We start from the raw sequence: 72,089 nt of genomic DNA on the forward strand, positions 1-72,089 counted from the left end.
TACATACAAAGCACACTGTGTTCTCTTTGTACGGTTCATGAAGTGCCACTAGGAGGCAGCGGATGGCTGTTAATACCGAGCACACCAAATCACGCAGTTTCACACAAACAGACATCTGGCTGACTCTTCTCAGCTCCTTGCAATTTCGCAAATATTTACACAGTAATCTGCTGAATTGAAATGCTGAAAGAATGCTCTGGAGAGTTATTTTACGGATGGCTGCTCGAGCGCTTGCTCTGCTTAGCAGCTGAACCTTTCTCCTATATTTGTGACAAGCTTTGATATATAGTGTTTTGTTCGTAAAGGGGTTCTCCGAGATGCTGCCGTGACGTACGCGGCTCTGGGCCAATCACAATCCTCAGATCAAACATAACCGACCAGCACTTGTCAGTGTGGGGAAAAAAACCCACCGCGAAATGCAGGTCCTTTTCCCAGCGGCGGTGAAATAAACCGAAAGCCTTTCATATATTGAGTCTTGTGCTCCTTTAAAGGATTAAATCAACGTTTCTGCCTCCTAAACATTTTCTTTTTCATCTCCTTTCGCGTTTCGTCTTATTTGAAGGATGTCTGTGGCGGGGTTTAAGAAGCAGCTGCACAAAGCGAGTCAGGTAAGGAGACGCCCGCGTTACACTATTCATCTTATAAGACCCAAGTTCTGAGGGTCTTAACAGGTGGATGTGGAGAAAGCGCTCGTGTGTTGTTTAACTGAAGCTGTCTGATTGGTTTCCGTGTTTCTAGAGGCCCGTCAGAGCGGCAGGTGACTTCTCGTGTCAGTATTTGTGTCAACTTTGTTACGTTTGTATCAGCGCTTTTTCTCATAATTCTCCGCTCACTGTGACGTAATCAAGCGTTCTTTATTTAAATGTTGCAAATTCCCCCTCAGCTAGCTGTTGTGAGGCCTGCTTAAAATTGTAATTGTAATTGTAAACTGGTAATTGTAATCATGCATTGATGTATATGCATTATAATAGTAATCATAATCATCATCTGCTATCGAGGATGCCCTGGAACTGAAATAGGGAGGTGTTATCACGACTTATGTTGCGTGATGATGTAATTATTTTTTTTAGATAACGGTATTGTTATGATGTCACGCGTGACCAGGCGGTCTATGTCAAACCATTTTGACGTTTATTCCCAAAAACTTGTGATGTTTATTAAAGTGTTGCTAGTTTTTAATTACGATATGTATTCAGTGAGTTTCTAGGATTTATTTACATGCTAGTGGTGATTCCTTCATAGTAGTTATACTAATCAATAGTACCATTTTATTGTAAATATCTATTATAACATATGTAATTTTTGTGTTTTTAGATATCACTTGTTCTGATGTGAGTTATAAGATGCCTTCCAGCTAACAAAATATGTCTTTTCTTATAAGAACGCTTAAAGGGATAGTTCACCCAAAAATGAAAATTATGTCATTAATAACTCACCCTCATGTCGTTCCAAACCAGTAAGACCTCCATTTATCTTTGGAACACAGTTTAAGATATTTTAGATTTAGTCCTAGAGCTCTCAGTCCCTCCATTGAAGCTGTGTGTACGGTATACTGTCCATGTCCAGAAAGGTAAGAAAAACATCATCAAAGTAGTCCATGTGACATCAGAGGGTCAGTTAGAATTTTTTGAAGCATCGAAAATACATTTTGGTCCAAAAATCGCAAAAACTACGACTTTATTCAGCATTGTCTTCTCTTCCGTGTCTGTTGTAAGAAAGTTCAAAACAAAGCAGTTTGTCATATCTGGTTCGCGAACGAATCATTCGATGTAACCGGATCTTTTTCAACCAGTTCACCAGCTCGAACTGAATCATTTTAAATGGTTCGCGTCTCCAATACGCATTAATCCACAAATGACTTTAGGTGTTAACTTGTTTAATGTGGCTGACTCCCTCTGAGTTAATTGCTCATAACATTAGCACAGAATCAGTTCAGAATCAATCACCAAAAGAATCAGTTCTGTTCAGACGCTCTGTGTGTCGGTTTGCTTCACGCTGAATCACACATGCGCAGTATCATCAGCTCCTCGGTTCTCGAATCGGACACGTCTGACAGAAACGGTTCTTGACTCGCGAACGAGTCATTATCTGGCTCGGCTCGGTGTTCATCTTCAGTTCTCTCTTCACAGCAGTTCAGTCAGCGTACTGTTTGAGTAAATGAATTACTCCGGGATATTGGTTTGTTTGAACTATTGTGTCAGCCACAATAAAAAAGTTAACAGCTTAAGTCATTTTCGGATTAATGCGCATTGGAGACGGGAACCGTTTAAAACGATTCAGTTCGATTTGGTGAACTGTTTTAAAAAAGATCCGGTTACATCGAATGATTCGTTCGCGAACCGGATATGACAAACTGCTTTGTTTTGAACTATCTTACAACAGACACGGAAGAGAAGACAATGCTGAATAAAGTCGTAGTTTTTGCTATTTTTGGACCAAAATGTATTTTCGATGCTTCAAAAATTCTAACTGACCCTCTGATGTCACATGGACTACTTTGATGATGTTTTTCTTACCTTTCTGGACATGGACAGTATACTGTACACACAGCTTCAATGGAGGGACTGTGAGCTCTCGGACTAAATCTAAAATATCTTAAACTGTGTTCCAAAAATAAACGGAGGTCTTACGGGTTTGGAACAACATGAGGGTAAGTTATTAATGACATAATTTTGCAAATTGGGCGAACTAAACCTTTAAGGGATAGTTGACCCAAAAATGAAAATGTTTATCTGCTTACCCCCAGAGCATCCAAGATGTAGGTGACTTTGTTTCTTCAGTAGAATACAAACAGAGATTTTTAACACAAACTGTTGCAGTCTGTCAGTCTTATAATGTATGTGTATGGGAATCACAGCTAAAACATACAATAAAAACAAACAAACAAACAAAACATACACAAACAAAACCAAATGAAACCCTGCAGGCTCATGATGATACATTGATGTGTAAAGAACAAAACGATCAGTCTGTGCAAGAAATGTAACAGTTTTATACAGTTTTTTTTATTTTTACCTCTGATTCACACAATGTCTGAAATGTTATAACTGTCCTGAGCGCATCCTCCTGAGTGTTTTCTCAATCAGCAGGCAGCAGACTTATAAGTGTATTACTGCCACCTATCCCTCAAATGGACCATTGACACTCTATCTACAATCTCAATTAGGAGTGTCATTGGTCCACTTGAGAGATGGGTGGCGGTAATGCACTTATAAGTCTGCGATCCACCATAAAGCAAGAAAAAAGATGCCTCAAGCGCCTGCTGCTTGAGAACACGCTCAGGACAGTTATAACAGTTAGGACATTGTGTGAATCAGATGTAAAAAACGATATAAATACCATTCAGTTTCTTGCACAGACCGATCGTTTTGTGTCTTTAAACACATCATTGTATCATCACGAGCCGCAGGGTTTAATTTGGTTTTGTTTGTGTATGTTTTTTTTTTGTTTAGTTTTATTGTATGTTTGGCTTTGGGGTTTCCCATCTACCTCCATTATAAGACTGACAGACTGTAACGGTTTGTGTTAAAAAACTCTGTTTGAGTTCTACTGAAGTAACAAAGTCACCCGGCCACATCTTGGATGCCCTGGGGGTAAGCAGATAAACATCACATTTTCATTTTTGGGTCAACTATCCCTTTAAGTTATGAAAACTTTATTTTTGAAAGTTCTCTGGAACATTCCATTTTAGAATTTTGCAGACATTCTGGGAACGTTACTTTTGAATGTGCTCTGAACATTCTGAAAGTAATAACAATGCTAGACGAAGCATTGCAGACATAAAATATTCCATAGTCGATATAAATAACGCTTTTGTGCTAACATTTTGAGAACCTTATTAAAGACCAGATAACTCTGAATAAACATTTTATTAACATTACTGGAAGAATGTTCATAATTTTGAGAGAACCTTAGCCAAATGAGTGTGTTTTAGGGCTGGACGATTAATCGAAAAATAATCAAAACCGAAATTCATAACCTCTAACCGACGTAATTTTCCCATGTCGGTTATTTCGTTTTTTTAATCCCGTTAACACTTCCCCCTTAAAAGCATACTAGCGCGTGTGTAGCCACATGTCTCCATTCAGTGGCATAAAAGCAAAGCGGTGTGAGCGGTGAGCCTTGCGTCTTCACTAAACTTTGTCAGTTGTATTTGTTTTATGGTTTGGACATTCAAGCGATTAGATGAACTGATGTGTATTCTTATATCGAGATGCCATGTTCACGCAGCTGCATTGTGGCACGAACACTCATATAAACAGTAGCTGTGAAGATCGCGCGCACAGAGAAACACAGAAACTAGTTGTCATCACTGTCCTGTGATTTATCACTAAAGTAGCTTAGAATCTCAAAACTTATTACAGCATGTTTGTGTGCAGCGCACATGAAGCACAAGCGTGTGCACAGAGAGCAGCGGTCGGCGGTCGCGCTGCGGGTTCCCGGTTTGTGTCCCTTCTCGGACTGTTCTGTGTATTTTAACTGTAGAAGAGGTTGTTCCGAGTCGAAACTGCGATACAGAAAACTACATCAGTATATCATCATAAACGCAGCCGTTTTTGTCTTACGTGAACATAAACAGATGAGAAAGAAAACACACATGTGCAGTGTTTTTGCTTAAAGAGACAACAGCCTAATAAACGCGCTGTCTGTCATTAATGTTAATCAAAGAACAAAAGAAAATCATTCACTGATCTTGACTGAATAGATTTAATAACTTTACTTGATTCATTTTTATTTTATTTATAAAAAGAAAACTATGCAGTGTTTTTAAAGTTTTAATTACAGTTTCTGTACCTGAAATTTAGTTTAGTTGTATTTACTTATGATATTGCTAATTGATTTGTTTGTTCCTTTCTTATTACTGACCTATCTTATTACTTGTCTTTAACACTTTAATATTTGAAATTTATATAAATCTAGTTGTTTTTGCTATGGTATTTTTTTTAAATCACAGGCAAAATTCCTCTTGCAGTGTTTTGTAGGCTGCTGATTTTTGCTCATGTTATTCAGCTGCAACAGAATGCTTTGTAAAAATGTTTGACATCTAAATGTTTGACTTTATTTTTTTATATTGGATTTTTTATCTTATTGGAATCAAAACTAGGAATCGATAAGAATCGGAATCGATAAAATTCAAACGATACCCAACCCTAGTAGGAAATGTTACGAACATAGATAAAATAACTGCTGATAGTCAATCATATTTACAGTACAAACCTTGTCAGTGAACTATGAGGGCAAAAAAACAAAACAGAAACAAAATAATCGTTCAATAATCGTAATCGAGGTAAAATGTTCAATTAATCGAGGTTTTGATTTTAGGCCATAATCGTCCAGCCCTAGTGTGTTTCCCATTTGCTTTTCTAATTTTCTAACAATTGGATCAACAATCTGCAAACAAAGAGATGAAAATGAACAAAACAACAGTTGAGATGTGGCATTACACAAAATCCAGTTAAAAACCACTGCATAGTCCCCACTCTAATTTTTTTGTTCAATAATCCATTATTATTAGATGTACATCACAATATGGAATTAAAAATAGTCATCACTGCAATTTCTTTGCAACTTGAATAATTACCATTATGCAAATACTGTTTACATTTTTAGTGGTATTTTTATTATAGGCAAAACACAGAATACAAAAAGCCATCACTTAATGTTGTTCAGTTAATGAATGATGCCCATCTGTTTTGGCAGAGAAATCCCGGTTTAACAGCTGTACAGCCCCAACAGTAGGCACATTCATACTGTAATTGTTCTACAGTTTCATTTCTGTGTTAGCAGCCTTCTTTGTTTGGCTGTTTAGAGTTTAACATCCTCTTCTTTGAATTAAGACATTGAGTGGAAGTGCAGGATGTGTTTGTTTGGGAGAACTGTCAAATCACTCTTTACCTGATTAATGTTTTGCCATATCTCAGGTAGTAGGCGGTTCTGCATCATTAGGCTTTAATGATGAAGCTTCAGCTGTACACTTCAAATTATAGTGGTCTGATAGTTTACTGTAATTCCTGTCATTTTACAACTGTAGTCATCAGAGACTGTAAAACAAGATTTAATGCATAACTCTTCACAATCTGCAAAGTGAATAATTAGCCCTACTTGATCTGAAATCTGTAGTGTATGGCACGAAAAGCTGAGACCAAGGAATCAGATTAGGATTACATAACATAACACAACTAATTTGTTTTACATGTTCTGAAGAAGGCTTCTTTGTGTGAAACTCATAGGAATGTTGCTAAAGTTGAAATTGAAATTGATTACCAGGGTGTTGCTATGCAATTTCTAAAGTGTAATTATGAGGGATTTTTAAAATGTTGATTTCTCTATAACTTTCTGGTCTCTACATGGCTCAGGTCATTCATTTTTGGCTGCTAATTTTATGTTTTAGCATTACAAAAGTCATATTGTGATGATTTTCACATGTGTGGTATGGGTTTTGTGGGTTTTAAATGACCTTTCCACAAATTAAGGCCATAAAAATAATATCATCCCATAATCTATATAATAGTAATTCCAGTCAGATTGAATAAAACCAGAAATTGATTTTTATAATCTCACATATATCATATAGGCTATTAATAATTATTTAAATGTCGCCTCACCAAAGCCTATCTCCTAGTGTGGCATTTGTTTTTCATTTTATTGTTTTAAAACCCCATGCTGTGCCCACTAGAAGGTCGGCAGTTACTTTAAATATACGTGTATGCTTGTGTTTTGGTGGATATTTTCCATTGTCTGTCTAAATGGCTCAACAATAATGTTTTGTTTCCTGCTGCAGTGGTTAAAATTTTTACTTGCTCTGTTGACATTTCCATGGACCCTAAGGCAAAATGAATATATATATATATTTTTTTACTAATTTTACAACTTATTTTCATTTAAAGTGACATATATAAAGTGTATTTTAAATGAACATTTAAGATTTCATGAGTAAGCCTAATCAGACCTGTTATTTTACACTGAGTCAAGTCATGAGATCATGTGACTGAGCTAAATACTCACTTTAAAACAGGAACCCTCAATATTTGGACACTTTCACTAGTTAAATAAATCACAGCTGACCTTGTATAGTGCATTTCTACTAAGGCATCAGTAGCTGTTGCTGTCACATTGCTGTTATTTATGTACACTTATGTAAACATTTACATTTATATGGTGCATTTAAAATGACTTTTAATGCAGCGATGCAGGTATACAGCATGCATGAATGGGTGCCGTCATAATGTGAGTCCAAATAGCTGATAAAAACAGCACAACAATTTACAAGTAATCCACTCTTCATTTTTAGGTGAACTATTCCTTTAACCCATATACAGTACAGACCAAAAGTTTGGACACACCTTCTCTTTCAAAGAGTTTTCTTTATTTTCATGACTATGAAAATTGTAGATTCACACTGAAGGCATCAAGGGCTATTTGACCAAGAAGGAGAGTGATGGGGTGCTGCGCCAGATGACCTGGCCTCCACAGTCACCGGACCTGAACCCAATCGAGATGGTTTAGGGGTGAGCTGGACCGCAGACAGAAGGCAAAAGGGCCAACAAGTGCTAAGCATCTCTCGGGGAACTCCTTCAAGACTGTTGGAAGACCATTTCAGGTGACTACCTCTTGAAGCTCATCAAAAGAATGCCAAGAGTGTGCAAAGCAGTAATCAAAGCAAAAGGTGGCTACTCTGAAGAACCTAGAATATGACATATTTTCAGTTGTTTCACATTTTTTTTGTTATGTATATAATTCCATATATAATTCCACATGTGTTAATTCATAGTTTTGATGCCTTCAGTGTGAATCTACAATTTTCATAGTCATGAAAATAAAGAAAACTCTTTGAATAAGAAGGTGTGTCCAAACTTTTGGTCTGTACTGTATATATGGAAAGCTGTTGTTATATCAAATATAGTTCACTTATTAGACTTTAATGTAAGTTGATTGGGATGATCAGATATGACATCTTCTTATTCTAGTATATAGTCTGTTTGCACACTTGCTGCTCATATACAACAAATCTGCTGGTTATGAACACATTATTGAAAATGGATGGAAGCAGCACATTTCAACCACCCACTGGTTTTTTGATAGTAGAAATGCAAGAGCATCCATTTAGGTTATTACACAGTTTTTGTTCCCTGCATTCATAGGCATCCACAATAGTCTATTTCTAATCCAAAGTTCACTTGTCATTAGTTGACATCATTATTCACACATATTTGTATGGCTGATAAGAGCAGGGCAGGCAAGAGCTTGTTTATAATCTTGTCATATTTTCCCAAAGGCGCTATTCTCACTGTATGCAACAAATCACTGTGTGAATGAAATGTTTCATGTGTCAGTGGCTCTTTTTAAGACCAAGATTGCGCAGGAAAGCTAAACTGCACCCTCTAGAATGAATAGTTTTAGGTGGGATTTTCCCACATAAGCAGCACACCAGGATCAGAGTAACTTAGTAACCAGATGTCAACATGGATCAGGACTAGGTGTGTGTGAGAGCATGAGTTATGTGAACCTGGCGAAATGATTCATTGCTGTTGTACATACAAGTTACTGTAAGTGTACGTTTCTTTTTATTATTTTTTGTAACTGATTAAAGAAACAATTCTCATGTACACATGCAGGTATTATACAGAAAAAAGAAATAAAAAAATATGATTCAAAGTTCCAGTATAGAAGGATGTTGGTACAATATACATGCAGGGTTAGGAACACCAATTATTATTGGAGTTAATACAATTTGTGCATGCCACAGTGTCAAAACAAATGTTGTTATTGTCTATTTATCTTTTAGTTGTCTGTATTCTCTGGGTTTTATATAAGTGTAATATAAATTGTGTTCAGTAGTGTTTAGTACATGCCGTGAGTGTATGAACACCAGTGTTTGGGATTATGACTGCGGACACAAAGCATGGCAAGACTTTATCAGTAAAGAACAATAGTGGGTGGAAACCTGATAATGACCTTCAAACTTTAACAATGATTGTGTCCAGACTACAGAGAAATTCTGCAACAACAAAAAAAGTGTCAGCAAACCTCCATACTCTCTTTACTTTGTAGACCCTTTTTCCACAAAAAACATCACCAAGCCAACATCATGAAAGAGTTCAAATTTTATTACAAACGCTAGTGGTAAAATGCAAAAAAGATGGTGTCATAATTCCTGGTCAGTTGGAAACCACTATAGATAGTTTTGGAGAGAAGAGTGAGAAGCAGATTTCCTCCTCCAACATCTGAAGCAACTGGCAGATGTTTTGATAGACAACAGTCCACTGGAGATTATTCAGAAGTTGTATGAATCTGTTCAGAAAAGGTTAGAAACTGAATTAAAGGCCAATGGTGGTAAATCACCTGAATTATTTTGCCTATATTTCAGCTGTTTACATTATTTTGTCCAATTCTTGTTTGGCTCCTTACATTATGCATAATAATACAGTAACAGTTTGATTGTATTTCATTCCACTGTTTTGTTTAAGGTTCATTTCTCAGTTTGGAACAGATTTTACAGAAAATCTAGTGGCTGTTTCTTTATGCTTTTATGTATTTTGCAGATATTTTTATCTAGAGCAAATTCAAGGTTGTATGTGCATACATTTCCTGAAATGAAACCCATGAAAATGGCATTGCTACTGCCAGTTTGAACAGTCGAGCCTAAAGCCCAAGTATCTTTTTTTTTTTCCTTTTTTTTATATACTCTATTTGATAGCATGCATGAACAGGTGCTCGACAAATGATTCATCCTTGTTAACTTTAAAGTATTCTTTGGGCTTAATGGTGTGTAATAGCCTTTTCATGGTTATTTTGGCATGCACTATTTTTAAAGTAGTGTTTAAAAGAAAAATGTATGAATTTCTTTTTTATTTGGCATTGAAAACGGACTGAGCAGAAATATTACAGCTGTATGTTTCTAGAGGTCAAACAGCAGGTATTTTTCTCCAGCATTAATGCAAAAAAAAATAAAAATGTTTCAGGATCACCCTAGATATGCTTTCTTGAATTTGGTGATTTTTCTATATATGGAGCAGCAGAGAACTAAACTGCAAATTACAAAGAGTAGTGTTGAAGCATGAATATATTTTCAGCACAAATTAAATCAGAAACCGACTGTGAAATCAGGGCCTCACGCTATGCAGAGAACACACAGATGTGCGATTTATGCGAAAACAGCAGTTCCTCTTCACAGAAATGAGACTAACCGGAAGATGTGTGTACACAAGACTTCAGGTCACTTACAGCCACATGTATTATTGATTGAGTGCTTTCGATCCGAGCACCCACTCCTGGAGAGGAACATCACTATGACGAGGCTGATCTCTCTTTATTACTCACATTAGCGAGTGCTCCCACGGTCATCTGGCACAGTAATGGTTTTACTGCAGATGGTTGGGAGCAGACGCTACTAGAGTTATTCTAGTGCACACAGGAATGTAAACCAGTCTGTTTTCTGCTCTGTCTTCAGCTCTTCAGTCTGGTATCATCACGAGTGATAAGACTTTTTTAAAACTGCGGACTGAATCTCATTTTGCATTTTTGGATTAGTGCATAGACTGATGGATTTTGAAGTGCTTTTACTTTACTTTCCAAATGTTATCTATAAACTGTTGTGCAACAGACTTTTTTTCAGTGTTTTTTCAATGCTTGGAATACAGATCACAACTAAGTTTATGATATTTTATGGTGTTTTTGTACCTTTTGTGAAGCTCGAAAGTGTCAGTCAAATTCTGTTAAGTAATAATCCTTTAATTTTGGAGTAATCCATTTGCAAATGCAAATATTGATGTGAGGACAATCAACCAAGTCATAATTAAGTAATAGCTTTTCTGGATTGTCTGATTGTTCTGTAGCTGTTACATTCTCAAAATGTTGTTTTGGCACAATGATTACGTGTTAGGATTGAAAAGTCATCCGTGTGAAAATAAGGCAGGATGTTCCAGTCGTGGGAGCGTGTTTCTTGTCTTCCCGTCCTCTCTCATTCAGGAAGTTCTGATTGGACAGAGACGTAATAATGATTCTTTATATGAAACACTATTGTTGAAATGTTGCTGCCACTCCCATTGGATATATTTCATGAGCATCCTTTATCTGTCTGTCAAAAATATCTATCTATCTATCTATCTATCTATCTATTTATCTATCTATCTATCTATCTATCTATCTATCTATCTATCTATCTATCTATCTATCTATCTATCTAATAATATCTATCTATATCTAAATAATATACTATACAAAAGCAGTATTTAAATATAGAGTTTAATTATGCTTTTTGTCTTGGAGACCCTGGTGATGTAAAAAAAGCCTTCTGATGTAACCAGTGTTACTTCACTCTCTCAGATGGCAGTTGTATGAACTTTCCCACGCGAGGGGGAAGAGGCCTTCACTGTGTTTCGCTCTGCCAGGCAGGATGTTTAAGTGACTATTAACTGTGATGTTAAAAGCTCGTCCCACCCGAGGTCCTGCACCTGATGGATGGGTTCATTTCAAGTTTTTGGCTTGTAGAAAGAAATGTCTTGGCATCAGATGCGAAGGTTGAGAGAGCAAAACAGGCTTTCCTCAGAGAGGGCAGAATTTTCTCATATTCAGAGTTTTGATTGGATTTGTTAATAGAGAGGCAGTTGTTTATTTTGTGTTCTCAAGTAATCAAAGAAACAAATTTTCCATTTTTTTGTTTCAGTTTTGTTTCTTTCATCAAGGTCTTTTCGACATGCATTTGCATATTTGTTACTGGGAATGGACAAACTGTCAACCATTCTTGTAGTAATGAGTTTAATATACATTTTTAAATTTTTTTTAAGCATTGATGCATTTAAAAGGAGATGCAGCTTCTCTGAAAGAAGCATACTAAAAATCGTGGATTTGACTAAAAATCATGATTTGTTGTCAATTGATCTATTGTTCCTGTAATCATGTCAATTCCACAGGTGCATGTATGAGGTGTTGTAGAGAGATAATAAGACAGCATTTTGCTTTGTGGTTTGTTACTTGCTCCCGGGTGTCTGCCAGTAAATGTTTTGCTTGAGTAAATGGTTGCAGTAGAAAAAAAGCCATACAGCTTTGATGCTTTGAATGGGATGTTTTACATGTAACCGCTAGAATAGTCCATTAGTCTAATTACTTGGGTTACATTGAAGTTCATTGTGCGCCACTAAGTACTGGAGACTTTCTCATGAGAGCTTTGATAGTTTTGTGCAGTAAAAGGGTTATACAGTACTACTTCACAACTTTTGGGGTCAGTAAGATTTTATTTCTTTTAAAATAAATTCAAATTAATTTTATTCAACAAGGACATATTCAACTGATCAAAAGATTTCCATTTCAAATAAATGCTGTTCTTTTAAACTTTGTCAAAGAGCCCTGAAATAATGCATCACTGCTTTAACAAAAAATATGAAGCTGTATTTAACATTGATAATAGAAATTTTTTCTTGAGCAGGAAGTCAGCATTATAATGATTTCTGAAGGATCATTATTCAATTCAGCTTTATCATCACAGGAATAAATTACATTTGAAAATATATTCAAATAGAAAACTGTTCTTTTAAATTGTAATAATATTTCACAGTTGTAACTATATTTCTGATCAAAGAACCATAAGTGGATTTTTCAAAAACATTTAAATCTTAATCAATAGCCTAGTTTGAAGTCAATTATGAAAATGTGTAGCTGTGCACATCCCTAGTTTTTGCTACATGTTGATTTCAGTGTGAAATGTTTTCAAGTTGAACGAAATTCAAGTCATGCAATTCTGTTTCCATGATTAGTTATCTCTGGTACCTGTATGTGTCCCAGCTATTTGGCATGTTATTCTGGAATGGGTGACATTTAGGAGTCTGTGTAGAGCGTTCCTGTTTTTGTGACCTTTTATTGAAACTGCATTGATGAATCAATTCTTGAAAACCTAGAATAGGAAACCGATCCCACCCATGAAAAAAACACACACCATTGTTGTTGTTATTTTTATTGTTTTGTTGATTTTTACCTGCAAAGGAAAGGGTCTGATTGGTCAGAGCTGTTCCATTGATCATGCTGCATTGTCTTTATTCTCTGGGCAGGAAGAAGGTCAGAGGGCTCATGCTGTGAAACTCTTTCACAAACCGCTGTATTATTACTCCAGTACCCTGCAGGAAATTACATCTGAGAGAACACTGAGTCTGTGACTGTCTTTTCTCAGATGTTTGATGTACAGACCTGCATGTCCAATGAAGTACAGTTTTCTTCATTCAACTACTTTGCCTTGGTAAATTAAAAGTACTGAAATAGATAGATAATCTACTTAGTCTTATTCTTATTAAGAACAATTCTTCTGTGCATATAAATAAAAAATATATTTGTAAACTTTCAGAAAATGTAATCTACCTCTAAAATGAATGTTATTTTGGCATTTAAATAAACTTGTTTTTATTCAAGTCAAAAATATATCCAACCTATGCACATTACTTTACACAAACATTAATTCATTCCATGGATTAAATTGGGTAGAAACAGTAATAAAGTAATAATTGCAGGTTACCAATTTTTACAATGTTTATAAATACTATTATAGCATTTATTGGAATTAGCTATTATTTTATTTTAATTTTAAATGAATTTTTAGCTATCATAATTTTTATTTAGCTTTTTTATTTAAGTTTTAAATGTAATATTTCTATTTGATCTTATTTCAGATTTATTTCAATTACCAGAAATGTTTTTTAATAGATTTAATTTAAGTTAACGAGAACAACAATGGACGACACAACAAGACGATATTGAATGCTGAATATTCACTCAGAAATGTTACATTGCAGAAATTCATATTCAGTAATTCAACATGAAATCGAAATGTGAGGAATTCATCAGTGCACATTATTATACAGGAAAATATTTGTTTGTCTTTCATCAAAATAAAATAACCGTCTATCATCTTTGAACTGAATTTCCTGTTTCACTTGATAATGGATCATGAGTGCCATTTGACGTTGAGTGTAAGATGTGACTCCAAGCAGCGTGCTATTAGTAAATGAGTCAGGATGATGTTTTCCTCGCTACACCGACGTCAAGTTGATTTCATACTCTCTGTTCCTCTCTCATCATGTGCAGTGATAATAAAGCACTACTGGATCCGTAATGGAGTCACGGTTTCCTGTCGTCTTCAGTGACGGTTATTATCACAGACACAGCTGTGTTCAGTCATCATTATCACCGCTAGACTCCTACAAGCCTGATGTTTCTAATGGACTGTAGTGAAACTCAGCCTCAGGTTACAAAGCTTGCTTCATTCCTTCACTGACAAACGTCAACAAGGAATTAAAGGAATATTGCAGGTTATTTTCTCCCTTTTGGTTTCTAGACCACATATTGCACACATTATTAATATGCTACTGTAAACACACCTGCCTTTTGTTTATACAAACTGATACAAATATATTGTCTGTGCAATAAATAACCACATCTTTAATGTAATGCTGCATTAAATTGGGAAATGGTATGGTACTGTTTTTTTTTAAGTTTTAAAAAAGAGCTTGACTGGACTGACAGTCAGTTTTAATCCAGCTTGTGTTGACAGTTTGTGCAATAAATATTCAACATGGTAGTAATGAGTTGATAGTACAAAATACTCTTGAGTAATACTCCTTAGAAAATGGAAGCAGCCTGCACTAAAATGTAGGTTTAACAGATGCATCCAAATTGAATGAATCAAAATGTTTTTATTTATGTGTTTGTTTGTTTAATTATGCATTGACTGTTTGATTACAGTCCTGTGCGGTTATATTTCGGTACCTTGTCAGTGATGGTCAGTCAGTCACACTAAAAGTACGCTGTATTTCATTATAATTTTAAGACCGTGCTGTGGCTGTTAAAATTTTGTTTTAATTGAATTGTGAAACCTGTAAGTTAGCCAAAATGTCTGAAAAGTAGTTTTTTTCTAAAGTGGAGCATGAGATTTTGTTGGAGGATTGTACAGACAAACATTTGTTTCTGTGAAATTCCATGCAGTGTTTGTGCATGATTAAACAAAGGAATGTGGATTAAAAAAATGTAAGGTCAGTTTTCATATCAGGCTGACTTTAATCATGCATTCAAATATTTTTTCTCTTTATATCTAATTCATATCACAGTGTCCTTCTGCTTCAAGGTTCGTGAAATATTGCCATTGAGCAGTGTAAGTCACAAGCAATACTGCCATGTGAGGCTAATTTCTTTTGTGTGTTATGGTTAAATTTAGCCTGACCTAGTTGGTTGCTAGTGAGTGGAGTTCGAGGAAGCCACAGAGACTGATGTGATCATGAGTATCTTGTGTAAGTAAGAACCTTATTTCGTGGAGGCACCAGCTGTGAAGTTATTTAGTATCAAAAATTGTCAGGCCTCTAGATATTTTTGATATGCTCTCTTAAACCATGTAATTCTCATGAGGTTTATAAAAAGTCTACACATGGTCTCCACTACAAATCCACTTTGGTAAGGGAAAACAAAAAACTGCATTTGACAACCCGTTTGGTGGGGTACTTTTAATTTGTAATTTTATTATAAATATATTTTGTACAAATATATTTTATATATTATAAATATATTAATGAATACATTTAGTCATTTTAATTAATATTTTACATTATAAATTAAATATAATAATTCTATATTTCTATATAATACATATTTTAGTATATTAAATTATTATATTTAATACAAAATATTAAATAAAATTGTAATTACTTTGTTCTATTTTAATATATTTTTAAATGTCATTTATTCCTGTGATGGCAAATAATTATTTGTATCTAATTTTTTGCCTGTTTTGGCAGGTAGAACTGAAATATTATGTGCAGCACATTAAAATAAATACTGAATCACATTTAGAATGTTTTCGCGATGTCTGACATTATCATCCATCATAAACAGCTGCAAATGTCCTTTGTTCTCTCACGACTGTATGCTTGGCTCTTTGATGTGCGTTTCGTTTCATCCTGTACTCTTGAGATGCATGTAATGGCCTTACATAAAGAACACAGCAGTAGTGCTGCCTGAAAAAACATCAGGAGCATTATCTGTTCTGTATCTGCTTGCTGTTGTGAGACTGCCGCCCAACATCGGTGACACACAGTTCTGAGGCTCAGGTCAAATCTATTGTGGTTTATTAAACAGGAACAGTTTGTGCTGATGTTATTTTGTGTTAGACAGGTCTAATTCTTAGCCAGTGATATATCTAAGGTCACCACAAAGTAAAACAGAGATGAGCAAACCAAAGGCCTTGCAGTTGAACAAAGACTTTGTTCAAGGTTTAAGTCTTATATCTAATATTAATGCCCAGAAGTTTATTAAAAATACTTAGTTTTCTAAAATATATTTCAGATGTGCAGGTCTGTCTTTACTCCCTTGATTATGATCTACAGTATTTTTCTTTTTTTTGTGCTAATCTCAATCGGGTTTTCCACTTCAAATTTCAACGTGACATTTAACAAAAAGCTGTCTCTTAGAGCTGTCTTAAATGTTAGTCTTTTCCTTTGCTATGTGAACAGATTAATGGTTTTAAAGCAATAGTTAACCCTGAAATGACAACTTGCTGAAAATGTACCCGGTCTCAGGCCATCCAAGATGAAGATGAGTTTGTTTCTTCATCTGAACAGATTTGGAGAAATGTAGCATTACATCACTTGCTCAACAATGGATCCTCTGCAGTGAATGGGTGCCATCAGAATGAGAGTCCCAACAGCTGATAATAAGCTGTTTTTAAATTCCATTTTTTTCTATAGGTTAAATTACGAGTTCTCTATACATTATTTTGCTTTCTTCAGTGAAAAAGTCATCTTTTCTGAATCAGGAGAGAAATATGCACAGACCAAGTGCCATTCACAAACAGAAACAGTCCAAAAAACACCTTAATGATGGATTTGTTTCTTAAGACTGGAGTGGTGTGGATTACTTGTGGATTATTGTGATGTTTTTATCAGATGTTTGGACTCTCATTCTGACGGCACCCATTCACTGCATTGATGAGCAAATAATGTAATGCTAAATTTCTCCAGATCAGTTCTGATGAAGAAACAAACTCATCTACATGATTGATGACATGAGGGTAAGTAAATTTTCAGACGTAGATGCTAAATTTTTACCTTTAAAAGTATATCAACAATATTGCTGTTATATTAATATGAAATATTAATTTGTATGGTTTTGTTGCACTATATTGCATTGTGCTGCACAATGTTTGCCTTTTGCGTAGGTTTGCATGTCAGTTCTGTGAGTTTCTGAGTGTGTAGGAGGTTTATGCTGTTGTGTGCTGCACAAAGGAAGGGGCCTGATGTTACCCAATATTACTGAATCACTTAATTACTGTTAAAGACATTCTAAGAGTGCATTTTATCTTCCTAAATAATTTTCAACAGAAATCTTTTATCTCAATACACTGACACACTGTCTACAGTTTATGCATTTTGCATTTGTGTTTGCTGCCCATATGACCCCATCAGAAGCCATAAGAGACCACTGTTTAGGTTTTATATCAGTGAAATGAAAAAGATTACTACAATACTGTGCAACTGCAGCATTCAGCATATTAACGTCTTAATAATGAAGAATTGTATCATTTTAGATATGGAATAAAATAATAATATATATATATATAATTAATAAATAATATACTTTTATTTTTGATTTAATGAAATAATTAAAATAAAATCTAATTTAATTTATATAATAATTTGTGTAAAAATCTATCTATCGATCTATCCATCTATATATATATATATATATATATATATATATATATATATATATATAAAATATATATATATATATATATATATATATATATATATATATATATATATATATAAAATATATATATATATATATATATATATATATATATATATATATATATATATATAATATATATATATACATACACAAGATAAAAAATTAAATCAATTATATTTTATGACTATTTATTTACACATTATATGGTAATCTGTGTACTGTGTAGTAGGGGTGTAACGGTTCGCAAAAATCATGGTTCGGTACGTACCTCGGTTTTAAAGTCACGGTTCGGTTCATTTTCGGTACAGTAAGGGAAAGAAATGAACTTTTTTTAACAATTTGTTTAAACTTTTTTTAAATAGTTTTTAATAAAATATATATAAAATAAAAAAGAATAAGAAATAAAATACTGCTGTAAAGTTCTCCACTAAATAAAATACTCTCAGTCTCAAACCAATATCACATAATAAAAATATAATGAAAAATATAAATAAATAACTATGATTACAGTGCAGCATTACCAATCCCAGCTTGTAGGCCTGCTCATATTTAAAAAATATATATAACTTTTCCAAAGTGTAAAGTTGCAGCATCAAAAGTTTCAGTTTTTAGACCTGCTCAGATTTCGTTATTGCGTTGGACCGATCGGAATTAAGAGCAAAGGTCTGTTTAAATGCCGTCGGGAGCTGCGTTTGAATTACAATCGTTTTTTTCCTAGTTGTATTGATGTTCACACTCGCGTGATGCCTTTTGAAAACCTTAGGCCGGTGACACACTGGCATATTGCACCTGTCAAACATAGTCTGTTTTGCCGTCAATACTATTGACGATGTCCTTTGTCAGTAGGCTTTATATTTATGCTCAATATGAAGTAAAGATATCGTTGTCGTGAAGACAAGATCCTGGTCTGTCGGCGCCTCAGCGGCCTCCCTCTATGTCACCTACAGCAGCAGCAGCGCGCCAGCGCCGCGTCAGGCACGATTCTGGTTTGTAAAGACACAGAAAACGCGAAGCAGCCGTCACGCAACTGACCCGTAGCAGAAACGCCAGGCTCACGCCACGCAGCCAGTGCCACCGGTCTTAGAATCAGCTGCAGGGCGGGGTTTGCGCTGAACGCGGAGACTTCCGCCACTTAATATGTTCGTTTGGAAACACGAAAATGTACCTATGTTCCGCACACAAAATATTGCATTCGGTCATTCAGTACACACGTGCACCGTACCGAAAGCCCTGTACTGAAACAGTCCGGTACGAATACACGTACCGTTACACCTCTACTGTGTTGTGATGGTTCCAGGTTTATTTTGTGATAATAAATGGTTGATTGAACATGATGACTGACATAAATGCTAAGGCATGGACACATTTATTCCACCTTCAGTCTTTAGCAAGTTGATCTGTTTTCACCTGGTGATCATCCAGTGCTGCTGTTAAACTGACTGGTTCATGTTGACATCACCAGAGTCGTTTGCTGTAGCTGCTAATTGGATAGATCACAGTAAAGCAGTCGCTGCTTTGAAAGACATTCTCACTCTTTCTATTCTTAGCCTCTGTTTTATAAGGTGTCACGCTGTTGTCTGTTGCTATTAATTAGCGAGCGCTTTGCTATCTGTCATGTTTTTTTTTTTTGAGTGTAGGTCAGAGTTTGGTTTGCATGTGCTTTCTGTGAGTTCCCACCCTCACAGAGAGAAAACGTTTATTTTCATTTGTTGACTCTAACAATCGTCTGCAGCTTTGAATATGTGTGTGCCCTTGATTAAATTGGGCGTTTGTTCCACAACACAATGTTTGTTTGTAAGGAAAAGCGCAACCTACTTGAGTGTGTGTTATCACTGTCTGGACTTGTGTTGCAATTTCCTTCCTCATTTAAACAGAGAGCACTTCGTTCATTCCTCAGTAAATCGAACGCTTGTCCATGAAGAGGAAATGAGAATTTTTTAGTGTCTGTGGAACTGCTATGAGACCAAGGCCACTGTCTGCCTTTAAGTAGCAATGGGTCATCATTTCAGACATCACATTCCACTGCACAGTGTTGGAGTGTATTTACCAGTTTAAAGGGGAAACATTGTGAGTGAAAGGGAACCGACTTTATTCAGAAAAGTTTCATTTACATTTTTTCAATGTTGTATCTGTATAATGCCTAATAAAATAGTCTTATAAGCACAGCTCTGCTTTGTCTATAGTGGTAACAATGGTAACGGTTGTATTTCTGCTTGTCCAAAAGCGCCACCTGCTGTCAGGAAGTAAATTTGCATTTTCATTCATGACATCTGCTGATTTTGTTGCCGTCAGTGTTGTAAATCTTAACCGTTTGATGGTAAATAATATAAATTAGGAAAATAAAATATCTAGGATTATTTGACACTTTGATTCATAGCTAAGTCTTTCAGATGGATTGCATATACAGTGTTTTTGACTGGCTTCTGGGGGTTTCTTACTTTTATACTCGATAACTAGTTACACAGATAAGCTTTTATTTGAGATAGGCCTATATATAAAAATAATTTAATTTTATATATATGTACTATATTAATATATATATATAATACTTGTCTTTTAAGTATAACATAAAAGTTATCACAAATGATTTGTTTAAAAAAACTCTCTAGAGAGAAAACTGCTAGAGCTGTATGAGAATGATAATGAAAATCTTTCAACAGGTTACAGAAAACAGTTGTATTTTTAACTAAAACAAAAAATTTGTGTACCAAATTCTGTCTGCACGATACATCGTATTTTAATCAGGATTTTTTTTGTTTGTTGTTGTTGCTTATTTCGATTAAGCATTATGGTCTGCTATATATATATCTTGATTTGAATCAATGTCAAAGTGTATTAATTCTGATGAAATGTAAAAAAAAAGAAGGGTAGTTTGCCATCTTTCTTGGTTTCCATTATTTCCAACATGCCTCCTTTTTTTGTAGGGGTAAAATAAGTACGTCATCTGAATATTTGAAGCACTCTTCTTCTTGTTGGAATATGTCAGTGTGATCTGGGTCATTTTGAGACATCATAACCTGTGTCTCAGTGAGTAAGTATATTAGCCGTCTGATCTGATTCAGTCCTGTGAATGATTCATAACTCTTTCTGCTGATCATGTTGCTAATGACAGTCTTGTAATTACCAAGCGTGTTCTGATCAGTGTGAGTGTTTCGTTTGGGTGTTTGAACAACCTCTGCCTGCAGTCACCCGTGCATTACAGAGATAGAGAGAGAGACAGATTTACAAAGACCTTCTGACCCATGTTCTGACCTCACACCTTCATCAGGTAAACAAACAGCATCCATCAGGGCCAGTGTTGATGAACCAGACCCAGAAGTAGGTCAGAATTCTGACTGTTAGTATAAATGTAGGCCACTTCATACTGCAGTTGGTGCTTAGCCAATTACAATTTTGGAAACAGATGAACTTCTGAGCTTAGACAACTGGGGCGCTAGGTGTGGAAAAACTACATGTTTTTATAAATATCTAGTTGGTGGCTAGTCAGATTTATATAATAAAACAGGTTAGTGCTATACACAGATAATTGCAGCTTCTCAGAAAGTTAATTGACAGATATTCAGTGAATAAATAGGCTTAAAGTCAACATGAAATCATAATGGAACATTTTTATATATAGGTTTTATTTTGTCAGTGTGCAAAGAAGATCATTAAAATGTAATTAAATTTCCTTTTCAGCTGATGTAATGGATCTCTCTAACATCCTGGCTCCATGATCCAATCAATGTTATAACATTAGAATCATTTTTTTCTTGTTTAATAATATTCTATTTCACTAAATTGTCTTCAATAATTGAGCAGCATTGACATTTGGGTTCGAAGTCTGACAGGATGTATTTGGATTTATTTGAAAATTTAATGTGAAGGCATTTTTTACTGATGCTTTTACCATTCTCGAAGTATAACTGTTGGACTTTCAGCATACTAAAGCACATCATGTCAGCATGCTTGAACCATTCTGAAAAGTTTTGACTCTAAATTAGCCTGCTTTAAGACAGGTAAATTAAAATTATCAAAAATATGTGTTTTCCTTACAAATATGTACAGCACATTACATTTCCTTTGACTATTCTCTATTCATTTTGTGTCACTTTTTTTATGTTCTCACTGAACTGCATGGCAAAAATGTCAACCTAATTTTCATTTTGTTATGCAAGATATGTTAATCCTCTTAGTGATTATTAGTGGTGCTTATAACTAGTTTCTTAAATCACAACAATCAGTCTAGTGCACCAATTATGTAACAATGCACTACAAATTATAATAAGATTCTGGCTAATACAGATAAAATAATAGCCATTTTTGTACTTGTTATGGTTGATAACTTATAAATAGCTAATATTAACAAACCCGATTCCAAAAAATTTACATAATACAATGATGTGGAAGTTTCAAATTTCAATATTTTAATCAGAATACAACATAGATGATATATCAAATGTTTAACTGAGACAAATTTATCATTTTAACGGAAAAATAAGTTGATTTTAAATTTCATGGCATCAACACATCTCAACAAAGTTGGGACAAGGCCATGTTCACCACTGTGTGGTATCCCCTCTTCTTTTTATAACAGTCTGCAAACCTCTGGGCACTGAGGAGACAAGTTGCTCAAGTTTAGGAACAGGAATGTTGTCCCATTCTTGTCCAATACATTAATGCAGTGTTGTCTTAGGGCCCGAAGATCACAGGCATCCAGTATGGTTTTCCGGCATTGACCCTTACGCACAGAGATTGTTCCAGATTCTCTGAATCTTTGGATGATATTATGCACTGTAGATGATGATAACTTCAAACTCTTTGCAATTTTTCTCTGAGAAACTCCTTTCTGATATTGCTCCAATTTTTTTCACTGCAGCATTGGGGAAATTGGTGATCCTCTGCTCATCTTGACTTCTGAGAGACACTGCCACTCTTGAGAGGCTCTTTTTATACCCAATCATTTTGCCAATTGACCTAATAAGTTGCAAATTGGTCCTCCAGCTGTTCCTTATATGTACATTTAACCTTTCTGGCCTCTTATTGCTACCTGTCCCAACTTTTTTGGAATGTGTAGCTCTCATGAAATCCAAAATGAGCCAATATTTGGCATGACATTTCAAAATGTCTCAATTTCAACATCTGATATTTGATCTATATTCTATTGTAAATAAAATATAAGTTTATGTGATTTGTAAATTATTCCATTCTTTTTTTACTCACAATTTATACAGTGCCCCAACTTTTTTGGAATCGGGTTTGTATAATAATTGTTTAAAATAAAGTGATGTGAATTTATAATTGAAATGAAAAGTAATGACAATAATAATAACAGTAATAATACTAACAATAAATGTGCCCTTAAAGGGTTCATTATTATTATTATTATTATTATTATTATTATTTTTGATGATATTATAATTAGTGATGTGGAAATACATTTTAAAGAATAATAGTAGTAATAATAATAATAATAATAATAATAAATGTGCTCTTGAATCATTTTTACATTTTAAAATAAAGTGATTTGGTGCTATATTTAAAATGGAAATAATAATAATAATAAAATAATAATAATAATAATAAATAATAATACTAAAAAAATCTGCTAAATGACTAAATATAAATGTAATAATTTTTAGCTGATATTGTAATATGTGATGTAAATCTAGATTTTCAATGAAAATGATGAGGATAATAATATTAAATGTGCATCATGAAATGTGACCTCAAAACCAGTTTTTTTTAATTGAGACTATTTGAAAATATGGAATCTGGGGGTGCAAAAAAAAAATCTAAATATTGAGAAATTTTTTTTTAATGTTGTCCAGATTAAGTTCTTAGCAATGCATATAACTAATCAAAAATTAGGTTTTGATATATTTACGGTAAGAAATGTACAAAGTATCTTTATGGAACATGATCTTTACTTAATGTCCTAATGATTTTTGACCCATATAATGTATTTTGGGCTATTGCTACAACTATACCCCAGCGACTTAAGACTCCAGGGTCATACATATCAGTGTTATTTATCATCTTATCACTGCTGCTTCAACACACACACACAAAACTAAATTCAGACCTGTGACATCAGGTATCATTTCTACAATGAGCTAAGACAGAGGCTCTTTTTATTGATTTGTTTTTCTTCTTCCGCCCACACCAGTGTGTACACAGGGAAACATTATGCGATTTCTTCCTGCCTAATATCACTGTTTCCTGTTTCTGATCTAATATCTCTCTCTCTCTCTCATTCTAGTTATTGAGTGAGAAGATAAGCGGTGCAGAAGGGACAAAGCTGGATGAAGACTTCATGGAAATGGAGAGGGTGAGAAAAAAAATGGCAGAAATGAGCCCCTCTTCACATGTGATTTATATGACAAATATATTTACTCTTACCTTTTCCTACCTCTACAGAAAATAGAAGTCACCAACAAGTCTGTTTTTGAACTTATAACAAAAACCACAGAATATCTTCAGCCAAACCCTGGTATGATCACAGATTTGACATATTCATAACACTTATGATTTCATTGAGTCATTAAATATCATTAACACCACCTACTAAGCAGCAGTGTGCAGTGGACTTCTGAAATAAGGAGGCGAGGCCTTCCAGTTCTAGTCTGATTACAGGGTTGAAGTCTTGTGTAACACTAGCCTTATACTCAACAAAATGTGAACAATGCTATAATAACATACAGTAGCATGTTAATACTAGTTTACTATTTATTAAAACTGTAATAAATAAAGGGTTGGTACGATTTTTCCATTATTACCACTAGTTTGATCCATTCAGGCTGACCTGTTCAAACATGATTTTTGACCATTATCTCATTAAAATGATTATCTCACTCAATGAGAACACAGTAAACTCACCTCCCTTTGAAGCTTTATCACTATTGCACTGTCACAATATAATTGATTTAAACACTATTTAATCTTGTATTTTGAAATAGCTTTTTTTGTGTGTTGTTGATTATTTTCTCATGCAGTCTTAATTTTATTTATTTATTTGAGTAGGCACTGCCTCTCTTGCCTCCACTGCTGCTTCAGTCAGTGAATCATGTTTGGAGTGCAGTGTGATGATTTCTGGTTTGGTCATGAGTGTATGTCGTGTATCCGGACAGCATCAAGAGCCAAACTGGGAATGCTCAACACCGTGTCTAAAATCAGAGGGCAGGTGAAGACGACGGGCTATCCGCAGACTGAAGGGCTTTTAGGAGACTGCATGTTGCGATATGGACGGGAACTGGGGGAGGAGTCCACTTTTGGTAACGCCCGCACATACCAACAGTCAAGCACATGCATGCACAGACATGAGCCACAGGCAGACGGTTACGGAAATCCCACTACAGCGCGAAGGAATGCTGGTCGATCTCAAGAACTCTGTTTCTCTTTGAGTCACAGTCTTGCACACTGTGCACTGTGAAACACGTTTCCTGCAATATTGCTGTACTTATGGCATTTGAACACAACTCTGACACCTTGTGGTGCTTTGTTGATGCCAGACACTGCTGAGCACATGCTGGTTATATTACAGTGGTTTCCAAAGCGGATCCTCCGATTAGAAATTTAAATCAGAACAGTTTTACTGTTTGGGGTATTTTGTTGCATTTTTTTTTTGCAATCTTACCCTGTGGATTGTGTTTATTGAATGCAAATTAAAAAAATATGAAATAAGTACGTTTCATTTGTTAAGTATTTAATCACTGGATTATCATATTATCACGAAAAGGCATTATAATGTGATTATGTAATAAAGTGTTATTTTTTCTTTCTTTAAATTTGATTAAATTTATATATATTTATTTTTGTAAAAAGACATGGATAGTATATATATATATGACACAATTTTCTCTCTCTCTACATTTAAATGTTTGATAATCTTTATATTAAAGTCAAAATATAATGCCTGCCTCATCTTCTCAGGAGCTGCGCTGGTGGACATCGGTGAAGCCATGAAGCAGATGGCTGATATTAAAGATGCCCTTGATATCAATGTGAAACAGAACTTCATTGACCCCCTTCAGACTCTACAAGACAAAGACCTCAAAGAGATTGTTGTACAACACTGTTTTGTTATTTTTTTATTATTAAATAACAAACAAATAATTGTTCATTTTATGTCCCTGATTCCCTCTATTATCAGACACTGTCATTTACAGATAGCTGTTTGTCCGTTTTTAGTTAGTGTTTAAGGTTAGTGAAGTACATGATTACATCTCATGTGATTTCCTGATAGCATCATCTGAAGAAACTGGAGGGTCGACGGTTAGACTTTGACTACAAGAAGAAACGTCAAGGCAAGATTCCCGACGAGGAGATCAAACAGGCTGTGGAGAAGTTTGAGGAATCCAAAGAACTCGCTGAGAGGAGCATGTTTAACTTTTTGGAGAACGATGTAAGGGAAATTACCAATGAGAACATTATTAAAGAGTGATTATTTATATATATATATATATATATATATATATATATATATATATGTATATACATACATATATATATATATACATACATACACACACACACACACACACACACACACACATATATATGTATATGTATATATATATATATTAGTGCTGTGAAACGATTAATCGCATCCAAAATGAAAGTTTTTGTTTACATAATGTATGTGTGTACTGTGTATATTTATTAAGTATATATAAATACACTCATATGCATGTATATATTTGAGAAAAATATGTTACGTTTATATATTAAATATATTTTATATATGATATTAATATATACATTCATGTAAATATGTTCAAAATATATGCTGGATGTGTGTGTATTTATAGATTCAGAATAAATATACACAATGCATATATATATATATAAATATATATATATATATATATATATATATATATATATATATATATATATATATATATATATATATTGTCATCATATATAGTATATGTAGAAATATTGTCATCATTTACTTACCCTCATGTTGTTCCAAACATGTATAATTTTTTTTTCTTATGTTGAACACAAAAGACGATATTTCGTAGAATTTTGAAAAGAACCAAACAGTTTTTGGTCCCCATTGACTTCCATAGTATGTAAAGAAATACTATGCAGTGGAGGCCATCAACTGTTTGATTACCAGCATATTTCAGAATATCTTCTTTAAATCCAGCATAAGAAAAGAATCTCATAAAGGTTTGGAAAGACATGAGGGTGAGTAAATAATGACACAATTTACCATTTTTTTTGGTGAACTATCATAACTTTGGGACTTTATTATTGAGATATCATATCATTATTCTTTCATTACAGTCTTCTGTATGTGCTGCACACTATATGTGTTTTCCTATTAATTATATATTGTTTATGTTTCTGTTCTGGGATCAGTGAAAAGTCATGTCTTTCATGTACCTTTAGGTGGAGCAGGTGAGTCAGTTATCAGCTCTGATCGAGGCAGGGCTGGATTACCATCGACAGTCCTTGGAGATCCTGAAGGAGCTCGACAGCAAACTACAGAGCAGGTATCTTCAACTACACATTCTGCAAATCAGCTTGAAATCATCCCATATCACTTCACTTAGTTTTTTTTCCCCCTGTGTATTTTATGATCTAGCCTATTGTTGATCTGTCTTAATTGGAAGATATGTTATGAAATGGTCAACAATAACAAATGTAGGTTTCTTGCTAATATGCATATATATTTTGCTCTTGCAGGATATCCACTGCAAGCAGTCGGCCCAAAAAAGAGTTCAAGCCAAAGTCGATCGTGTCCAATTTGGAGACCATCGAAAACATGCAACACAATGGACTTACCCACACCTCATCAGTCAAAAGCACAGGTATCCACAGGAAAACACCTCAACTTGTGTGCTTCAGTCTGAGCATGAAGGCTGAACATACGCAGAATCTTTAATGTTTCTTTTTGTATTTTGACATAACTTTTAGTTGTTAAATGTTTTCAAGATCCTATTTTCTATGAAATTATCTATAAAATTACTAGTTTTTATGAGGTCTGAGAATTTTCTTACAGTATATCTATTAATAAATTAATACAACTACAGTGCTTACTAGCAAAAAAAATAAATAGAAATAATAACAATACAAATATATATTTATTATTTACCAGCCATCGACTGGTGGAAAAATTACATTTAATGAACATATGCTATACAGTCTATTTTGAGGTTTCATTGTTTGTTTCATTTTGTGTGTTTTTTTCCCTTCTGGCTTGTCGTTCTTTGTGTGTGTGTGTGTGTGTGTGTTTTTTTTAAGAGACTAGAGCTTCATGAATGGCTTTTATTGTGTGTTGCTCACATATTTCACCATCATGTGTTCTTACATATTCATTCATATTCCTTTCCAGATATCCAAGTCAACCACACTGTAAATGGAAAAAGTAGGTGGTAATGTTTATCATGGAAATATTTTATTACTTTAACCTGTTCTGACTTTTTGTATTTCAGTCACATGATGCAAAATAGGAATCAGACTTGAAAAGACTTTAAAACTAGAAGCTTTGGGAAAACGTAAAGAGGTTAATACTATCAAAATAATAGAATCAGAATCAAAACCAAACAACCTGACAATTCACATACGTAATTTGTGGATGACATGGTTGTTGTTGTTTTTTTGTGGTCATGTTCATGCTCGTGTGTGTATGCGTTTGTCTCTGATGTTTGATCTCATGTGTTTTTGCTCTCAGTTGATAAGTTCACACACACAGCACCCATGACTCTATCATGGCCTGAGAGCTCCAATGGTGATAGCAAACGTGAGTATCATCCTGTAGGTTCAGGCCTAGACTCTCACTGAATGTGAGATTGTAGTATTTGAATTCTGCAGAAATATGTAGAGCTTTTGTTGGAGATCTGTGCTCAGAGATTTCATGTGGACCCACTCATCTCATCTGCCCACACATCAGCTCTCAAACTGAGTTTCTTTTACTTTCCTCTCAGTAACCCTCTGCTGTTTTCTTTCCATTAGTTGCACTGGATGTTTGAATTCAGCACATAGGTGTTAAATATTTCATTTCAAACCCAATTTTCTCTTCCTCAAGTGATTCCAGACCTGTTTTCTGTTTTAAAAATATCAGTAGAATTTCATAGTGACATAGTAAAAAAGTGTATGTAACTTATTTAGGTTACTGCATTATATTTATGCATTTTAATTGCATTATACTTAATATCTTTTTATAAGGAATATACTGGATGTGAATGAGCCTTAAATGTAAAAAGAACTAATATTTTGGTACGTTTCTTGCTTAAAGCTTATGGTGCTTTTTTTGGCGTAAACCATAAAAAATCCATTACTTGTAAAAAAAAAAAAAAAAGAAAGAAAGGAAAATAAAGAAACTGGTTTAAGCTGAAGTACTAAAATATCTAAAACGAAATAAGCTAAAACCAAAACTTAGGGAAAACGGATAAAAATGACAAAAACACAACACGAATTCCTGAGCTTTAAAAATGACAACAAATATAAAAATAAAGTCTAATTCGAAATATTAAGAATAACTATAGTAGTATATGAACTAAAGTAAAACCTAAAAACTATATTAAAAACAAAATCTTGACAAAATGCTCCCAAAAGTAATAAAAATTATAAAAAAGAAAAAATATCTGATTCTAATTAATAACAAAAACTGTAATAGTTTATCAATGGTACTAAAATGATTGGTTTGACAGCTGTGGTCACCGTGAACATTGTAGGACAAGATCATAAAATTTAAAAAGCAGCATATGGGCTCGGATCAACATTATAAGTAAAAATGACAGATTCAGTGAATGGGCGAACTATTCCTTTAACAAATGTTTAAATGTGTGTCTCCTCTTTGCAGAGAGCGAGTCACACTTGGACCAGCCCTGCTGTCGATCGCTCTACGACTTTGAGCCGGAGAACGAGGGCGAGCTGGGCTTCAAAGAGGGCGACATCATCATCCTCACCAATCAGATTGATGAGAACTGGTATGAAGGCATGATTAACGGCGAATCGGGCTTCTTCCCCATAAACTACGTCGAGGTCCTAGTGCCCCTGCCTCAATGAGCCCCGGGTCACTGACCGCACGCCAAACCAAACTGTCTGAACCGTCTGCTCACCCAACATGCTCTGCTGCATTCTCACCAATGAAAGCCTTGCGTTTGACCACAGACAACTTTGAACCTTTTACATTTCAGTATTTATTTATCTTATTACGTTTTCCAGGCATCATGGTGCAACATCTAGAATTTTACACTGCAAAAAAAAAAGATTTTTAATCAGTGTTTTTGCTTTGTTCTTTAGTAAAAAATAACTAAACATCTTTAAAACACAATACATTTATTTTTAATAATAATAATAATAATAGTGATAATAATAATAATAATTCATTTCCATTTTAAAAGTTTATTTGACTTATAAGTTCATTTGACTTACACATTTTTTAAACTTATATATATATATATATATATATATATATATATATATATATATAAGTTTAAAAAATGTGTAAGTCAAATGAAAAACAAAACAAATATAACACTGTGTTTCTTATGTAAAATTAAAAGTGTTTTTTAATAAAAAAAAGACAAAATACTGATAATTTACTTGAAATTTACTTTAAAAGATACCACTGTATTTTTGTTTTTCTAGTTCTATGTATAAACCAGTTTGCCAATTTAAGATATATATATCTGTCTTATAAATTCTAATAAAATAAAACAAATTATTAAATTGTTTAGATTTAATAATGTTTAGATATTTTTATTGGAAAAACATCAAGATACTGATTAAGAATTTAGTTTTATTTATTTTGTATTTTTTTGCAGTGTAATTTTATTTCATCTTCAACGCAGCATTTACCTTATCCATTTGAAAATGTGATGCATCCAATGGGGTGGATTTTGGACTTTTGCTGTTTATATATATTTTTCTTTTGCTCTGATATGAGGTTTACCTGCCTGCGGTGGTCTTATGTGTTTTTTGAAACACAAGTTTTCTATAAACTGTGACTCTCTTGACTGCTACTCTTATGAATGTCCTCTTTCTCTCTCTGTCTGTCTCCGTTTACAGACTTATTGTGATCTTAGGTATCATAGTAAGTATCGCAGGTGTTTTTTAAATGGGTTTTGCTCTCTCGCGCCTTCAAGTGCTTTTTTTTTTAACGGTGGCTGTATTGCACTAAAGCTTTAGAATAACACACCCATTGATGTGCACATTTTATTTTTGTGTTGTGTTTTTTGGTTTTAGGACATTGCACTTTCTACTGTATCTCTTTCTGCCATGCCGAGAAATACAAAATTTTATCAGTCTAATCTTATGGAGTGCTAAAAAGCATATATAAATATATATTGATATGGTTCACAACTTCGTACTGTATGTAACAAGAACTTTTTGCTCACCTATGTGGTTTGTTTGACTGATGTCATCCTCCGAATGACATTTTAAAATGTGCAGATGTTAATGAAACATTCTGTAGTCGAACCGTCCTGTGCTTATCAGCGGCAGTCGACATCTTTCTAATTCGGACCAGTTTAGTTTGAACTGACGAATATTGTGTCTGTTTGACCCCCAAAAACATACTGTACTCAAGAAATGTCGAACATTATTTTTGTTATTCCGAGCCGTATGTTTCTTGTGGATGGAATTGAACTTTGGATGACTGTTTTTGTTTCTGTATTGGACAGATAGTGCCATTAACCATCCAGATGTTTTCAGATCCTTCCCTGTTGTATTTTTTATTAATTTTTTTGGCCAAATAGAGCAGTCAGAGAACAAAAAGTGAAACAGCTGTTTGAAACAAATGATGCCTAAAACTGTAACATATCAATTCTGTGCCACTAACAGCACCTAACTGAGTTGCCAAAAGTACTGTATTTTTGCATTCTCTGAAGAAAATGTCAGTGGTGAAAGAAACTCCTTCACATCTCTTGCAATAGATTAGATAGGGAACCTTCCAAAAATAATTATGGATCATTTTAACAACAGGTCCAAAATATGCTGTTCAATTTATCGACTATTCAAACTATCACTAAAATATATCTTGTTTTACAGTAGATTTATCAACAGTTGCTGGAAATCAGTGCAGGAAATAGTGGCACAGAATAATAAGATCAAGGAATATGGGTATGGATCTCAGATCTTTTGGATTTTCAAATGTAAAAAATCACTATAGAGATTATTTAAGATATTTTTATTCAGCCCTATTTTTCTTTTAGAAACATTTACCTAACCCTCCATTTTTCATTGTTTGGAAAAATGTGTAGTTTTGCCCCAAACCCACGCCACTGGTTGAGCTAAACGTGCATTGTTCAGAGCACTCCAACAAATTGTTTTAAAATGTACATACACTACCATTGAAAAGTTTGGGGTCAGTAGTTTTTTTGTATTTTTTATTTTGAAAGAAATTCTGTTTAATTCTGGAGAAACATGTCAAATTGACTAGTAATATATATATATATTTATATTTTAATAATTGTTCTTTTGAAAAGTATCATGGAGCAGCACAACTGTTTTCAACATTACTAATAATAATTAATGTTTCTTGAGCAGCAAATCAGCATTTTAGAATGATTTCTGAAGGATCACAAGACAAGAGAAATTCAGCTTTGATCACAGGAATAAATTACATTTTAAAATATATTAACATAGAAAACTGTTTAAATTGTAATACTATTGAACCTTTTTTACATTATAAAACATACAGTTTTTATTGTATCTCTATTGTATAAATGTGATATTGGTGAATTTAAGAGACCCCAAACTTTCAAACGGTATAGTGTCTTATTATCCCTGCACAAAATACTGGGATATGATAAAACATTTTAACATTTGAAAAAAAATACACACGGCAGCTTTAAATTCAAAAGTTAAGAGATTATAGATAATGTTCTAGTAAAATGAAAGATCTGATTCTTAGTATATAATAATATATATGACTACTATTCTAGAGGTCATTGTGAAAACAAGAAATTGCTCGACTCGGAAGAAAATGTGGCACCCCAATAATCTTGATCTCGGACTTTAGATGTAGAATAGCTCTTTGTTTCCAAACACTATTACTAACTCCTGTACCAATTTTAGTGTTCTTACAAAACTTCTACTCGAATGTTCATCACTACATCATTGAGTGAAAGGAAAGGCTGTGAATTGTTTTCTTTTTGCTCTCTGGCATAATTTATACACAAAGTGGTTTATAGATGTTGTAAATGAATATATTATTACACACTGTATATTGCATAAATAAACGACGTGGAAATATTGATAACATGTCATGACTGATTGTGCATTTTATTTCTTAAACTCATCTAAACACACGAGTAGCAGCTGCCTTCAAAAAACCTACCAACAAAAATAGCATCGTAATCAATTTTAAGACTCTTCGACTTGTCCATAATTGAGTTTATATCCAAACCTCAGTGCTCTTCTGCTTTGATTTTCTTCCTTTGTTTGGTTGCGATTTACCCTTGAGCGATTGTGTTCCTCTGCAGGTGTCTTTGTCTTTCTTCGTTGAGCAGCTCCCAGCACAGGTCCAGTCAGGTTGATGGTCCACGACTAGATCTAGGGTAGGTAAAGAAGTAGTGCTGGTCACGTCTCTGAAGGTTAGTGAGGCTATCGACTGCGAGTCTTGGTTTATAGCGTCGTATCCCTTCCAGGAGCCATCCTTGATGAGCACCGACTTCTTAATCATCTTCCAGCCCAAATGATTGAGCTCTAGGAAGCTGAGAAAGATGCAGAAGATCCCAACGCAAAACATAAAGATCAGGAAGATGGTTTTCTCGGTGGGACGCGAGACGTAGCAGTCAACCTTCTGCATGCAAGGCGTCGCTGTGCACTCAAAGTGAGCGGGAACGTGGAATCCGAAGAGGAGCCATTGAGCCACTACGAAACCGACCTCCAAAACGGTGCGAAAGCACACATGGAAGACGTAGTACTTGGAAAGGACACCCGAGGAGCTTTTCGACGGAGCCTTGGCTTCCTGCAATGCAATGCCCTCAAAGACATCAGCAAGACTGTGTCCGAGATGTTTGTGCGACTTGATAGAGCAACTGTCCGAGTCGCAACTGCGATCGTATGCTTCCCTCGACTGCTCGCCTTTTGGCTGCTTGGACAAGTTGTGCCAGGTGTAGATGATGAAGCAAAGTGAAGGTGTAGACACAGTGATGATCTGGAAGACCCAGAACCGAGGCTGCGAGATTGGGGCGAAGGCATCGTAGCAGACATTGGGACATCCCGGTTGAAGGGTGTTGCATACAAACATCTCCTGCTCATCCGTATAGACGTCCTCAGTGGCCACAGCCACAATTAGCAGGCGGAAAATCACCATGACCGTGAGCCAGAGGCGTCCGATCATGGTGGAGTGCTGGTGCACAGCGTCCAGAAGCCGCTTGAGCAGCGTCCATTCTGTCATGTCTCTACGCACTGACCTCTTGAAGTACAACACCTGAAATATATCCACTTTAGCTCTGTTGCCAGCAAGGACGGCCGTTTTCATGTTACAGCTCTGTCCGGAGAGCCAAGGTGCCACCACTGCTCCCAGCCATCCCTTTCTCCTTCAGAGATAAGGAGCATGCCGTCCACTTCACTTTGGTCACATGGTGCGGTCGCTTGTCTTTGGAATCCATTTACAAAACGCTGGAGAGACGGCACTCATCCTGCTCTTGATACCGTTGGCAGATTACGCTCTTTTCTGATTGCCGCCGTACATGATAGGATGGGTTCCATGCTTTTAAAAATACGCCACAGATAGTGGATACGTCTATGTGCTAATGTAGTTTGTATACTAATCTTATACTTTAAACTTGGCATATTGTGTACTATGAATATTGCTACCGCTTATGAGAAATTGCTTGTGATGTGGCCCGTTTGTAAGATGCTTTGGATAAAAGTGTCTGCTAAATGGAGAAATTAAAAGTGCTTCATTTTGTCAGAATTCAAGTGACTGGCTAGTGTTTGTCCACTTAGTCATGTTTAATCTATTTAAATCGAGTTAAAAATTATCATAATTTACACTACCATTCAAAAGTTGGAGTAAGATTTCATTGAAAGGTTTTGAAAGAATTTTTTTATGCTCACCAAGGTTGCATTTATTTGATAAATACAGTTTAAAATACTGTAATGTGAAATTTTATTAACTTTTAAAAAACTGTTTTCTATTTAAATATATTTTAAAATGTAATTTATTCTTGCACTGCAAAGCTGTATTTTCAGCATTCTTCAGTGTCACATGATCAGGGCCGTCGCTAGTGGGGTGAAAGGTGGTGACGATTATAGGGGCCCACGGCTAAGGGGGGGTCCCCGGCGAGCTCAACCGACTGGCTGAGGCCAGCCTAAAAAGACACTTGGATCAGTTGACGGGCCACTGCTGAGTGCCGTCATGAAAGCTTATCATGTTTTTAAACCTTGCCAATTGAAACATTCAAAAGAGTTTAAAGCATTTAATCACAAGACGCGGGAAAGCTCGACTGAGTGACTACTCTAGCGCTGTGTTCGGTGCACACGCAGAGAGCCGAGTCTCAAAGACAGCCACACTGAACCGAGCTCTCCTTCAGGAATTTTAAACAAACAGAAAAAGATGTGAAAGAGCCCAATTCAGCACCCGCGGTGTTCTGGTATTCAGGGCGCATGCAGAGACGTGTCTAAAAGCGCTTCAACAACGAATCTGCCTCTTCTTGCTTTTGTACCGACAAATACATACAAAATATGTCATGTGTTCAAAAAAACTGTCGGTTATGTCTTAAGGGAAAATTAACAGTTGAGAAAGAAATCGGATGTGTATCATTTTAATGGATGCATTGTCTCTTAAAGTGACCGCGCATAATTTACTAGCTCTGCTGTCGGTGTCCTTCACTGCTCTTGACTGAATTACTTTGTAGTTTTAACAAGAATTTATCCACAGTCCAACCAAAAATTATTCAGACACCAGATATAATTGTTTATATAGCTTTAGTAGTGGGTGCAAGACACTATAATTCATTTATGTAAGTGAGTATAGCAAAATAAAGTACTAACATATTATACCCCACAATTCTTCATACTGTAGACTACCAGTGAAATTGATAAAAAAAAAGTGTAAATTTGGGACCAAAAATTATTTTTTTATACACTTTGACCCTCACCATGTTTTGCTTACATGTTTTTTCCTGAATTGGTAATGCACCCCACAGACTAGGGCTGGACGATTAATCGAAAAATAATCAAAACCGAAATTCATAACCTCTAACCGACGTAATTTTCCCATGTCGGTTATTTCGTTTTTTTAATCCCGTTAACACTTCCCCCTTAAAAGCATACTAGCGCGTGTGTAGCCACATGTCTCCATTCAGTGGCATAAAAGCAAAGCGGTGTGAGCGGTGAGCCTTGCGTCTTCACTAAACTTTGTCAGTTGTATTTGTTTTATGGTTTGGACATTCAAGCGATTAGATGAACTGATGTGTATTCTTACATCGAGATGCCATGTTCACGCAGCTGCATTGTGGCACGAACACTCATATAAACAGTAGCTGTGAAGATCGCGCGCACAGAGAAACACAGAAACTAGTTGTCATCACTGTCCTGTGATTTATCACTAAAGTAGCTTAGAATCTCAAAACTTATTACAGCATGTTTGTGTGCAGCGCACATGAAGCACAAGCGTGTGCACAGAGAGCAGCGGTCGGCGGTCGCGCTGCGGGTTCCCGGTTTGTGTCCCTTCTCGGACTGTTCTGTGTATTTTAACTGTAGAAAAGGTTGTTCCGAGTCGAAACTGCGATACAGAAAACTACATCAGTATATCATCATAAACGCAGCCGTTTTTGTCTTACGTGAACATAAACAGATGAGAAAGAAAACACATGTGCAGTGTTTTTGCTTAAAGAGACAACAGCCTAATAAACGCGCTGTCTGTCATTAATGTTAATCAAAGAACAAAAGAAAATCATTCACTGATCTTGACTGAATAGATTTAATAACTTTACTTGATTCATTTTTATTTTATTTATAAAAAGAAAACTATGCAGTGTTTTTAAAGTTTTAATTACAGTTTCTGTACCTGAAATTTAGTTTAGTTGTATTTACTTATGATATTGCTAATTGATTTGTTTGTTCCTTTCTTATTACTGACCTATTTTAATACTTGTCTTTAACACTTTAATATTTGAAATTTATATAAATCTAGTTGTTTTTGCTATGGTATTTTTTTTAAATCACAGGCAAAATTCCTCTTGCAGTGTTTTGTAGGCTGCTGATTTTTGCTCATGTTATTCAGCTGCAACAGAATGCTTTGTAAAAATGTTTGACATCTAAATGTTTGACTTTATTTTTTTATATTGGATTTTTTATCTTATTGGAATCAAAACTAGGAATCGATAAGAATCGGAATCAATAAAATTCAAACGATACCCAACCCTAGTAGGAAATGTTACGAACATAGATAAAATAACTGCTGATAGTCAATCATATTTACAGTACAAACCTTGTCAGTGAACTATGAGGGCAAAAAAACAAAACAGAAACAAAATAATCGTTCAATAATCGTAATCGAGGTAAAATGTTCAATTAATCGAGGTTTTGATTTTAGGCCATAATCGTCCAGCCCTACCACAGACTAAACAAAATTAAGCATTGCTTGGTAATTGTTTAACAAAGTATGGATAGTTGTGTAAATATTTTCATACTAACAGTTGTCTGAAGTTTTGGTTGATTATAATCCATTGCATACCTTTCTATCAAAGTTATCTTACATTATCAGGACAAATTTGTTCTGACACAGTTTAACTCTGAGTTCTTGTCATATTTTATTACCAATTTCTAAACTATAGCAAATAAACTGTGATAATGTGAGAAATGTTGAAAGTGTCTGAATAAATTTTGGTTTGACTGTGTATTTTATTTTACATTGAAAACTATACAGTGTTATTTTATATTTAATTATTCGGTTTCACCTGGACACCTACAAACTTGAAAAAACATAAACATTGTGTATATAGCACAAATAAATAAATAGAACGGACATACAAATTAAACAATTTCAAGCAGGGCCCACTGGTACAATCTGCACCGGGGCCCCACTGACCCCAGCTACGGGCCTGCACATGATCCTTCACTTTTTGTGGAAACGTGAACCATCTTGGAATAGAACGTTCAGAAGAACAGCATTTAAAAAAAAAATAGAATCAATTTAATGCATCCTTCCTGAGTAAAAGACCCCAAACTTCTGAATGGTATTGTATCAAATGTTTTTACCGGTATAGGATAAGGATAGAATGGTATAGGAAGTCCTAATGCTGATGATACTGGATGTTAACAAAAGTGATAGCAGCTATTTTGAATCTTAAACTAAAATAGAAATGATAGCAGTTATCTTCATGCTATATCTGCTAACTGATTATAAGAGCCTTTAAAAGATCTGACACGAGTGGACTTGAGAAAAAAGGGCAGTAACCATTGGGAATTGGAGACTGGGGCTCAGGTTCAAAACTTAGAGGCCAGCTATGAAGACAGTAAGGCAGCTTACTAAGCAGCAGTTTGAATGATTTGTGTCATAGAAATAGCTTTCCAAAGCAAGGACACTCAACTCGTAAGCATCACGCACAAAGCTTAAAATAGTATTTTCTTTGTTTATCAAGTGTGTTTTTTTTGGGGCCCATTGAAATGCAAGATTGCCTTCTCGGAGAAGAATATGTGATGCTGCCTTAGAAAAGAAAATTGTTTTGGAACAGCCTTCACATTGGGAGCACCATTTGATGTATTATTGCTGCCTACATAGGCAATTCACTGGGTTTTAGAATAGAGTGAATGAGTCCCTGGCATCTTAAGCCAAATTCAATACAAATGTGTCTTGTTTCATGCAATATTGGGTGTATTTAAAACAGTGCATGTTGGTGATGCAACATGACAAAACTACATCGGTTCAAGATGTGCAAATTGTGCTGCTCAAATATGATTATTGGGAATTTTACAATGATATTGCTAGTTAATGATAACATTATGCTTCAGTTTTCATGCTATTTTTTTAAAGGGATGATACTACAGGCGAAAGCCTTTTTTTTCATGTAAATGTTTTTTCATTTCCTGCACAATTGACTGTATTTTCTGATTAATGAGTGATAAAATGATCCAAAACCTTTATTATTATTATTATTAAAAAAATTGATATATAATGATATATATATATATATATACAGTACAGACCAAAAGTTTGGACACATTACTATTTTTAATGTTTTTGAAAGAAGTTTCTTCTGCTCATCAAGCCTGCATTTATTTGAACAAAAATACAGAAAAAAAATGTTGTGATATATTATTACAATTTTAAATAATTGTTTTTAAATTTATTATACTTTAAATTATCATTTATTTCTGTGATGCAAAGCTGAATTTTTAGGATCATTGTCACATGATCCTTTAGAAATCATTCTAATATGATGATTCATTATCAAAGTTGGAAACAGTTCTGCTGCTTAATATTTTTTCAGAACATGTGATCCTTTTTTAGGATACTTCGATGAATAAAAAGTAGAAGTAAAAAAAAAGAAAAAAAAAAGAAGCTATGTTTTTAAAATATAAATATTTTGTAATAACAATATACACTACTGGTCAGTAATTTGGGGTCAGTCATTTTTTTTTCTTTCTTTTTCTTAAATAAAATCAATACTTTATTCAGCAAGGATGTGTTAAATTGATAAAAAGTGATAGTAAAGAATATATAAAATTAGAATATATATTATTAGAATTTTTTTTTTATTTTGAATAAATGAAGTTCTTTTTAACCTTTTATTCATCAAATATATTAGACAGCAGAACTGTTTCCAACACTCATAATAAATCAGCTTTGCATCACAGTAATAAATTATTTTTTTTATATAGTATATTCAAATAGAAAACTATTATTTTAAGTTGTAATAATATTTCACAATATTACTGTTTTTTCTGTATTTTTGATCAAATAAATGCAGGCTTGATGAGCAGAAGAAACTTCTTTCAAAAACAATACAAATAGTAATGTTTCCAAACGTTTGGTCTGTACTGTATGTATATATATATATATATATATATATATATATATATATATATATATATATATATATATATATATATATATTAAAACAAATAATGCATAATTTGTGTATTTAAACAACACGTTTAGAAAACTTGGAATACAAAATGTGCAATTCAGAAACTTAATCAGTCAACTTGACTGTAATGTATGGTGACATCTATTGGTAATATTTTTTTAATCATTCTCCAGTAAGCCATTATTTTTAAAGCATATTTTGAGGTTGCAGTGCATTATTGAGGCTGATATATGCCATTGTTCTCCTCTGAGCACAGTGCATTTATCCTGCTCTGGCTCATAGGGCTGGTGATGTTGATGTACTAACCGTGACTTATGACTTTATCAGTAGCTCTTGCTGTGATGTTGTCCCTGCTATCAGACATGGATCCAGGTCTCAGCTCTCTGTGGCTGTGTGTGTGTGTGTACTTGTGCATGTTGTATTTCCAGAAAGGCTGCTCTCAGAGCATTTATGTTGATCTTTAATGAGCTGTCAACAATTTCTGAACATTTATAACACAGGCACATGTGCAACCATTAACTAACACATTTAATATGCAGTTAATACCAGATTATTTGCATGTAGTGTGTGCTAGATGTTTTGCTACATAAAATATGGCTGAAAATAAATATCATAATACATTTAGTCAGGTTGATGCTTAGAAAATATGATAATGGTCGAGATACATTCTCTGAATTGTTGATAATCTTTTAATAATCAGTGATTTTAGTCTTTTGCTGCTGCAGCCCATCTGCTTCAGGGTTCGATGTGTTGTGTGTTCAGAGATGGTATTCTGCATACCTTGGTTGTAACGAGTGGTTATATGAGTAACTGTTGCCTTTCTATCATCTCTAACCAGTCTGCCCATTCTCCTCTGACCTCTGACATCAACAAGGCATTTTCATCCACACAGCTGCCGCTCACTGGTTATTTTCTCTTTTTTGGACCATTCTCTGTAAACCCTAGAGATAGTTGTGTGTGAAAATCCCAGTAGATCAGCAGTTTTTGAAATACTCAGACCAGCCCATCTTACACCAACAATTATTCCACATTCAAAGTCACTTAAATCCCCTTTCTTCCCCATTCTGATGCTCGGTTTGAACTTCAGCAAGTCGTCTTCGCATCTAGATGCCTAAATTCATTGAGGTGCTGCCAATGTGATTGGCTAATTAGCAATTTGTGTTACCACACAATTTGAACAGATATATATATATATATATATATATATATATATATATAGGCAATGACACACACACACACACATATCTTCATCCCTCCTGGGGTGGCGCCACTCTTCTCTCTAGAAATATGGCAAATAGTCTTAGTGTTTATACTTGACTAACTGGGGCCCAGGTCAGGAGGCAGACAGACTGGCTAAACCGACCGTCTGCTAGCTGCCTCCCGTCACAGAGGTCAGTTAATTCTCAGCACATAGAGACTTTTTCACCTAGATATCACACTATAGAGACTGTCTGTTCCCCGAACTAGAAAATACAAAAAACGTCCAAACCAAGTTAAGATTAATAATTTAATTGAGGTTCAACAAATAAAAAACAGAAGCAATATGGATAAACAAATGATAAAGCTTGGCTTATTGAATATCAGATCCCTTTCTACGAAAACACTTTTTGTAAATAATATGATCACTGATCATAATATAGATGTACTATGTTTGACAGAAACCTGGCTAAAACCTGATGATTACATTATTTTAAATGAGTCCACCCCCCAAGATTACTGTTATAAACATGAGCCACGTCTAAAAGGCAAAGGTGGAGGTGTTGCTTCAATTTATAACAACGTTTTCAGGATTTCTCAGAGGGCAGGCTACAAGTATAACTCGTTTGAAGTAATGGTACTTCATATAACATTATCCAAAGAAACAAATGTTAATGATAAATCCCCTGTTATGTTTGTACTGGCTACTGTATACAGGCCACCAGGGCACCATACAGACTTTATTAAAGAGTTTGGTGATTTTACATCCGAGTTAGTTCTGGCTGCAGATAAAGTTTTAATAGTTGGTGATTTTAATATCCATGTTGATAATGAAAACGATGCATTGGGATCAGCATTTATAGACATTCTGAACTCTATTGGTGTTAGACAACACGTTTCAGGACCTACTCATTGTCGAAATCATACTCTAGATTTAATACTGTCACATGGAATTGATGTTGATGGTGTTGAAATTATTCAGCCAAGTGATGATATCTCAGATCATTATTTAGTTCTATAAAAACTTCTATAAACTTAAAAAGTTCTATAAAAAGTTCTATAAACTTGTTAAATCATCTAAACCAACAACATGTATGTTAGACCCTATATCATCTAAGCTCCTGAAAGAGGTGCTTGCAGAAGTCATAGATCCTCTTCTGACTATTATTAATTCCTCATTGTCATTAGGACATGTCCCCAAAACCTTCAAACTGGCTGTTATTAAGCCTCTCATCAAAAAACCACAACTTGACCCCAAAGAACTAGTTAATTATAGACCAATCTCGAATCTCCCTTTTCTGTCCAAGATACTAGAAAAGGTGGTATCCACACAATTATATTCCTTCTTAGAGAAAAATGGTATATGTGAGGATTTCCAGTCAGGATTTAGACCGTATCATAGTACTGAGACTGCTCTTCTTAGAGTTACAAATGATCTGCTCTTATCATCTGATCGTGGGTGTATCTCTCTATTAGTTTTATTGGATCTTAGTGCTGCGTTTGACACAATTGACCACAACATTCTTTTGCATAGACTTGAATACTTTGTTGGCATCAGTGGAAGTGCATTAGCATGGTTTAAATCGTTCTTATATGACCGCCATCAGTTCGTAGCAGTGAATGAAGATGTATCCTATCGATCACAAGTGCAGTATGGAGTACCTCAAGGCTCAGTACTAGGGCCGCTACTCTTCACGCTTTATATGTTACCCTTGGGAGATATCATCAGGAAACATGGTGTTAGCTTTCACTGTTATGCTGATGATACTCAGCTCTATATTTCTTCGCAGCCCGGTGAAACACACCAATTTGAAAAACTAATGGATTGCATAGTCGATATAAAAAACTGGATGACGAGTAATTTCTTACTGCTAAATTCTGAAAAAACAGAGGTGTTAATTATAGGACCTAAAAACTCTGCTTGTAATAACCTGGAACACTGTCTAAGACTTGATGGTTGCTCTGTCAATTCTTCATCATCAGTTAGGAACCTAGGTGTGCTACTTGATCGCAATCTTTCCTTAGAAAGCCACGTTTCTAGCATTTGTAAAACTGCATTTTTCCATCTCAAAAATATATCTAAATTACGGCCTATGCTCTCAATGTCAAATGCAGAAATGTTAATCCATGCATTTATGACCTCAAGGTTAGATTATTGTAATGCTTTATTGGGTGGTTGTTCTGCACGCTTAGTAAACAAACTACAGCTAGTCCAAAATGCAGCAGCAAGAGTTCTTACTAGAACCAGGAAGTATGACCATATTAGCCCGGTCCTGTCAACACTGCACTGGCTCCCTATCAAGCATCGCATAGATTTTAAAATATTGCTTATTACTTATAAAGCCCTGAATGGTTTAGCACCTCAGTATTTGAATGAGCTCCTTTTACATTATAATCCTCTACGTCCGCTACGTTCTCAAAACTCAGGCAATTTGATAATACCTAGAATATCAAAATCAACTGCAGGCGGCAGATCCTTTTCCTATTTGGCGCCCAAACTCTGGAATAACCTACCTAACATTGTTCGGGAGGCAGACACACTCTTGCAGTTTAAATCTAGATTAAAGACCCATCTCTTTAACCTGGCATACACATAACATACTAATATGCTTTTATTATCCAAATCCGTTAAAGGATTTTTAGGCTGCATTAATTAGGTAAACCGGAACCGGAAACACTTCCCATAACAACCTATGTACTTGCTATCATTAGAAGAATGGCATCTACGCTAATATTTGTCTGTTTCTCTCTTGTTCCGAGGTCACCGTGGCCACCAGATCCAGTCTGTGTCCAGATCAGAGGGTCACTGCAGTCACCCGGATCCAGTACGTATCCAGACCAGATGGTGGATCAGCACCTAGAAAGGACCTCTACATCCCTGAAAGACAGCGGAGACCAGGACAACTAGAGCCCCAGATACAGATCCCCTGTAAAGACCTTGTCTCAGAGGAGCACCAGGACAAGACCACAGGAAACAGATGATTCTTCTGCACAATCTGACTTTGCTGCAGTCTGGAATTGAACTACTGGTTTCGTCTGGTCAGAGGAGAACTGGCCCCCCAACTGAGCCTGGTTTCTCCCAAGGTTTTTTTCTCCATTCTGTCACCGATGGAGTTTCGGTTCCTTGCCGCTGTCACCTCTGGCTTGCTTAGTTGGGGACACTTCATCTACAGCGATATCGTTGACTTGATTGCAAATAAATGCACAGACACTATTTAACTGAACAGAGATGACATAACTGAATCCAATGATGAACTGCCTTTAACTCTCATTTTTGCATTATTGACACTGTTTTCCTAATGAATGTTGTTCAGTTGCTTTGACGCAATGTATTTTGTTTAAAGCGCTATATAAATAAAGGTGACATTGACATTGACATTGACATATAGCCAAGGACAAATATTAAAAAAAGAAGCCACTTGATTCATTTTCCAATAAATTCCAAATGCTAAAATCTAACGCTGACCTATTTTTCTCATTTGATATACTGTTACACCAAAGTATGTTCAATGTTTCATGTTGACTTATTTAATTAATAAAAGAAATGTTTCATTTTGTACAGAGAAGATTTTGAAATGGCATTTGTCATGTTGGAGCAGTGGCTTAGCGCAATAGTGGTGCTTATGCAGATGGTACGAGTTCAAATCTGGCATGCAGTCTTTTCCGAAACGTTTCCTGCTTTATATATCTCATTATAAAATTAGAAGTTTCCAAAAAGAGGTTGCATATCCTTCCACGCTACCAGACGGAGAGTGAACGTACAATAGCGCCGCAGCCGGTCACAGCTCACTGCATCCCTCAACATTAAAGAGCAAGTTCTCTTTCACCAGAGCTTGTTTTATTCCTCCGATAATCCCTGGTGTCTGGCTCTCTCCTGCAAGCGTCTAAGAGGTGTCAAAGGAATTATTCACCCCTTCACGCGGTTCATGAAGGAATCCACATTGGTGTCCGTCCCCGCCGGTCATTCTAGCGAGCAGCTTGGCCATGAATAGCAGACAGGATTAGTGCCAACAGAACAGAATGAGAAGCGAGCAGACAGAGGGAGGAAAGAAAGAGGCAGATTTATGGGGCGAGAGTGAAAGTCCCTCATATGACTACTTGTCTACAGTGTTTCCCCTTCTGCACTTTCATCTAAGTCACGAAGAGAGATCAAGTCATGTAAATGAGTGCATTAACCCTCTGCTGCCTGATCTCCCGTGATTGTTGCAACTGAGTTTCTCACGTGTTTTAAAAATCCGCTGTTTTGTCCATTATGCTTGTGTTGTGTCTGCGTTTGCTGGGATTAGACGACATTTGAATATAAATAATTATCTGACCACCAGACGGGGAAATTGTCACATGATTTAATGACACATTGTTTAAATATGGCAAATAAACAAACCTGTGCAAACACTCAAAATCACTCAGCGTTCATTTTTCAATGAAGGTAAATTCTTTGCAACATACAGAGTTTAAAAAATAAGGTTTAAAAAATTATATACAATCATACAATGTAGCCTATGAGAAATATATTCATTTATGAAAAGATCCTGTAGTCTATATCTGTATATAATTTTAAATGAACAGGTTTCATTTACTGTTATAATAGGTATTATAATATTTTCTAAAATCCCTTTAAAAGATTAATACCGAATTTATTTATTTATTTATGGTGTAACGGTTCCTTTGGTGATATTGTGTGATTATCTCATGCTTAGAAAACCTCTCAGCCAATCAGATTCATGAACCAGATTTACATTTTTAAATAGGCCGAGTTTTAAATGAACTTAATAAAAAATAAATTAAAACTAATCCAGACAGGTGTATCAATGGATATCATATGTCTAAAAAAATCTTTCAAATGTTGTAAAATAGTGTATGAATATATATATATATATATATATATATATATATATATATATATATATATTTTTTTTTTTAATTTTGTGACAGAATAATGTTTTATCATTAATTAATTTTAAAATTGCCTTGATAGCTGTATCACTAAATAGCATATAGTTAAAGTTAATACTGAAAATATATTTTAAAATAACTTTCTCGTCATATGATGAATAATAATCAAAAGTTGCTTATTGAATTTAAAAATTGTTCTTACAGTTCTGACAGTCCTGATAGCTATCAATACGCCTAATATAAGTGTCTTATACAATTATCTGCACATTTATTTTTTGGCCTTATGCCTCCCATGGGATAAAGATGATTAAGTACACTAATTAGTTTAAAACCATTTACAGTATCTATTTGTAACCATTTTAATAGAGTCATTTTATCTTAAATAGTAGAGTATGGGGTCCCACTTTATATTAAGTGGCCTTAATTACTAATATGTATTTACATTTAAATTAACCATTTGGTACAATGCACTTACATACATGCTTTTACGTTGTACTTATATTTAAAAAAATACCTGCATGTATTTAAATCTGTAATTAATTTCTGTAATTACATTTATAATTACATTGTTAAACCCATCCCTTACACCTTGACCCAAGGTTAGGGACATGTTTGGTGGCATGGGTAGGTTTAGGTTCCCCAAGGTATCCCACCTCAATAGCAGCAAAGGTGTTTTGCAATACAATATAAACACAATAAGTACACTCTACCTATTTTTTGATGTAAGTAGTAGTTAAGGCCACTTAATATAAAGTAATAGCCAGTTAATCCAAAAACCTTTCAAGATTATATCTTGCATGGAATAAATGTTTGGATGAAATAATCTATAAAATGTAACCATATTTAATTGTGCCTCCTTAAGAGTGAAAGATGTCCAAGAACAATGAAGATACCAATACTGATGCTCCACCAGACCATTTGAGCTCTAAATTATGATCAACACAAAAATACTTTAGAAAAAAATCACCTGCCACTTAAATGTGGCAACGGATTAGAGTGAATTATGGTTGCACCATTTTAGACATCAGTCTGCGAACAAGATAAAGAGGTATTTAGCGAGAGATCAGGCTGCTCTTAGGCCAGCGGGCTAAAATTAGGCCTGGTCCATGAGGTTTAGATGCCACCAACACTTTCAGCATTTGTTGTTGTTGTGTCTGCAGCAGTTTACAGTCAAAGAAAGACCCTGTTCATTTAGAATAATGTCAGGAAAATGAAAAGCCACTGGTAAAGACTAACTGGATTAAGGAAGTTTGAATGAGGAGGTGCCCAGAGTGTAACCAACGGTGATGTGAGACGGATTTCCCTTTGTCGGCTCTGTGCCTGTGCTTTCCTTGCCTTCAGGCTAATCCTTCTCACCAGCGACCTTGGGCTCAATAATAATCTGACTGGAGAGAGAGAGAGAAAGAGAGAGCCTACGAGTCTTTAAGCCTTCAGAGATCGGGTTATGGGGAGTTTGGATGGAGAACATGGTCTGTCTGATGGTAAGTTCCTAATTGCTTCTAAAAAATTATGTTGTTGATTTGATATTGCTAAGTGATAGAATAGTAATTTTACAGTTGTTTTAGTACTTGGTAAAATGTTATATGCTTATATAGAGTAGATGTTGCTACAGAGAACGTGAAGAATTTATTGACAGTGCATTATAAGGATGTTGACGGAAATGCAATGGTAATGCTCCATCACGCAACCAAAACTTTTAAACTTGTGCTTTCTGACATAAACATCTGTTGACCAATTAAATTTTCAGATAGGGCAAGATGTCTTTCAGAAACAATCATCAGAAAACTAATTTGTGGCATTCCCACATGGCATTTTCCACACTCTCAAAATGAACATTTTGCACCTATGTATCTATTTATTTAAATATATACTACTGTTCTAACATAGTTTTTTCTATGTTTTTTCTAACTCATTAATACTTTTATTCAGCAAGGGTACATGAACCGAAACAAAGAATTCTGTTTAGTGTAAATGCTGTTTTATTGATCTTTTTCTCAAAGAAGCAAAGAAAAAATGTATCACAGTTTCCAAAAAATTAAAAATTAAGCAACAACTGTTTTCAACATTGATAATAATCAGAAATGTTTCTCATATTTGTATGAATCACCAATATGTGAATATAAAAATCTCATTATTCAGTGAAGTCGTTTATTCACAAAAATGGGAGCTAACAAATTTCCTGCACATTCATGTTCATAATTAATATAGGTATTCTCATAAATTTAAGTACATTTCCAACCCTGTAATTTATATATCAAGTGTAAATAAGCAGCTAATTAATTCTGTTCCTCACACAAAGCCCCTGTTCTGTCAGTGTCTCTTCATTGCTGTCATCACATGTCCCTCATGTCTCTATGTCTCTCAGGAATGAATGGTCTCATGTGCAGCAGTCATGCTCTGTGAGGACTCATCACCTGGTCTCAGTGCTGGTCCGGATTCAGTGGATCTGGTGAAAGCGAATGCTGAGACCTCCACGGATGCTGTACAGGAGGTCATTCACAGCAGCACTTATGTTTCCTCTGTGATCCCTGCACACCTGGGTGGCATCAGGTGGGTCAAAGCCAGCTCAAACCCTCCTCAAATTCACTTACCTGTGATTTTCTAGGGATCCTGAAGACCTTTATTATATTATTATTATAACCTTTATTTTACCAGGAAAGAAGCACATTGAGATTAAGAATCTCTTTTACAAGAGCGTCCTGGCCAAGACTGACAGACACAGCACGTTTGAGTGTAACAAATAACATCCAACAATACATACACATATACACACACACAAGCAAATCCATCTAATTTCAATATCAATACATAACTAGCTAAAACATCTACAACCCGATGTTTCATTCTCCAAATCATTTAAAACTACTTTAAAAGTGTCTAACGAAACCAGTTCCTTCAGTTTCAATATACTTTGCAAAGAATTCCAGGCAGAGGGATTAGCAAATTTAAATGTTTTTTTCCCCAACTCTGTACGTACCACTGGAACAGACAGTAAAAATATATCCTGTGACCGGAGGCTATAGCTACAAGCATACCTTTTACAGATGTATGTACAAAGATAGGAAGGAAGTAAACCCAGGATAGATTTATAAATAAAAACATGCCAGTGTTTTTGTCTTCGAATGGACAGCATAGACCAGCCAACCTGAGCATACAACACACAATGATGAGTGAGGGTTTTAAGATTTGTTATGAACCTCAGTGCACCATGATAAACAGTGTCTAAAGCATGTAAACACTTTGAAGGTGCATGCATATAACATCACCGTAGTCCAGTACAGACATAAAAGTGGCTGCAACAAGCCTCTTTTTTGCCTCAAAGGAAAGACAGGATTTGATTCTGAAGTAAAAACCCAATTTCACTTTCAATCTTTTCACCAGTTGCTGAACATGAGGCCCAAAGGAGAGAGCGTCATCAATTAAAATCCCCAGATACATATACTGAGACACAAATTCAATTTCTGAACCTTGGGACGTAGTAATAGGCAGAAGATTATTATGGGGGATTGATTTTGATTTAGAAAACAACATGAATTTTGTTTTATCAACATTTAAAACTAGTTTCAATTCAAATAAGTTACGCTGAACAATATCAAATGCAAGCTGTAACTGAGAAAGAGCCAGATTGGGTGTGGCTGCTGAACTATATATAACTGTATCATCAGCGTAATAATGAAAATTTACATTTTGAACATTATGATCAATATTATTTATATATAGAGTAAATAGGAGTGGTCCAAGGACTGACCCCTGTGGCACACCTTTAGTGACATTGAGTGAACCAGAGATAAAACCTTCTGCCTGTACACATTGAGTTCTGTTTGAAAGGTAGTTTTTAAACCAACCAATCGTATGTTTAGATAATCCAATACTGACAAGTCGTTGTATCAGTAAAATATGATCAACCGTATCAAATGCTTTTGGTAGATGGATGAATAAGGCTGCACTAACAACTGATTCAATAAAATCATTTAGTACCTTTAAGGCTGCCGTAGTTGTGCTATGTTGTTTTCTGAAACCAGATTGAAAATCAGACAGGGTATTATTAGTAGACAGAAATTCTTTTAATTGATTGTTGACAAATGTTTCGAGGACTTTGGCCAAAACTGACAGCTTGGAAATGGGCCTGTAATTATTTGGGTGTGTGGGATCTCCACCTTTAAACAGCTAGGGGAAGGACAAAAGCTGATTTCCATATAAGTGGAATTTCATTTAAGTCAAGTGAAAGGTTAAAAATATGAGTCTGAGGTGGGGCAATTAAATCAGCTGCTAGCTTTAAAAAATAAGGTTCTAAATTATCGGGACCTGCCGATTTCGAAACATCTAAAGATTTAAGGGCTTTGCAAACCTCAGAGATTGCAATTGGTGAAAAGTTGAAAGATTGACTTGACACTAAGCTCTCTGACTGAACAATCAAAGGATTCACATGAGCACCGTTAACTGAATCAAACAAAAAAACAGAAGCTATAAAGTGTTCATTAAAACAATTTAGCATGTTTACTTTATCAATGATTGTATCAGAGCCCTTATTAATACATGATGGGAGTTCTATACCTTTATTATTTTCAGTTAATGATTTAACACTTTTCCAAAATTTGGATGAATTATTTAGATTTGGAGATGTTTGTATAAGAAAATGTTCAGTTTTAGCTTTTCTGATTGCAACCGTGCATGCATTGCGCAATCGCCTAAAATCAAGCCAGTCTGAATTTAAATCAGTTTTTCTAGCTTTTGCCCATGACAGGTTGCGCTCATGAAGCATAATTGATAAAGGATGAGAAAACCATGCATTATTCCTTCACCCTGTACCTTTTGAGAGGAGCCTGTTTGTTGACTAAAGCAGAAAATTTTACATTAAAAAAATCCCAGGCTATTTCAAGGTCAGGAATTGAATTAATTTGTTCCCATTCCAAATTATTCAAATCGTGTAGAAGCCCTTGTTCTGAGAAATGTTTCATGTCACGCTTGGTTATGACGTTTTGCTTAGTTAAGAATTTTTGTGTTTTTCTAACTGTTGCGATGACACAGTGGTCACTGATGTCATTCGCAAATATGGATGGAGTTGAATACTTATGGGGAGTGTATGTTAAGATTAAATCTCTTAGTGATGATTTTTCTGGACATTTGAGGTTCGGTCTAGTGGGCTTGTCAACAATCTGAAAAAGATTAATTGCATCGCAATAGGTTTTAAATTCATCACTTGCTGAATGCAACCAATTCCAATTCAAATCACCAAGAACTACCAATTCTTTAGCATTAAGAGGTGAAAGGAGCTGGAGTAAAGAAGGCAGCGCACTACTATCAGCAGACGGTGTTCTATAGCAACCAACAACTGTTATACTGAGAGATTTAGAAACCTCAAGATCGAGAGCTAAAAATTCAAATTGTTTACTCACTGATTTAAAAAGCAGTATTTTAACATAAAACCTTTTTTTTTTTTAAATATTGCTATGCCCCCACCCTTTTTTGGTCGGTCAGACCTATATACATTATAACCATTAATACAAATATCCTTGTCTAAAACAGATTTGCTTAGCCAGGTTTCAGTTAGAACAATTACATCCGCATCAGTGGACTGTGCCCAAATACGAACCATATCCATTTTAGAGATTAAACTTGATGAACTTGCTCAGGTACGTTTGATTGGGGTTGGAGATAAAGTGTGCAGGGCATTGTCCCTCCTGGGCAATATTTTCAGAAAGCCATTCAGCCAAACAACCCAAAGTACCTGAAATCCTATTAGACATTGGTGGCATGTAAATGTGTGTGGTCATGTGTTCATATTCATATCTGGCATCAGAAAGTTGAGATCTTTGTGGCTTGATTTTGCATTGTGGATAAAGTTGTCAACATTACAATACGTTTTAATAGTAAAATGAATGGACTGTTGACCATGGAAGCCATAAAATACAACAAAATAATTAAAATAATAATAATATAATAATAATTAATTATGTATCTTATACATCTTATATAAAGTTTTTTATGCTCGCCGAGGCTGAATTTATTTGATCAAAAACAAAGTAAATACTGTTACATTTTAAAATAACTGTTTTCTGCCTGAATATATTTTCAAATGTAATTTATTCCTGTGATGCAAACTGGAATTCTCACCCAAAATGAACGTTTGCTGAAAATGGATTTATCCTCAATCCAAGTAGATAAGTTTGTTTGGTCATCAGAACAGATTTGGAGAAATTTGGCATTATAAAACTTGCTCACCAATGGATCCTCTGAATGGGTGCCATCAGATTGAGAGTCCAAACAGCTGATCAAAGCATCACAATAATCCACATCATCTCTTCAGTCCATCAGATAATATCTTGTGAAGTGAAAAAAATAATAACTTCAAATCATTGCTTCCAGTTAAAATAGACTCCTCAATCCATAATATTGTTTTAACCAGTGAAAAGTTGTCTTATTTTTCGGACTATAAATCGCACCTGAGTATAAGTCGCATCAGTCCAAAAATACGTCATGATGAGGAAAAAAGCATATATAAGTCGCACTGGACTACAAGTCGCATTTATTTAAACCCAAGAACCAATAGAAAACATTACCGTCCAAAGCCGCGAGAGAGCGCTCTATGTTGCTCAGTGGTAGGCTAAAGGAGTATGAGCAGCATAGAGCGCCCTCTCGTGGCTGTAGACGGTAATGTTTTCTCTTGGATCATTTCTCTTGGTTCATGTCAAATTAATTTTGATAAATTAGTCGCACCTGATTATAAGTCGCAGGACCAACCAAACTATGAAAAAAAGTGCGATTTATAGTCCGGAAAATACGGTAATCTGAATAATTAGAGAAACATGCACAGATCAAGCACCTTTTACAATAGTCATAAACAATTCTACACAACTATGTTGGAAGATTTGGATTTGAGAGGACAACAAGGGATGGACTTTTGGACTGCTTCCACTGATGCATTATTATGGATTATTTATATTTCGGCCAGTTAAAACAGCTTAATGATGGATGGGGATTCCTATATACCACAGCTTTTCACTTCTCAAGATATTAACTGATGGGTACTGTGGATTACTTGTGGATTATTGTGATGTTTTTATCAGCTATTTGAACTCTTATTCTGACGGCACCCATTCACTGCAGAGGATGCAAGTGATGTTAATCTGTTCTGATGAAGAAACAAACTCATCCACATTTAAGGTGGCCCGAAGGTAAGTAAATTTTCGTTTTTGGGTGGACTATTGCATTAAAAGACTATAAATGTTTAATTGTACTATCCTGGAATCTTGTGTGATCTTTAGTTATTGTTCTCTGAATCTTCACTATTTGATGGTTAATACCCAGGTCTCTGTTTTCAGTCTGAACGCTGAGGAGCCGTTCTGTCGAATCTGTCATGAAGGCAGCGGCGTGGGTGATCTGTTATCTCCCTGCGAGTGTGCTGGCTCTATGGCGATGGTGCACCGTGTTTGTCTGGAGCGCTGGCTCACGGCCTCCGGCACCAGCCGCTGTGAGCTCTGCCACTTTGAGTTCGCTCTAGAGAGACTTCCCAAACCACTCACCGAGGTAAAATCATCAGCGGCAGAGCTTCCAAATCACTTATTTTCTCTAAAGGACTGAGGAATGAGTTCATTCACTTGATGCTCTAGGCAATGTAAGATGTGACCAAAGTATTATTTTGTAGGTTTAGCAGGTGTTGAATCTGAGAACGTCTATTTGTGCTTTCTGTAATTCTGTCGGTGGCTGCATGTTGCTCTGGAAGACTGTCTGACCTCAGATGACATGAGCTGCACTATCAACCTGTCAATCTGACTTCAGAGTTCATGTGAGACAGAGGAATAAACAGAGCTAAAGCTGTACATGGACATATAGTAACACACTCTCCATTTTAGTCATATGGCAAGTGTTTTAAATGTCATTATCAGCATCTGTTCTCCTGCAGTCAGTCACTCTCAAGCCAGAGTCAAGTCGTGTCCCCGCGTCACATATTGGGAGGTCTGCTTTCGCTCGGCTTCTTTTAAACACTGATCCACTTAGCAGGAAAATGAGATTAGATGAGGAACATGTCCGTGTCGCTGCTGCTTATCTCACGTTTGGGCGGAGAACAGGAAGATGACACTACAGTCCATGAGCAACACATCCTGCTGACCGCTGCAAATCTGCCTGCTCTGTGAACAAATATAGTGTGTGACGTGACATTCAGCCAAGTATGGTGACCCATACTCAGAATTCGTGCTCTGCATTTAACCCATCCAAAATGCACACACACAGAGCAGTGAACACACACACACTTTGAACACACACCCGGAGCAGTGGCCGAGATTCGAACCCACAACCCTAGGGTTAGTCAAACTCTCTAACCACTAGGCCACGACTTCCCCAGAACCAGTGATTAGCTGTTTGATAACTAAAATTCACTATCCATCCAGTCACCCACCCATCCTTTCATCCATCCATTCATCCATTAATCCATCCATCCATCCATCCATCCATCCACCCACCCATCCACCCACCAATCCATCCATCCATCCATCCATCCATCCACCCAACCACCAATCCACCCATCCATCCATCCATCCATCCATCCACCCAACAACCCAACCACCCACCCACCCATCCATCCATCCATCCATCCATCCATCCACCCACCTATCCATCCATATTTCTCTTTTTCTTTCTTTCATTTGTTATTTTTTCTTTCTTGCATTTTATTTCTTCCTTTCACCTTTTCTCTTTTTGTTGGTTATTCTTTCTGCATTTCTTTCCCTTATTGCATTTTTCTTTATTCCTTTCACTTTTTTTCTTCCTTTGTTCTTTTTCTTGCTGCATTTCTTTCCCTTTTCTTTTTCTTTATTGCATTTTATCTTTCTGTCACTCTTTTACTCTTTCTTTCATTTCTTTTTCTTTCCTTCCGCACATACTTTTTATATATACTGATTTATGCATTATGTAAACTGGTTTTGTGATCTGGATTTTTTATTAATTTTAGTTTGTCTTAATTTTAAGCTCCATATTAAAAAATATTAATTAAAAAGTTGAGCTACTATCCAAACAATATATGACATAAACTTTCAAACTGATTGAAGTGAAGTATATCCCTGTCCTAATGAGCTGTGTTTCGTGGCTGCAGTGGTTCACCACCCCTTCCATGCAGCAGCAGAGACGGACGCTGTGTGGAGATGCCATCTGTTTCCTGTTCATCACACCCTTAGCGAGTCTGTCAGGCTGGCTGTGTGTGCAGGGAGCCATGGATCTGTACTACAGCAACAGCATGGAGGCCGTGGGACTCATTGTTCTCACACTGACACTCTTCACTATTTACCTCTTCTGGACTGTTGTAAGTTCACTCTTGTTTTCAGTGCAGCAATAGAAAGTGCAATGACATTTTATACCTGCAGTGTTTCTGATTTGGGAAACAAAAATGGTCTTGAAAACATATTAATAAGTTGACACCAAGGATGATACAGTACAGTAATAATTAAATAGAGAAAAAATTCACACTTGGCATCATCAGCTATCTATTCAGATTGAATATGGACTACGCTGAATAACAAACCTCTATAAAAAGTGATTAAAAAGTTAAATGATGATAAAATAGTACTAACTTTTCTACACTATCTACTTTTTTTAACCGCAGGTATCCCTACGTTACCACATTCACCTCTTCAGGACGTGGAATGAGACGAATCCCAGCGTCCGGCTACAGATTCCCCGACCTGTGAAGACACATCAGAGACCAAAACATCTGACAATGTACTTCTTGTGCAAATACAAGAGTAAGGAGACCATGGTGTAGTGCCTGAAAGATCATCAGGAAGAAAACAGCTGGCTGTTTCAGACAAACCCTGATTTCTTGACATCCTGACTTTGTATCAAGCCCTGATTTCGAGTCACACTCAGATCCGGAATGACATTCTGATCTGGGACTCACACGCTGAACTGAAGCCATGTCCTAATTTGGTGTGAAACCCCAATTTTGAGAGATTTTGAGTTACAGTCTGATCTGGAGCAGATGGTTTCATTTAACATCGGTTTTAAATAATTGAAGAAAAGAACACATCTTCTTAAATAAACCAGAGAACAATGTTTTTGATATGATAACGACCAAGCTATTTATACCTGCAGGTTTTACCTTACAAAATTTGCTTCATAATTATTCAAGAGAATATATGTCTAGAAGGTCATACAGTGGCTGTGGTTAGGCAAGACAATCATACAGATTAGCAGATCATTTCATTACTGTTTGCTTTATTATGGAAACGCTTAAAACTGTTTTCTTCCATGAAAACATGAAACATGTGAACATTTAATCTTTTGATGATGTAGACGAATTGAAAAGCCTAAAAAGAATCCTGTGTACATTGCATGCATTGCAAATGTCACATCAGAAAATCCAACATGAGAAAATAAACACTACTATTTTTGAAAGAAATTAATACTTTTATTCAGCAAGGATGCATTACAATGATCAAAAGTTACAGTACAGCCATTTATTTCTATGTAGCAAAAAATCCTGAGTATTTTTTTTTATCACAGTTTCCAAAAAAATATGATGTAGCACTGATAATAACAATAAATATTTCTTGAACAGCAAATCAGCATAGAATGATTTCTAAAGGATCATGTGACACTGAAGACTGGAGTAATGAAGCTGAAAATTCAGCTTTGCTCAGGAATAAATTAATATTCAAATAGAAAACATGTTTTTTTCAATTATAAAATATTATACAAAATATTACTATTTTACTGTATTCTTGATTAAATAAACAGGTGTGCATATTAGTCTTTTTTTCATATCCCAGACCTTTTCAGTGGTGTAAAGATTTATTTTAAAAAATTCTTACAAATGTGCCACCAGTTGTTACAGTCTAAATTAGTAATGAATTGTTAGTTTAATTCAGCAGCAGATTTCAGGTGAGTGGGTTGAATATCTCTTTCAGTATGAAGAAGCTATGTTTTGACTCTCTCTGTCTGTCTGCATTTCTCACTGTAAAAAATATTAAATCATGGCAACTTCTGTTTTTACAATACTTTATTTAACTCATCCAAATAAGCTTAGCTTTAATAATAAGGAACCTTTTAGTTGTGTTAGATGTATTTTATATAATATGAAATTCAACTTTATTTTTAAAGTCAGTTTAATGTATTTTAAGTTAAAATTATTCACACAAGCTAAATTTACTTAAAAAGAAATATGGCAACAATTAAACACAAGTTTAGCATTTGAAATAGGTGGATTGTTTTTGTTTTGTTTTGTTTTGTTTTACAGTGCATCTAGTTATGATTTGATTCCTATTGGGAAAGTGAAAAAAAGCAAATATATATATATATATATATATATATATATATATATATATATATATATATATATATATATATATATATTTTTTTTTTTTTTTTTTTTTTTTTTTTACATTTTCTGTCTCTGCTGGTACAAATAACCTGAGGCTGTTTCTTCCACTGTGATTTGAATCATTCAGAGAGATGATGCATGATCGTGCCGATGTACAGGCTGGAAAGTTTTCCTCACTTCAACACCATCAGAATACAAATAGATAGAGAGACCAATGGGTCTGCAGTCAGTAAAAGAGCACTATGTGTTAGTATTCATGTTTTGAGATGATTTACAAGCAGGTAGTCCAATGTTAGGCTAATGTGCTCAAAATAGGAAAAGACAAAAAAGTAGTAGACTTATGCTATAGGCTAGATTCAAGAGGAGAACAGCACATGTTTTAACCACTGGCAAAACGAGTAGCTGTATATCATACTGCTAACTATGCTAGTTAACAAGAACAGTTCTTATAACAGAGTTGGGCTAAAGGGAATCATGCATCACTGCTATTGCACTCATTGTCCTATAATTGCATCATTTGCACAGTAACAGCTCAGAGTCTAGAGAAGAACCTTTTTGAAAAACGTAAGAATAGAAACTATGTTTGTTACTAAACTGCTAAATATTGTTGTCTTTGGTGTTATTATTGACAAGAGAATCTGCAGTAAATAGATAAAGCAGCCACCTGTGCTTATGTTCAGCCTGCAGCCACTGAAAATCTTAATTTGATCTCTCCATTGCCTCCTTGAAATAAATGGTGTTGATATGAATAAGCTCGTCATTTATCGTGTTCCTGGGAGCTACCAACTTTAAAAATTGACAAGAAGTGTCGACAGAGAGCGCTTATCCTGAAACATTAAAATAGTAATACAACTTCCCATTTTATTTAACATGCAAAAGCTTGCTTTATGAGTAGAGTAGTTAATTCCCTCATTAAAACATTCAAGGACAAAGTACCTTTTTCTTTTTATATGTGAGAAGTGTGTTTTCATGCTTTAGGCAAAATAAAAGTTTGTAAAGTTGTTGTTCATTTTGCTTTGGTTCATGCGTGAAGAATTCTGAAAATCCCTATGGAGAAAATAAATGGATAATTACTAACAGATCCAAGGCCGCTAAAAAACCCCCAAACAACTGCAGATTTCACTGTCCATCCGTGCTGTCTATGAATAGAGGCCTATATGCCTGACTAGTAGTCTATCTACCCATTGCTAAATAGTATTGGGTTGTTTAAACTAGTTTGAAATGACCCTAATTTTTTAATGTAATCTGGGCAATTTAAAGGTGTTATAGCTTGCCTATAATTTTCAGCAATGTGGCACTTGAGGGCAGGTTTGGGGAGAGAGTTAAGGCAAGAGGATAGAAATCCAGTTTGTAGCCTACAGAATACAAATTATTACAACCATAGAATGTTCCCATGAAAATTGGTAGCGCGCGCACGCGTGCGTGTGTGAAAATATCGTATGCACCTTTATTATATGAAGGCATTTTTGTCAATGCATATGTGAAAATTAATTGACGCAGGTTAAAGTATTAATTTTTTTAAAATATATATTCCATTATCAAATGCATTAAAATAAATGTAATTTGTTCAAATGTAGTGTTGTCAATTCGATTAATTATGTAGGCTATTTCTTAAATATAGACCTGCTACATGTAGACACACACACACACACGCACGTACATATTATGTAAACACAAACTTTTATTTTGGATGTGATTAGCCGCGATTAATCGATTTGACAGCTGCCAGCACTGTGCTGCTGACCGACCGTCACACAACGCCCCCGTCTGCATGGTAAAGTAATAACAATATCTAACGAACAATACACTGGGATCCTAAACACCTCACTGCATCTGGCATTCATGATCTAAATCTGCAGTGAAAGTTTTAGGATTTTCAATGGATCTAAAATAGAGGGCAGTTATGACTATTCCTAGGTCACCAATAAAAATAAGTAGCCTATATTATTCTCTCATGTTGATCATTGATCATGTGACTTTTTGTACGGGTCAGATGTTCTTACTTCTGTTGAAGATCAATATGCTCTGTCTCAATACACTATGGTCAAATACACAATTTAGCATCTATATTTGAAATTTGTTTATGAAATATAAATAACTGCTAAATATATAGGCTATATATATTACTGTTTGAAAACCGTTGAATGAAAACCGTTGCATAATTTTCTTCAACAGCAGGTGGAGATAAAAGTCCATAAATCCACTCATTCCTTCTGTACTCAGAAAGGAAGCAACAAGCCAGAAATCCCTATGACTATTTTAATGCATCTTATGGTTAAATATTTTATTTTTTTGTATTTTGCTGTTCAAACTCTAAATTCTAAATGCACAGTTGTTTCTGCCCCATTCAGATTATAGGCCACCTATTTTTCTTTTAAGTGTTAAATGTAACACAAGTAGGCTACTTTAAATTTATTTCATCATAAAATCTACTGCTGGATTTATGTGGAATAATAATGAACCTTGTAGATCCAGGAGCTCACTAATAGTCCCTTTAAAAGAATGAAAAGCTTTGCCCTTCTGCTGCTCACTTTGACTTGAACCAGGGCAGGTGAAAGAATATCAAAGCCTCTCACTGCCAAACGCTACTCTACACTTCATAATAAACAGATATGCTGTGCCCCAACAAGCTCTTTGATCACTCACAGAAGCATATAGAATGAAAAAAGCCCACGTGAAGGGCTGGGCTGCTCTCTGGAATCGATCCAAAAGGTTCGATGATGTTGAGGAAGTATTTGAACAAATACTTGAAAAAAATGAATTTTATACACACACACACACACACACACACACACACACACACACACACACACACACACACACACACACACACACACACACACACACACACACACACCTCTTGTTTTTTATTTTTTGTCATTTATATGCAAGGACAGTTACATTGTTGAATAGACAGAATAGCGATATTTTCATAATAATAAACATAATTTATTTATATGAATCCAATAATGACTTTATATGGGCTATTTCATATCAATTTAGGTCTATATAATGAAAGTAGACAAGGTTACTTCTCATTAGTTTTAGGGGCATGTTATCAGGTCATGTTTTAAATGTTATAAATGTAGGCTATAAGCTAATTATATAAACAGTGGTTTGATTTTTTTTTTAATTATTATTTTTCGTTGAATGGTTTGTGTTTCTCGTATTTATTTTACTGTTTATTCCCGGTTTTTTTCCGGTGAAAAAACAAAATAAGAAAAGAGCTCAAACACACAATGTCTCTATAAAGGCAGGTTCCATAATTTGACAACATGCCCCGCTGCGGGGGGAGCGATCTAGTCGCGTCGCGTCCGGTGTGGGACGCCTAGCGGACTATCAGCTCAGCACACTAACTTCTGTCAGCTCAGTTTCAGCACGCAGCCCTGCGCTGAGGATATCGGAAAAACTCCCAGTCATTCGCTCTGCATTCAGCCTTTCTATCATTCGATTGACCGCTGCGTGACGGACGCACGCACGCACGCACGCCATTCAAATCAACATCACAGAGGCTCGCGCGGTGTTTATTGATTACTGTTGCGGCGCCCAGTTTAATGGATTAAAATGTGAATCTCTGAGTTACTTTGCAGCAAAGGTAAGAGCTGATCGTATAAATGCACGTCTTTGCGTAGTTTTGCACTGAATAAGACGAGGAATAACAGCAGGTCTATCGTTTTCCCCCCAAGATGTTTTATAATATGAGTCATTTATAAAGCAACTTTGATTTGTCTGACACAACCTGTATGTGCATTTGGTCAGTTGCTCTATCTCTTTGCAGCGTCTCATAATGCACTAATCTGATCAAATAAAAGCAGTCACGTGAATATTGGTATAAATATATATGACATGCAGTGCTGCACAAAAAATGATTCACAGAAACCTATTACACTGCATTCCTACTGCTGTTGCATTATGCATGGGGAGTACCTGAGAAAGAGGCTTTTTTTTCAATGCCAGAAACCTCATACCAGACTAGATAGTGTAATTAAGTCAATCAGGAGTACCTCTGTCTGGCACTTTCAATTTTAAAATCAGCAGTCTCATCAGAGGTAAATAATTGAGCATCATTGCTGCAGCAGCTCTTGCATGATGATCTGTGGTGAAATGCATCTCTGTCTGTCTCTCCTCAGGCTGATATCTGACTGACATCATTCACCAGGCAGCTCTGGAACAGGATTTTAAAGATGGAGTTCAGGGTTTTGCCAGTATGTCGGATCAGCTTGATGTTGACATTGATGTCATCCACTGGTCGGGTATGATAAATGTCAAACATTGTTTTCGTGAAGTTTGTTATCGCTCACCTGAATGCGATCAATCAGATCAGATTCTCTGCACTGTGATTTTCTTGGCTACTGGCTGCTGTACTTTTAGTCATTTATGCAGTATTGGCCCTACAATTACATTTTAGTATACAGTTCATATTTAAACAAACTGCACTGTGATATCATAATGAGCAGGCCCGGTTATTTCTGTGATGTTGCAGCATTGTTTAGCTGACAATATTTTGAAACTCATTTGCTAACATGCTATATTGCCACGTATACTGTAGTGCACATTGCAAGTTGTAATCAGACTTCAACCATTAAGCTTTTTTATATTTTTTATACTGGCTAATCATCATAATGGTGACATCACACAAGAGTTTATGGGTATTTTCACTATGGCCATTTGAGCCTTTTTTGAATTCCACAGTGCAGTGTGATCTGATCGTTTGTTAAGTAATTTGTTGTCCTCTGACGGAAAATGATGTTGATTTTACAGTAAAAGGTTCAAATTTTAACTGTTTGAAAACTACTGGGAATTTTTAAATTTCATAAAACACTTTTTTGTATGTTTTTTAAACCTTTTGTTTTACGGGGACACAGGAAGTGTCCGCGTAAACCATGTTTACGTTGTAGTACCCATGTGATTATACACATTTGTGTCCTCATAAACCATACACACCAGTACACACCAGTATACACACACACACACACACACACACACACACACACACACACACACACACATCACAGCAACAGTCAAGCCCAAATCAGCTCTCTCCTCCAGCCTCTCAAGTTGGCTCACAGTCATGCGCTCCATCACAGGTCCGGAGGGAACCGTTAAACGTTGCCTTCTTTTTTTGTAAGAAACAGGTTATATATAGAGGGCTGGTGTGGATGTTAATGGAAGAGCTGGCATGGACGTGGATGCCAGCCTAATCCTGTACAATAGGTCCACTCGATAACAGCAATTTACACTGCGGAGCTGCCACCAAAAGTGGCCAAATCCCTTTGTCCTGCATGCCGGTACATGTATAACGACAGCTGAAACCCAAGTTCTGCCTTTGTGGGATTCCGAACGAAATGCAAGTGGAAAGACAGAGGCGAGAGCAGGTAGCAGGTAGTGGCATTAGTGCAGCAGTGCACTCTGGGGTAGAGTTACAGTCGGCCACGTCGAGCGCGTTTCCATGCATGCACCATTTGGCTAGTGTCATTCATTCCCTAGTTTGTACATGAGCTGATGGACAGCAGCAGCGCTCTCTTTTACGCCGTTTTAAACAACGTCAGAATTTATCATTTCCATTTCGCTGACTGAAGCAGGTGACTCTGGCCATCCATCTTGGACCGAACAGGTTTCTGCTGGAGTCTAAATTGAAATTTGATGTGCATTTATCCAGAGTCTCCATTAAAGCTCTTTGCAGTAATCTTTCAGAATAATATTTGTTCTATGGGCTAAACACTTCGGCTTGATTTATGCACGCGTGGGAGCCGCCGCTGGGACTCCTTAAGAAGCTGTGAGTTTCAGCACTGAAAGCTAAGTGGAGTCTAACAGGTGTTTTCACTACTCTTTTCCCACATCTCCTATTTTCCTGCTTTTCCTATTAGAGATCCTTTTCCTCTGCTCTTTCACCTCCCTCTGGCAGCACGCTCCTCCTGCTTGACGCGCTCGCGTACACATACACATCTTTCTCATGAAAGGACTTTGCATCTATCTATCTATCTATCTATCTATCTATCTATCTATCTATCTATCTATCTATCTATCTATCTATCTATCTATCTATCTATCTATCTATCTATCTATCTATCTATCTATCTATCTATCTATCTATCTATCTGTCTATATTTATGTATGTATATATGCTACATTCAAATTCAGCAAATAAATAAGAATTTAAAAGAATTAATTTCTCAATTCATTTCCACTCAGCCTTTTGCATACAGCATGGTTTTGGTCTGAGCTAAACTGCAGTGCTTTCAGCCCTCGTATTTTTCAATAGTTTGCTGCACTTTGGCAGCAGGTTCTTATTAAGCTCTTAAATTCACTTGTTTGGATAATCCAGCACCTAACACTTCATCTCAGCACAGCAACCTTTATTCTGCAGGGACAGAAAGCATGCACTTTTTCTCCCAGAGAAATGTAACATTTAAGAAGAAGCTCAGAGGTTAAATGAGTACATAGTCAACAATTACGGGCCAGAGTAGATTTTGAAATAGCAATTCTTGCTTGGCTTATAGCATAGATTATGACAAGCAGATGTTGCACTAACCTTGTGCCTGATTGCTTTTTATTGCATTGTGTTTTCAAGGGTATTGATATTCTCAAGTACTCAATTGAAGCCATTTGTGCCCTCTTTTTCAATGTCACCATCTCTTCCATTTCGATTGCTTTTCCATTTTTCATATTTTTTTTTATTCCCAATTTACAGATTCAGAAAAATTACTGAATGGTTGCATTGTAGGCGGACGAACAAATGAGCCTTTTGTTGACTCTGCCTTTCATAGACAGGAAATGCATAACAATGCACTCTTTCTATCGCATTGTGAAGTTTTTAAATCATTTTTTGGGATAGTTTTCAGCACTTGTTATTGACAGAGACCGTAGAGAGATGACTGGAAATTATACAGCAATGAGAGGAGGAATGAGAATTGAATTCAAACATTAGTGGTTGCTTTTTCATTGCAAACAAATGAGGTGTGTTATGCCGCCTACCTTTCGGAACATCCTCCGTGTCGATGAAGCCTTAAAATGCGCACTAGCTTGGTACAAAGCCAGGATGCTAAACAGTGTAAAAGACGTGTTCATCAACACAAAAACCAACAGAACAACAGCTCGATATCCCATGTCATTTCTGGCTAGTGCTCAACAGATACTGTGTTTGTGTGTGTGGATATTTAAATGAGTGAGCATGCTGTGTTGGAGGAGAGTGTGAAGATTTCCGTGGAGTTGTCAGGCAGCAGTACGAAAGCTTTGCGCGCTCACTGCTGTTGTATCACGGGTCCAGAGACACTACGGCTGCAGCTCCAGCCTGTTTGAACAGCTGACACCTAAAGCAGAGACAAAAAACCTGGCTCCAGACAGCCTCATCGCTGAGAGCTGGGAATAGGTTGTGGATGTTTAAGTGTGTGTTTCAAGTATGCACTTGTATGTTTGTATATTTGTTTTTTATGGATGAACAAGAAGGCTACAGCGGCCCCCACAATATTTGCACACTTAAGCCATACTTAAAAATGCATATATATTTATATATAATTTTAAATATTACTTAAAGGGTTAGTTCACCCAAAAATGATGAAAAAATGATGTCATTAATGACTCACCCTCATGTTGTTCCAAACCTGTAAGACCTCCATTCATCTTCGGAACACAGTTTAAGATATTTTAGATTTAGTCCGAGAGTTTTCTGTCCCTCCATTGAGAATGTATGTATGGTATACTGTCCATGACCAGAAAGGTAATAAAAACATCATCAAAGTAGTCCATGTGACATCAGAGGGTCAGTTAGAATTTGTTGAAGCATCGAAAATACATTTTGGTCCAAAAATAAAAATAAAATTACGACTTTATCTTCTGTGTCTGTTGTGAGTGCGTTATAATATATATTATATGGACTGCATCCTTTTAATCCACATTTTTATATTTATTAAAAATGGCAGGTTATGTGTTAACAGAGGCTTTGACCTCCACAGGAAAGCCTTGCGTCATGGAAGAGTGATTTTACAAGGTTGCTAGGTAGCAAAAAAACATTCAAGATCTCTTCATAGGGGTTGACAGATTTTAAACTCTTTTTTCCTGCTTTTTACTCAGAAAATATCATTGATGAGGCAAAATCATGCGGCTTTCATGTGTTCTACAGCTTCACAATATCTGCTGATGGTTCAAACTGTGTTAATGTTTTGATTTATTGGTCCATGAAGGGCCATAAATACACAGCTGCTTTTAATTGCAGTTTTACAGATAAAGCCTTAAATCAATGCAGCACATATATACGTTACTCTGAGACAGTGAAACCCTGAGTGCAGGATAAGCATTAAATCACTGAATACCAAATATTGTTTTGCATCTTTAAATTCATGCATGATGTAAATCCGGATGCAATTCCTGTAGGTCTGGTTTGCTCCATTAAAATGAAAGCATATATCTGGCCTGTTATGGTAAAGCTGTTGGGTTTAACTCATGCATGAGTTTGCGGATTGTATATGTAATTCTGTTTAACCAGTCACGCACGAGTTTAAACATTTATCTGTAGACAGCTTTATTCATCTAACATCTTTTTACTGAATGTGTCATCTATGTGCTCGAGTTCTTTGAATCCATTCTGCAGATGTTCCTCCAGAATAAAGAGTGAAACTGCAAAAGAAAGTCTGCCGATTGTGTCTGAGCCTCCATCAGTTATGTGAAAGGGTAAAAGAGCTCTTATCTGTATGTTTTGACATATACGGCTTGTCATGAATTCTCTCTCTCTCAGTCTATGGTGGGTTGAGTTGAACTGAAAGGCTCATTCATACAAAGTCACTGTGTGGCCATTCACTCCGTCCAGCTGTAAACAGACTCGCTGGCTTTTTGCACCCGCTGCACTGCTAATCTGTTGGATGGGACCCTCTCTCGTTCTCCTTCACTCTCTGACATGGCAAATAGGCTCTTGACACTAAGCCCTGGCACATATTTCATGATTCCATTAATGGGCCCAGTCAGCTTTGATAGAGAATGTGACATTATGTTTAGTTCAGGACCTTAAAGGAAAAGTTCACCCAAAAATGACAATTTTATCATAATTTATTCATGTCTATGCTGTTCTTCAAAGAAACACAGAAAGAGCAGAAATGCAAGGAAAAGGATGATGATTTATACAGTCAAGCTCCAAGAGGGACAAAAAAGTACCATGCAAGCTATTATGAAAGTGTCAGGCATTAAATTTCAAGTCTTCTGAAGTCATCCTCTCTTTTGCAGTCTGATGTGCTGTTATTCGTTATTTGAAAATTAAAGGTTTCAAAAGGGGGTTTTCGCAGTGGGACCATAGAAGGACCATAGAAGTTCCACAAAGAAACTTTCTGTGAAAAGTCTTTAAAAGAATAATATTTTCTCAATTTTTCATTGTCATTGAAATAATCTGAAGAACCTTTTGATTCCATGGATGTTAAAGGTTCTTCATGGAACCAAAGATTCCAAAAAAGCACTTTTATTTTGATACACAAGAATATAATGATGTTAAACCTGATGTGTGTGCATTTAAAGAGATACTTTTTTGATTTAAAATGATTTACAGTTTTTACTTTTATAATTTTTATGTTTAATTTACTTTTTATTACTTTTGTTGATTTTTATCATTGGATTGTATGAATCACCATCAACTTTCAGTGTGTCCAAAAACAGCAGCTTGGCTGTTCTGTCTAGTGTCTCATTTTGAGTTTCAAAGAAAACTGAAAGTAATATGAGATTGAAACCATATGAGGGTGAGTAAATGGTTACAAAATGTTAATTTGGGGGTGAACTATTTCTTTGAATTTTTAGGACAATTCATTTGAGAAGTAATCTTTTAGCCTCTTTTTGAGCCTCCGCAAACGTTGATTGTGTCTCAGCTTGTAGGTTCTGCCTCATCTCACAAATCTCTAGTTGTTGAAAGGACTTTGATATCCGACTGCCACCAGATCCTTTGCAGTTTACCGGTAAAATAACTGGTTTGCCCCATCCCAGTATTTTTTATTTTTTAGTGTACTATTAGAATTAGAATTAAATTTTATTTCATTTCATTTTCATTTTAGTTTATGATTTGGTAATTTTGTAGTTCTTTTTTCATTTTTTTATTATTCAAATGTATTTGTGTTTCAGTTTTAGTTTTATATTTATTTTATTAAACTTACAATTAATTCTATTTTCATTTATTTGTGAAGGCAACATTTACATTTTCTAATAAAAATAAAAACAATTTTTAAATAGTTTTAATTACAGTTAACAATAACTACACTGCTACATCCATACTGATCTCAAAGACAGTGTGGAATATAACCTCAAGAGTAGCAACCATTACAGCCCGTTTACAGCCTGTTTCCTGTCAGATGATTAATGTGCATCATCACAACCAGTTTGAGCCAATGATAGATGGAGTGAGTGCTTGAGAAATCTGTTTAAAAACTGTCCTTATGTTTGTAATTACATTGCTAAAGGCAAATTAATTACATACAGCATTATTACCGGTAGTAGCTTCATGTTGGTTCAACAGTAGCTTTAAAGGAATATTTCACCCAAAAATGAAAAGTTGCTGAAAATATACTTGCCACCAGCCCATCCAAGATGTAGATGAGTTTGTTTCTCTATTGGACAAGATTTGGAGAAATTTAGTAGTACTCTTGCTCACCTGTGGATCCTCTACAGTGAATTTGTGCCGTCCGAATGAGAGTCCAACAGTTGATTAAAAACTCACATATACCTTAAAATCCATAATATTTCTTTCTTCGGTGAAAATTTCCATTGCCTGTTGTTCTTTTACATGAAAATCTACCAACATATTTGTTTGGAACTGTTTTACACTTATAAACAGTGCTTGATCTGTGGACATTTCTCTCCTGATTCAGACAGACAATGTGACTTTCACTGGACAAAGCAATATTATGGATAGAGAGGACTTGTATTTTAGTTGTAAGCAATGGTTTGAGGTTTAAAATATCTCAGTGATGGGGTTGTTTCTTACAATCTCTCAGCTTTTAACTTCACAAGTGGATTATTGTGGTGTTTTGAGCAGCTGTTTGGACTCTCATTATGATGGGACCCATTCACTGCAGAGGATCCGTTGGTTAGCAAGTGATGTAATGCCAGATTTCTCCAGATCTGTTCTGATGAAGAAGCAAACTCATCTACATCTTGGATGGCCTGAGGGTGAATAGATTTTCAGCAAATTTTCTTTTTTGGGTGAACTATTTCTTTAAGACCAGACAGCAGCTTCTGCCAGCTTACTGCAATACCAGTGTACTGAAAGCTTTGCCTGTGTTAGTGTTACTAGTCCCACTTACCTACCTTACCTGCCTTAAACCAGTTTATAGTATGTAGTTTGAAGTATGTTATGTCACCTTATTAATATTCATGAGAATATAGCTGTCATAATGTTCATAACATCTCACCCCAATTTTCAGATCATTCTTACTGCACTAACCCTTTATAATTTTACTTCCAGTGTGATCTGCATATGATATGTGATCGGCATGCCATTCATATGCATCACTTCACTCAAAGTATTAAATTCAGTCGTGTGAACTGCTTACCCAGCACTGAGGCACTTCCTGAAGCAGCCTTGCTTTGTAAATATAGTAAACTGTGTGTTCTCTCACCTTTACTATTTATTATTCTCAGTAAGTATTTCAATCTCTGCACTGAAGCGCCTCAAGCGGCTTTTGGATTTGCATATGGTAGATATCCAGCAACAGATCACCTCAGTGTTTTTTGACCTCACAGCATCTGTTAGCTTGTGCATCTTCATTTCATAACAAAAACAGAATAGCAATCAAAAAGCAGTTCAGTTCAGACTGATGAGGAGTCATTGCAATTATATTTTAAAACAAGTTCTGCTTCTCAGGGGCTCGAGTTGTGACGTTAGCAAACAAGATGATTCAGTCTTCGTATTGGAACTTCAGTGTCCAGCTGATCCCTGAAGATTTAATATATATATATATATATATATATATATATATATATATTTTTTTTTTTTTTACCAGATGCTTTCTTAACAATAAATTTGAATAAAATTCAATAGCTGAAAGTAGCTATATTTTGCATGTTAAGCTAAACTTCTGAAAGTAAAGCAGAAAACTGTAAACGTGGAAAGCAATAATAAGATATTTAAATTTAAATTTACAGTTTGCAAGTTAAAATAAGGTGACCAGAATAACTCATTCTAAGTGGGGACATCCCAAAGGCGTAATGGTTTTTATACTGTACAAACTACACCAACCCTACACCTAACCCTAACCCTCACAGGAAACTTTGTGCATTTTTACTTTCTCAAAAAATCTTATTTTGTATGATTTATAAGCTTTTTGAAAAATGGGGACATGGATTATGTCCTCATAAGTCAACCTCTCCTTGTAATACCCATGTCATTATACAGAGTTGTGTCCTGATATGTCACAAAAACACGCTCACACACACACACACACACACATATATATATATATATTGCATTTAATATCTGTACAGTAAGCATTATTACTGTCAAGTGTATTTTAACTGTGAGGTGCCCACACTTGAAAAGGACCAAACTTGGGATTTCACTCAGAAGAATATTTATTTTGATCAGTTGATGTAGCAATGTAGTAGGATAAGATGTAACAGGTGAAAAACTTTTAAATAAATAAAAGAAAAAGAAAACAAACATTTTAAATAATCAGGTATTTTCCTAACACAGGAAAGGTCAAATGCATTTTACAGGCAACACAGCTTGGTCTTTTACTCTGCATTTTACAAGCAACACTATACCAATCTAAGCATTTGGTCTTATCAGTTATCAGTTTCTCTTTTTTAAACCTTGCAGTATTAATTGCTTTCAAACTTCCCCTGTAACATTTTTAACCTTTATTTAATTTATTTAAAAACATTAACACATTTACCACATTAAATACCAAACAGATAAAACAGACAAAGAATTCAAACGAGAATCTGTGAAACAAGAGTCCACGTGAGCATACTGATAGCCCGTCATAATCAAAAGAAAAAAAAAAGTCCCAGTTCCTCACAGTGCAGGCCGCCATACAGAGCACAGGGGAGGCGGCATGCAGGAGAAAGAAAATGACACGTTGAACCACAACTACAGAAATGTACACGGAAGACAGCCACACCTCCACCGGGTTAGCGCGACACCTCCCACTTGATCTTTTACGTGGCCATGCCTGGAAAGATCGCACTCTCAAGTGGGCTGGTCTCCGACCTGATCTTCCACTGGCACGAGGACCACAAGGCGCCGGACGTCCCGATGCAGAATGGTGCTCAACTCGGGATCTCTGGCACCTGGTTTTGGATTTCTCACCGAAATGCTGGAGCTTAGAGAGACCCTCACATAAATATCTCGAACAACACTTCTGGAATCAGGATTAACGCTGACGTTAATGCCCTCTCAGTGCGTTTTGGTCACAGAGCCAAACTATGTCTCCAACGGCAACGTTCCTTTCAGCAGTATGCCACTTACTGCGAATGAACAGGTTCGGGCCAGCGAGTTGGCTCCAGGACTTCCAGAAATTGTTGACTATAGTTCTACTTCTTTGAGTCTTTTGAATGGATAAATGGTGTAGTCAACAGTTTTGAAGTCTCCACTTTGTGTGGCTTGACCAAGCAACAGGTTGTTCGGCGTGATGTACTGGATGCGCTCTTCTCGGCTCTTATCTCTAGTGTCGATGGGTCTCTCATTAGCAAGATTGGCAGCTAGCTGGAGCACAGTCAGGAACTCACTGAAGGTAAGGCCCTCCACATTGGCAAGACTTTGGAGGGCTCTTTTAGTGACTCTGACAGCAGCTTCGGCAGCCCCGTTTGAGGTGAATCGGCCGGGAGGATTTTCCACATCCAGGTGGTCTCATTTCTGGCAACATACTCAAGCGACTCTTTGTCCTGTTGATTCATGTAAGTATACATTTCTTTTAGGACAGGTTTTGCTCCGACAAAGTTTGTACCAGGATCAGACCAGATTTTCCGGGGATGGCCTAGGACAGCGGTGAACCTCTGGTAGGAAAGCAGAAAGCTCTCTGTTGATAATGTGTTTGCTAACTCGACATGGACGGCTCGGCTGGACATACAGCAAAATACGACACCCCGTACTTTCATAGTTACTCTCTACTTGACATCATCCTTCACATAGTAAGGTCCAAATAGGTCAACAGACGTGAACTCGAATGGTGCAGCAGGACTTGACCTCTCTTCAGGTAAGTTTCCCATTATCTGCTTGCAGGTTCTTGCTTTTGCTTTCCCACAGACGATACACTTGTCAACAACTTTTCGGGCAATAATTCTTCCTCTTATGACCCACGCCTTCTTTCTCATCCGCAATAGAGTTCCCGCCACTCCATCATGTCCCTCGCTGTGTGCTTCTCTGGCTAGCAGGGTGGATAACCAAGCTTGGAATGGTAGAAGAGGAACAGTTCTGCGGTCTTCTCCGAAGGTCTGGACTCTGCCACCACAAACCATAAGTCCACTTGTCTGGTCCCTGTAAATGACTAGTCTGTTTATTGTGGCACTTGGGAAGTTGACACCCTCTTGAGATGCTAGGCAAAGGTCTCGGAACACGTCTCGTCTTTCGCTGACTGTAAGGACACCTGAGGATGGTACTGCCTCCCACTTTTCTTGGTCTCTGATCTTGGCACTCAGGAACTTTTTAGCTGCTCTCCAGATCCACGCCACAGTCCCGACCAACCTTCTCAGGTTGCTGAAGCGTCTTTTATCGACGAGCTGTCGAATTGCTAATCCTGCTGGTCTTCTGGACTCTACCCGGGCTGGATCGTATGCTGGATCGTGTGATGGATCGTGTGCAGTCTTCAGGCGATTTCTGGTAAGTACTGCTACAAATGTGTTTTTGGCACAAAAACAAGAGTCCATGTGAGCTTACCGATAGCCCGTCATAAGCAAAAGGAAAAAAAAAAGTCCCAGTTCCTCACAGTGAATGAATTTGTGCCTCTGCCGACCTCTCTTCCCGTTGTACCCCAATCAAATGACTAATGCGCATATTTGAAACACTG

The 72,089-nt window shown here is 35.8% G+C and overlaps 4 protein-coding genes across 6 annotated transcripts in view; 3 read left to right on the top strand and 1 right to left on the bottom strand.

Annotated features, from left to right (window-relative positions):
- The first annotated feature begins 316 nt into the window (after positions 1-316).
- LOC132117842 (endophilin-A3-like) lies at positions 317-30,043 on the top strand. Of its 3 annotated transcripts, XM_059527154.1 has the most exons (11): positions 319-608; positions 23,966-24,034; positions 24,124-24,196; positions 24,834-24,977; positions 25,636-25,769; positions 25,949-26,107; positions 27,106-27,209; positions 27,403-27,527; positions 28,052-28,084; positions 28,391-28,459; positions 29,522-30,043. In XM_059527154.1, the coding sequence occupies exons 1-11, from the start codon at positions 564-566 to the stop codon at positions 29,725-29,727; spliced, it is 1,161 nt and encodes a 386-aa protein (XP_059383137.1). In that variant the 5' UTR covers positions 319-563; the 3' UTR covers positions 29,728-30,043. The 3 variants fall into 3 exon arrangements, with proteins under 3 accessions (XP_059383147.1, XP_059383137.1, XP_059383152.1); XM_059527164.1 differs by lacking the exon at positions 28,391-28,459 and having other exon boundaries at positions 317-608; XM_059527169.1 differs by lacking the exons at positions 28,052-28,084; positions 28,391-28,459 and having other exon boundaries at positions 320-608.
- A 2,901-nt stretch (positions 30,044-32,944) lies between these two features.
- Positions 32,945-34,332, bottom strand: LOC132113908 (gap junction delta-2 protein-like). Its single transcript, XM_059521965.1, has one exon. The coding sequence runs from the start codon at positions 34,151-34,153 to the stop codon at positions 33,062-33,064; it is 1,092 nt and encodes a 363-aa protein (XP_059377948.1). The 5' UTR covers positions 34,154-34,332; the 3' UTR covers positions 32,945-33,061.
- Positions 34,333-47,140: 12,808 nt separating this feature from the next.
- Positions 47,141-56,192, top strand: zgc:158785 (uncharacterized protein LOC791214 homolog). The gene is made up of 5 exons (XM_059527180.1): positions 47,141-47,284; positions 48,169-48,353; positions 53,126-53,330; positions 54,895-55,101; positions 55,402-56,192. The coding sequence occupies exons 2-5, from the start codon at positions 48,175-48,177 to the stop codon at positions 55,558-55,560; spliced, it is 750 nt and encodes a 249-aa protein (XP_059383163.1). The 5' UTR covers positions 47,141-47,284; positions 48,169-48,174; the 3' UTR covers positions 55,561-56,192.
- A 4,274-nt stretch (positions 56,193-60,466) lies between these two features.
- The window catches only part of LOC132117872 (ADAMTS-like protein 3), a 172,676-nt gene continuing 161,053 nt past the window's right edge, over positions 60,467-72,089 (top strand). Inside the window, exons 1-2 of the mRNA XM_059527206.1 lie at positions 60,467-60,712; positions 61,248-61,370. Coding sequence (XP_059383189.1) covers positions 61,302-61,370 — 69 coding nt within the window. The 5' untranslated portion in view covers positions 60,467-60,712; positions 61,248-61,301. The remainder of the gene's footprint in view (positions 60,713-61,247; positions 61,371-72,089) is intronic.

The sequence above is a fragment of the Carassius carassius genome, chromosome 3 (assembly GCF_963082965.1).
Source record: "Carassius carassius chromosome 3, fCarCar2.1, whole genome shotgun sequence".
Classification (NCBI taxonomy): domain Eukaryota; kingdom Metazoa; phylum Chordata; class Actinopteri; order Cypriniformes; family Cyprinidae; genus Carassius; species Carassius carassius.

Coding starts and splice junctions, on each gene's coding strand:
- LOC132117842 (XM_059527154.1), top strand. CDS start 564: ATGTCTGTGGCGGGGTTTAAGAAGCAGCTGCACAAAGCGAGTCAG. Junction 609..23,965: donor AGCTGCACAAAGCGAGTCAG/GTAAGGAGACGC, acceptor CTCTCATTCTAG/TTATTGAGTGAGAAGATAAG. Junction 25,770..25,948: donor AAGACCTCAAAGAGATTGTT/GTACAACACTGT, acceptor ATTTCCTGATAG/CATCATCTGAAGAAACTGGA.
- LOC132113908 (XM_059521965.1), bottom strand. CDS start 34,153: ATGAAAACGGCCGTCCTTGCTGGCAACAGAGCTAAAGTGGATATATTT.
- zgc:158785 (XM_059527180.1), top strand. CDS start 48,175: ATGGTCTCATGTGCAGCAGTCATGCTCTGTGAGGACTCATCACCTGGT. Junction 48,354..53,125: donor GCACACCTGGGTGGCATCAG/GTGGGTCAAAGC, acceptor CTCTGTTTTCAG/TCTGAACGCTGAGGAGCCGT. Junction 55,102..55,401: donor TTTACCTCTTCTGGACTGTT/GTAAGTTCACTC, acceptor TTTTAACCGCAG/GTATCCCTACGTTACCACAT.